Here is a 71,316-nt window from a genome sequence, read left to right as displayed (position 1 = left end):
TGCACAGTGCAATGTGCATTTCTCCACCATCAACTGCTTGCGGCGCCATTTCAGACAGTTTGACGCGACAGCCAATCAACCACTTGCCCGCAGACCACGTGTTACCACACCAGCTCAGGATCGGTACATCCGGCTCCTCCACCTGCGTGATCGTCTGCGACCAGCGACACAGACAGCACAAGAGACGGTTGGTCTGAATAACCGACGAATCACAGGACAGACCGTACGAAATCGTCTCAGAGAATTCGATCTCCATGCCCGTCGTCCTCACCAGGGTCTTGACCTGACAGATCTTCGCCGTCGGAACCGACTACAGTGGGTGAAAGCATATTTTCGATGGCCCTTGGCACGCTGGAGAAGAGTCCTCTTCACGGACGAATCCCATTTCCTACTCTTCCGGGCTGACGGTAGATAGCGTTCATAAATTATTTCAAAATGTCGGATGTTGCGTTTATAATTTTGTTCAGTATATATATATTTTTTGTATACAACATCGCGGCTCGTGTGATAGCTCGCACATTAAACACAAAAAACATAAACGGACACATAAAACATATGATAAAGGGAGTGGGAGAGAGAGAGAAGCACATAAGCACAACAGTAGAGAACAGGGACATCGGGAGATCTGTGGAAGGGAGAGGGCTGGGGGTGTCGGGAGGGGAGAGGGAATGGGTACATGGTATGAAACAAATTGACTACCAGGAATTTCAGGAATGAAGTCGGAGATTGAAAGAGGTTGAATTTGGGATGTATGAACGAGGATAGAAAAGATCAAGGTTTTGGATGGGGGAAGATAAGAGATGGTGGTGAACAGCTGTTTAAATACCTGGAGGGAGGAGTGGGATTGAAGAGAGTGAGGGAGTTTGTTCCAGAGGCGGAGAAAAGAGGAATGAAGGTGAGCAGAGAGTCTTGATTTTGACAGTTTAACCATAAGAGGGTTGCTGGCAGATCTTGTGCAACCTGTAAGAATATTTGGGGGACAGAGCCGAAGGAGAGCTGGGGGAGCAAGGCCGGAGAGGAGTCGGTAGAAGACAGAAAGACCACCAACCTGCCTGCGGTGAGCAAGTGAAAGGCCCTCGGAGTTAGCTTCATCGCAGGAGATTCCAATGATTCTGAAAGCTTTTGTTTCTACAGCGTGAAGACGAGCTCGGTGTGAGGCAGGAGCACCAGCACATAGGGGAGAACAGTATTCCATTGAGCTGCGGATGAAAGCCTTGTATGTGGTGAGGAGCTCAGGTGTGCCAAGGAAGGAGTTTGCACGAAGGAGGATGCCCAGTCGGCGCCTGGCTTTGTAGGCCAGCCTGGAAATGTGGTTTTCCTCGGAAAGATCAGGGCAGATGGTGAGACCCAAAAGCTTGAGCGACAGAACTTCTTGGAGAGGATTGTTCAGAAAGTAGATTAATAATAATAATAATAATGCATTTATTTTATACTAGGGCATGCCCGTACTATATATATATCTAAAATTATATCCCCCCCCCTCTATTTACATGAAATGGTTTGGTCCATTCACAAAGCCAAAGCGAACGGCTTGCGAGTACGGTGACAATCCCCCCCCCCCCCCCCCTCTATTTACATGAAATGGTTTGGTCCAAAGCGAACGGCTTGCGAGTACGGTGACAATCCCCCCCCTCTATTTACATGAAATGATTTGGTTCAAAGCGAACGGCTTGCGAGTACGGTGACAATCCCCCCCCTCTATTTACATGAAATGGTTTGGTCCAAAGCGAACGGCTTGCGGAGTTTGGTAAAGAAATCGCCATAGCGTGCACAAACGCGCAGGAAAGCGAAAGAATCGCAAATTAGTTTTAATTAGTTTTAAAACATAGTTTAACGCCAACATAGCGGCAACATAGTTTGCCAACGTGAAATAAATGAATACGCTCTCAAATGTGCCGTCCGAGGCAGAGTCTGTTCGGCACGTTCGGCACACGTGATAGCTCGCTGCTCTCTGATTGGTTGAATCGTTTTTTGGACATAGCTCGGTAACTACTTCTCCGATTAATATGAAACCTTGAAAAGGCACATCCTCAGGTCCCCAGCAATATACCTGGCAAGTTTAAAGTATATCGGACCCGTGGTTGTCGAGAAACAGCGGTCACAGACACACAGACATACACACAGACATACACACAGAGATTACTGGAATTATAGATAGATAGCGCTTTTCAGGAAGCCCAAAGACGCTTTGACAGAGTGCAAAACATAATGCATAGCAAAACAAAAAGACAATTGCAAAAAAAGAAGAATCAATAGGGAAATATTCAAAGCACAAAGGAGGGAGAAGGAGAGGAGATAGTCAGGGGTTAGATGCTGTGGGTTAAATGTTGAATGCAGTGTTGAACAGGTGGGTCTTGAGTGATGTTTTGAATGTGGTGAGTGAGGAGGAGTCTCTGATGGTGTGAGGTAGCGAGTTCCAGAGGGTGGGAGCAGCGATGGAGAAGGCCCTGTCCCCCCAGGATCTAAATTTGGTCCGGATGGGGGGGGTCAGGAGGTTGGTACCAGCAGAGCGGAGGTTGCGGGTGGGAGTGTGTCTGGAGAGGAGGTCAGCCAGGTAGGATGGGGCCAGGTTATGGAGGGCTTTGTAGGTCAAGAGGAGGATTTTGTACTGGATTCTCTGGGAGATGGGGAGCCAGTGAAGCTTATAAAGGACGGGGGTGATGTGGTCACGGGTCCGGGAATGGGTGAGTAGACGGGCAGCGGAGTTCTGAATGTATTGGAGTTTATTGGTGATTGTTGAGGGTGAACCATAAAGGAGGCTATTGCAGTAGTCCAGACGGGAAGTGATGAAGGCGTGGATGAGGGTTTCTGCAGCCACGGAGGAGAGGGATGGACGGAGACGGGCGATGTTTTTCAGGTGAAAGAAGGCTGTCTTTGTGATCTGTTTAGTGTATTTGTCGAAGGAGAGGGTTTGGTCAAAGATGATGCCAAGATTCCGGATGTGAGGGGAGGTGGATACTGGGAAACCGTCGATGTTGAGGGCAAAGTTATGGGTGGACTTGGTGAGCGTTTTTGGGCCAATGATGATTATTTCAGATTTATCACAGTTAAGTTTGAGGAAGTTGATTTGAAGCCAGGACTTTATTTCAGTGATGCAGTTTGTCAGGATAGAGTGGGTGGCGGTGGAGATGGACTTGGTGGAGATGAAAAGCTGGATGTCATCGGCGAAGCAGTGGAATTGGAGACCATGACGGCGGATTAAGTGACCGAGGGGGGACAGGTAAAGGATGAAGAGGAGGGGGCCAAGAACTGAACCTTGGGGGAGGGGAGCAGTGGGGGATTTGCAGTTATTGATGGAGATGAACTGACGTCTGTCAGAGAGGTATGATTTAATCCAAGAGAGGGCAGTGCCGGTAATGTTAAAGGTGGTTTCAAGTCGGGTGAGGAGGATGGTGTGATTGATGGTGTCAAAGGCGGCGCTGAGGTCGAGGAGGATGAGAATGTTGAGGTTGCCAGCGTCAGAGGAGAGGAGAAGGTCGTTGGTGATTTTGAGGAGAGCAGTTTCAGTACTGTGGTTGGAGCGGAATCCGGATTGGAACGTTTCATACAGGTTATTGGCAGAGAGGTGATGTTTGAGTTGAGTGGCTACAGCGCGTTCCAAAACCTTTGACAGAAAGGGTAGGTTGGAGATGGGTCTGAAGTTATTTAGGGTGTCAGGGTTTAGTCCAGGTTTTTTCAGAATGGGGGTAACAGCAGCAATTTTGAGGGATGGTGGGACGATGCCTGTAGACAGGGAGGAGTTTATTGTTGCAATGATAAGTGGAGAGAGAGCAGGAAGGGATGCCTTGACAAAGCTGGAGGGGATGGGGTCAAGAGTGCAGGTGGCAGTTTTCATTCCGATGAGGAGTTCAGAGAGGTCAGTAGGGGAGACTGGGGAGAATTGAGACAGGGGATGGCAGGATAAGGGGGGGCAGGTGGTTTGAGGGGGAGCGGGTGCGGCGGTGGTCAAGCTGTTGTAGATGTTTTCAATTTTGCGTTGGAAGAATGAAAGGAAGGAGATGCAGTTGTCTATTGTGAATGACTGGGTGGTGGTGTTCAGGGGGCTGAGGAGTTTGTTTATTGTAGAGAAGAGTGCTTTTGGGTTTCCGGAGCCAGAGTGGATAATTTGAGAGTAGTAGGCGGAGCGGGAGAGGGCATCTTTATAGTGTTGTATGTGGTCCTTGTAGGCCTGGGAGTGAACTGTGAGACCTGTTTTATTGCGGAGTCTTTCAAGTTGGCGAGCACGAGTTTTCATCAGGCGGAGTTCAGGGGTAAACCAGGGAGCAGAATGGGTGAAAGAAACTGTTTTGGTTTTTATAGGCGCAAGTTGCAAGATTGGAGTGTTGTCCAGTCAGTCTTTTCGGAGAGACCTCGTGAGAGTGGGAGATTTTTCAGGATTAAAAGACATGTTGTGGCGGACACGATGGCTCGCTGGCGCGGTGACATCATTCCGCGCACCAAGAGGGTGTCGGCCACGCCCGAGGGGTAGGCGTGGCCTCGGGATATACACGGGGCGCGCAGCCCCGAGCACGTCAGTGCTATAGTTTTGAGCTTTGGAATAAAGACTCTTTTTGGTTACCCGCGTTGTTGCTTACCTTCTTGGCAAACAAGTCGTGCCCAAAGCACCGCACTTCACTGGTGACCTCGACGCTGGTTCAGCCGTCGCGGACCAACAGAACGCGCCATGTCAAACAACGCGGTCGCGGTGAAGCTCCCTGAGTTTTGGGAAGCTCAGGCCGAGGTATGGTTCGTGCAGGCCGAGGCACAGTTCCAACTTCGAGGCGTAACGGCGGATGAGACGCGTTATTACCATGTCATCGCCGCCCTCGGGCCCGGCACAGCCGCCCGAGTCGTGTCCGTCCTGCGGAACCCACCGGCCGACCACAGGTACGAGGCGCTCAAGTGTCTCCTCATCGCCACGTTCGGCCTCACGGAGTGCGAACGGGCCGACCGCCTCCTGGACCTTCCCGAACTCGGCGACACACGACCATCGGTCCGGATGGACTACATGCTGTCGCTGCTGGGTGACAGAGCCCCGGATTTTTTATTCCGGGCGCTCTTTCTATGCCAGCTACCGGCACAGGTATGCCTCGCGTTGGCCGGTTCCAAAATAAAGGAACCCCGCGCTCTGGCCGTCCAGGCTGACAAGTTTTTCGCGGCTTGTGACACGCGGGCGAGAGTCGGTGCGGCCGTCGCGGATCCCGAGGCTGATGCTGCTGTACACCTCGTGGATCCCGAGGCTGATGCCGATGCACACCTCGTGGCCGCCGCCACGCCCCGCCCACCACCACCGCGAAAGCCACGGCCTCCGCCTCCGCCGCAAACCTGGTGCCGTTTCCACGCCAGGTTCGGCCACAAGGCTAGGAATTGTTGCCCGCCGTGCTCGTTTGGAAAGTCGGGAAACGCCCGGGCCGGCGCTCGGTAGCGGCTTTGAGCATCGGCCTTTCCGGCAGCCTCCGTTTTATCACGGACAACTTGTCCGGGCGTCGCTTCCTCTGCGACACAGGTGCACAGGTGAGCGTTGTCCCCGCCTCCACGTCCGACAAGCGAACCGCGGGCCGGGGCCCCGCGTTGCTTGCAGCCAACGGTACACCCATACGCACATTCGGGAAGCGCTGCCTCTCCCTGCGGTTCGGAGGGCAATGCTTTCAATGAACGTTCGTAACCGCCAGCGTGCCCATGGCATTGCTCGGTGTGGAATTCCTATGTGAAAATGGGTTGTTGGTGGACGTGAAGCACAGACGCCTCTTCCAGGCCGAAACGTTCAGCTCGCTTGCTTGCGCTCGGAGCAGTTCGTTGGGCAGCTCCCTGAGTGGCTCACCGAGCGGCTCGCCAAGCAGCTTGCTGAGCGGTTCGGTCCCGGTGAGGTTGGTCTGTACGCTTCCGGCAGCGGACGAGTTCACCCGCCTCCTCGCCAGCTTCCCGGCCTTCACGCGGCCCACCTTCTCAGCGGTGGCCGTCAAGCACGGGGTGGAACATCACATCCCCACCGTCGGGCCACCGGTCTACGCCCGGGCACGCCGCCTCGAGCTGACAAAGCTCGCGGTGGCGAAGGCAGAGTTCGCTACGCTGGAGCGGCTGGGCATCGTACGGCGCTCCAAGAGCGCTTGGGCGTCGCCACTGCACATCGTGCTGAAGCCCAGCGGGGAATGGCGGCCGTGCGGAGACTACTGCCGCCTCAACGATGCCACCACCCCCGACCGCTACCCGGTCCCTCACATTCAGGACTTTTCCACCCGGTTGGCGAAAATGTCCTTTTCTAAGGTGGACCTCATCCACGGATACCACCAGGTCCCCGTCAGGCTGGAAGACATACCGAAGACGGCCGTCATTACACCATTCGGCCTCTTCGAGTTTCTTCGGATGCCCTTCGGGTTGAAGAATGAGGCTCAGGCATTCCAACGGCTGATGGACTGCGTCTTGCGCGACTTGGATTGCGTTTACGTCTACCTGGACGACATCCTCGTCGCAAGCGCGTCCCGCGAAGAGCACCTCCGCCACCTCCGCACGCTCTTCGAACGCCTGGGCCAGCATGGCCTGATCGTAAACCCCACCAAGTGCCGGTTCGGCGTCGCCGAAATCGACTTTTTGGGGCACCGCGTCACCAGGCACGGGGCCACCCCCTTACCGGCAAAAGTGGAGGCGGTCAACGGGTTTCCGCGCCCCCGCACGATCAGGGGGCTCCAGGAGTTCCTGGGCATGGTGAACTTCTATCACCGTTTCCTGCCCCGCATCGCCCAGCTCCTGCGCCCCCTGCACGAGGCCCTCCGGGGGAAGCCGGGCAAAGGTGACGTTGTTTGGACCGAGCAGATGGACGCGGCATTCGCGGGCGCGAAGCTCACCTTGGCTAACGCCACCATGCTCGCGCACCCGGCGCCCGATACACCGATCGCCCTCACCACCGACGCGTCGGACTGCGCGGTGCACGAGCAATGGGTGCGTGGTGCTTGGCCACCGCTGGCGTTTTTCAGACGGCAGCTTCGCCCGCACGAACGCCGGTACAGCACCTTCGACCGCGAGCTGCTCGGGCTTCACCTGGCGGTCCGGCACTTCCGCCATCTGCTCAAGGGCCGTTCGTTTCACGGCCTTCGTCGACCACAAGCCCCTGGTCTTCGCGATGGCCAAGGTCGCCGAGCCGTGGTCGGCCCGGCAGCAGCGTCACCTCTCGGCTGTGTCCGAGTACACGACGGACATCCGGCACGTCGCAGGAAAGGACAACCCGGTGGCGGATTGCCTTTCTTCATCCGTCGCCCACGCGGTCCACCTCGGGATCGACTATGCCCGGATGGCGGCGGACCCGACCGCCGACCCCGACGTCCAGGCCTTGCGGACCGCCGTCATGGGCCTCCGCGTCACCGAGGTGCCGTTCGACAGCACGGGCACGGCCCTCTGGTGTGACGTCTCCCTCGGGCGGCCTCGCCCCATCGTGCCCGCGGGCTGGCAGCGCCGGGTTTTTGACGCCATCCACGGCCTGTCCCACCCGGGCTCGAAGGCCTCCCAGAGGCTGGTCGCCGACAAGTTCGTCTGGCATGGCCTCCGGAAGGCCGTCCGCGATTGGACCAGGACGTGCCTCGCGTGCCAGCGCGCAAAGGTGCACCGCCACACCCAGGCCCCGTTGGCCCCGTTCACGGTGCCCGAACGTCGGTTCGACCACGTTCACATGGACTTGGTGGGACCTCTGCCCCCCTCGTGGGGTTTCACCCACGTCCTCACCATGGTGGACCGCACCACCCGGTGGCCGGAGGTCGTGCCTTTGGCGGCGACGACGGCGGCGGACGTCGCGCAGGCGTTCATCGCCACCTGGGTTGCCCGGTTCGGCACCCCCTCGGACATCCCGTCCGACCGCGGCCCCCAGTTCACCGCGGAGCTCTGGGGGGAGGTCGCGCGGGGGCTCGGCATCCAGCTGCACCGCACCACGGCCTAGCACCCCCAGGCCAACGGCCTGTGCGAGCGCTTCCACCGCTCCTTGAAGGCCGTGCTCCGGGCCACCCTCCGCGATGGTGGCTGGGTTGACAGGCTCCCCTGGGTCTTGCTGGGCCTCCGGACGGCGCCCAAGGACGACCTGCGCGCATCCGCGGCGGAGTTGGTCTTCAGACAACTGCTGCGGGTGCCGGGCGAGTTCCTCCCCGACCCCAGGAGACTGCAGTGCGGTCCCCAGGAGACCGCCCGTAGGTTCGCCCCGGTGCCGACTTCGCACCACGGGTACCCGCCAACACGCGTCGCCCCGGAGCTTCGCCCGGCGGAGTACGTGTTCGTCCGCCACAATGCCCACCGGACACCGCTGCGGCCCCCGTACGACGGGCCCTTCCGCGTGCTGGAGACCGGGGCGAAACACTTCACCCTCGACATCGACGGTACTCCTGACCGCGTTTCCGTGGACCACCCCCCGCCAGTGGCTCGGCCCCCGCGTCGGGGCCGCCCCCCGGTGGGTGGACCTCCGGCACCGCCCACCGCCGGCACCCCCCCCCCCCCCCGGTCCTGCACCCATCCCAGGTGCCCCCGGAGGCATCCCAGATGACATCCCGGCATCCCAGACGCCGCCAGCCGCCGGAGGGCGCTTCTGCCGGGTCATCCGTTTGCCCCGCAAACTGACCCTTCAGGTGCGCGGGAATTCTGGGGGGGTGCGTGTGGCGGACACGATGGCTCGCTGGCGCGGTGACATCATTCCGCGCACCAATAGGGTGTCGGCCACGCCCGAGGGGTAGGCGTGGCCTCGGGATATACACGGGGCGCGCAGCCCCGAGCACGTCAGTGCTATAGTTTTGAGCTTTGGAATAAAGACTCTTTTTGGTTACCCGCGTTGTTGTTTACCTTCTTGGCAAACAAGTCGTGCGCATAGCACCGCACTTCAATGTTCCACTTGTTTGACCAGTCTGTGATTTTGTCCAGGTCTGCAGAGAGTGAGGGGGCTGCAGACTGCTGATCGGAGGGTCGAGATATGGAGCGGCAGAGGGTGGAGTCATCAAAAATATACTTTGATTTGCAATATACTTTGCAATGATGGTTTTGCATTGGGCTGGCGGCAAAGGCGTCAGTTCTCAAACATCAAAGTTGGTTGTGATTTATTATTATGTTTATCTACGAGCGTCGTAAGTAAAATTGGGTTATTTTCCTTGAGTTTCTTGCAAATTGTTTTACATTATTGGTTTCTCATTTAACCCATTGGACCTTTTCACATTTTATTTCCCTGTTATTTCTTGTGTGTGTTCTAGTTTAACGTAGATCGTTCATTCTCAGATCTATTGCCCTCTAGATATCCCAGCGAGACTCTTCATTGTTAAATGCTTTGCCTGATTACCTGCGCCAGAGGGTCTATCTGTTTGTCTGTCTGTCTGTTTGTCCGCACAGAATAAAGATTATTTTCCCTGCAACTGTTGGTCCGTTTGACAGGAAATTTCTTGCCATAGATGCACCTCCTCCTGTAGATTTTTTAATGATAATTATGACGTCATCTGTCACGTGGTATGGGCGCCATATTGGAAAAACCGAAAAAAAAATTGCACCTCTATCTCTGAAAATGCCGCATAAAAAAAATTGAGACGGCTCATTGGAAAGAACTCTCCATGGGGAATAACATATGTTAATGATGATGTCATAGGTGCATCCATTATGATGTCATAATTCGACAAGTACAAAACTTCATCCAAACCAGATGAAATTTGTTGGGTGTCATCTCGAGATAAATTGGTGAAGAAAAATAATGACGTCATAGGTCACGTGGTATGGGTGCCATTTTGGAAAAAGCGAAAAAACTTGCACCTCTATATCTCCAAAAGTGCTGCATAGAAAAAATAGAGACATGGCTCATTGTAATGAACTCTCCATGGGGAATAACATATGTTAATGATGATGTCATAGGTGCCTCCATTATGACGTCATAATTTGACAAGTTCAAAACTTCATCCTATCAAGATGAAATTTGTTGAGCGTCATCTATTGGTGGAAAAATATAAATTGGTGGGGAAAAATGACGCCATCAATCACGTGGTTCGGCCGCCATATTTGTTTGAACACAGCCTTAAAACTCATTAAAACACGTCCTGGCGAGGGTCTGCAATCTGATTGCTCTTTCCTGTCTCTGTATCATTGTTATGTAAAGTACAGACTGTAATTCGAGTGTACCTCCTTTGATTTACAGTCGGACATAACATCTCACGTCTTCTTACTTCTAGTTCCAGGTTTCTCGTGAAATTCCTCCTGTAGAGTATTAAAAAATATTTTCTGTCTGCATGATATTTCTGTATCTACGCCCTTTAATCTCCACTAAGGTTTTGGCAATGCCCTCGATTTGTGATTTCTTTCTTCATGCTTGCAAAGAGAGGAGCCTCTTGGTGTTGAGGCTCACACTCATTTATATCTCAGATGCTTTCCGTAAATGGTCCTGTAACATCTAATAGCAGAGTGAGAGGTGTATATCGAGTGCTCTTTGTCTATTTCGCCGATACGTTTGCATTGCTGTGCAGCTGCTAAATTGATTGGTGCTTGTGCTCAGACATGTTTATCATAAATTACACATATAGCTGATGTCGTGTCACTATTGGGTTTACTACCTCGTATGTGTCACTTGTCATGGAGAACAATTTTAGATTGACGTTTCATTTGCAGCTCGCGGAAACAATGCACCAAAGTGTGCATTCACAAGTGTGCGTTGAATGCAAGTGCAAGTGCAATGCAAGTGTGCATTCGTCACACCTACATTAGATCTTACGAGAGGAGTGCCTCCATCTGTAGATGGTTTTTATTCAAAATTATGATGTCATAGGTCACGTGGTACGGATGCCATCTTGGAACAAACTTCACACCTCTATAATCTTTGAAACCGCTCCATGGAAAAAATTGAAACATGGCTCATTGTCAAGTACAAAGTCCGCATGGGGAAAAAGATCTGTCAATGATGACGTCATCGATGTCTTTGTTATGATGTCACAATTTGACGAGTACAACCCTCAGTTTGATCAGTTTGAAATTTATTGAGCGTGATCTCCACAACAATTACATGAGAGAATATAAATTTTTCATGTCATCGCTCACGTGGTCTGGCGGATTTCCTCTCTCGTCGTAGTCAACGTGTGGCCCTGAATGGGTTTCTCTCATCTCCTCTTCCTGTTCAGGTTGGAGTTCCCCAAGGCAGTGTTCTGGGCCCTGTGCTTTTTCTGGTCTTCATCAATGATCTCTCTGACTCTCTTGAAAATCCTCTCTATCTCTTTGCTGATGACTCCACTCTCTGCCGCTCCATTCCTCATCCCTCAGATCGGCAGTCTGCAGCCGCCTCACTCTCTGCAGACCTGGACAAAATCACAGACTGGGCAAACAAGTGGAACATGTCTTTCAATCCTGACAAATCTCACACTCTTATGATGTCTCTCCGAAAAGACCGACTGGACAACCCTCACATCCACTTTCTGAATAATCCTCTCCAAGAAGTTCTGTCACTCAAGCTTTTGGGTCTCACTATCTGCCATGATCTTTCCTGGGAAAACCACATTTACAAGCTGGCCTCCAAAGCTAGTCGCCGACTGGGCATCCTCCGTCGTGCGAAGTCCTTCTTTGGCACACTTGAGCTCCTCACCACATACAAGGCTTTCATCCGCAGCTCAATGGAGTACTGCTCTCCCCTCTGGGCTGGTGCTCCTGCCTCACACCTAGCTCGTCTTCACGCTGTTGAAACCAAAGCGTTCAGAATCATTGGAATCTCCCGCGATGAAGCTAACTCCGAGGGCCTTTTACTTACTCCCCGCAGGCAGGTTGGTGGTCTTTCCGTCTTCTACCGACTCCTCTCCGGCCTTGCTCCCCCAGCTCTCTCTGGGCTCTGTCCCCCAAATATTCCTACAGGTCGCACAAGATCTGCCTGCAACCCTCTTATGGTTAAACTGCCAAAATCAAGACTCTCTGCTCACCTTCACTCCTTCATTCCTCTTTTCTCCCGCCTCTGGAACAAACTCTCTCACTCTCTTCAATCCCACTCCTCCCTCCAGGTCTTCAAAACGGCTGTTCACCACCATCGCTTATCTTCCCCCATCCAAAACCTTGATCTTTTCTACCCCCGCTAATTTCACCCCAAATCCACTTTTTTGAGGTGCCGACTTATTTCCTGGAAGTCCTTTACTTGGTGTCCTTGCGTTTTATACCTATCCTGCCTCCTCCCAGGCCCTCTCCCTCCCACACATCTCCCGATGTCCCTGCTCTCAAATGTTGTGTTTGTGTGCTTCCTCCCCTTCTCTCCCCATCTGGTCGACCGCTCCCCTTTTTATATACTTTGTTTGCTTGTTTGCTTGATTTGTTTGTTTGATAAATGTTAGCTCTTTCACGAGCCTCGACTCTGTATACAAAAAAAAAAAAAAGTGTAGTTGTTCATATGCATCCTTCCAAACCATCCATTAATCTCATGCACAATATGTAGGTTTGACTGGTATGCGATTATTGTTGCATTTTAATGGTGGGAATAGTGCGTCATATGATTTAACACTGTACGCTGTACATATGTTTAACAGAGGCCTCATCTGGGATATTTTGTACCATTTCCGTCACTACATTTGAGGAAGGAAATATGGCGGCCACAGAGAGGATTCAGCGTAAGATTACTAGATTGATTCCGGGCCTAGCTAGTCAGCTATGAGGAGCTGATGAAGGAGAAACGGCTGTATCTATTATTTATTTTTTATTATTATTATTTTTTGTATACTGAATCGAGACTCGTGAAAGAGCTAACATTTACTTCACAAACAAATCAACCAGACAAACAAAACACACAAAAAGAGGGAGCGGAAAACAAGATGGGGAGAGAAGGGGAAGCACACAAACACAACATTTGAGAGCAGGGAGATGTGTGGAAGGGAGAGGGCTTGGGGGGAGGAGGCGTGGGGAGGGGGGGGGGGTGGAGGGAGAAGTATAAAACACAAAGACACCAAGGACTTCCAGGACAGAAGAACATAAACGGACACATAAAACATACAACTAAGGGAGCGGTAGACACGATGGGGAGAGAGAGAGGGAAAGATACAAGCACAACAACAGGAGAGAACAGGGACATCAGTAGATCTGTGGAAGGGAGAGGGCTGGGAGGGGGGAAGGAGGGTACACGGTATAAAACAAATGGACCCCACTTCGAATTTCTGGAAAGAAGTCGGTGATTGAAAAAGGTGGATTTGGGGTGTATTAACAGGGGTAGAAAAGATCAAGGTTTTGGATGGGGGTAAGATAAGAGATGGTGGTGAACAGCTGTTTAAAAGACCTGGAGGGAGGAGTGGAATTGAAGGGAGTGGGTTAGTTTGTTCCAGGGGTGGGAAAAAAGAGGAATGAAAGAGTGAAGGTGAGCAGAGAGTCTTGATTTTGGCAGTTTCACCAAAGAGGGTTTCTGGCAGATCTTGTGCGTCCTGAAGGAATATTTGGGGGACAGAGCTGGGGAAGCAAGGCCGGAGAGGAGTCGGTCGAAGACAGAAAGACCACCAACCTGCCTGCAGTGAGTGAGTGAAAGTCCCTCTGAATCAGCTTCATCGCAGGAGATTCCAATGATTCTGAAAGATTTGGTTTATACAGCATGAAGCCGAGCGAGGTGTGAGGCAGGAGCACCAGCCCGGAGGGGAGAACAGTATTCCATTGAGCTGCGGAAGAAAGCCTTGTATGTGGTGAGGAGCTCAGGTGTGCCAAGGAAGGACTTCGCACGACAGAGGATGCCCAGTCGGCGACTGGCTTTGGAGGCCAGATTTGAAATGTGGTTTTCCCAGGAAAGATCATGGCAGATAGTGAGACCCAAAAGTTTGAGTGACAGAACTTCTTGGAGAGGATTATTTAGAAAGTAGATGGGAGGGTTGTCCAGTCGGTCTTTTCGGAGAGACATCGTAAGAGTGTGAGATTTGTCAGGATTGAAAGACATGTTCCACTTGTTTGCCCAGTCTGTGATTTTGTCCAGGTCTGCAGAGAGTGAGGAGGCTGCAGACTGCCGATCTGAGGGATGAAGAATGGAGCGACAGAGAGTAGAGTCATCAGCAAAGAGATAGAGAGGATTTTCAAGAGAGTCGGAGAGATCATTGATGAAGACCAGAAAAAGCACAGGGCCCAGAACACTGCCTTGGGGAACTCCAGCCTGAACAGGAAGAGGAGATGAGAGAAACCCATTCAGGGCCACACGTTGACTACGACTAGAGAGGAAGTCCGCCAGCCATGCGTGGAGATTTCCATGGATACCAACAGAGGAGAGTTTGGTGAGCAGAGCGGGGTGCCAGACCGTATCGAAGGCACGTGATATGTCAAGGGAGACAGCTCTAATTTCCTGTTTGGCATTGAGGACCTCCATCCATTGCTGAGAAAGCAGTAGCAGCATGTCCAGAGTGGAGTGACCAGGTCTGAAACCAAATTGATGATCAGAGATCAAGCCATTGGAGAAGAGGAAAGATTTCATATCTGAAGCAATGATGGAATCCATGACTTTACTGATAATTGAGAGAAGGCTGATTGGTCTGTAGTTGCTGGGATCTGTTTTTGCACCTTTTTTGTGCAAAGCGGTGATCTTGGCAGATTTCCAAGCAGATGGCAGATGACCTTGAGCAAAAGAGAGTGTGAAGAGAACAGAGAGAGGGAGTGAAAGAGCGGAAGAACAAGATTTTAGGACCCGTGGGCTGATGCCGTCAGGTCCAGTTGCAGAATCAGAGTCGAGGATTGACAGAAACTTTTCCACCTTGTCAGGAGGAAAGGACACAGAGTCCAGGAGCAGCTGGGTACGACTGGGTACGGTGGGTACAGAGAGGGATGGGTTTGGGACACAAGATTTAGAGGCAAACAGAGAGTTGAGGCATTCAGCTTTTTCACGCGCGGAGTCAGCCATGTGGCCGTTTGAGGTGAGGGAGGGGATGGAGGGGGAACAAACACCAGAAACAGATTTGACCAGACGTCACCAGGATTTGGAAGAGGGAGACAGATAAGAGAGTTCGGTCCTGAGAACAGAGAGATATTGTTTCCTGGCTCTCCTGAGGGTGGACACACACTTGTTTCGGGCTTTGTGAAAGGAAATGAGATTTCCTTTTTTTGGATTTGCTTTCCAGGAGACGAAAGCAAATTGTTTCTGGGCAATAGCCTCACCACAAGATTCTGTGTACCATGGACGGGAGGAAGGGTATGACAACTGAAGACGAGATGGGATAAATCTGTGCATGAGAGAGAGCAGTTTACTTTGGAAGAATTCCCAGGATGAGTTGATGTCAGAGGCGGTAGAGATGGGAGACCAGTCCAGATGATTGATGGCTGCTTGAAGACCGTGCCAGTTGGCCTGAGTGAAATGCCAGACTCATCGACGCTGAGGAGGCTCTCTGAGAATGGTCAGAGAGATGTCCACTTTAACAAGCACATGATCAGATGAGCCGATTGGAGCAGAAGAAGAGCAGCAGACATTTTCAGGGAAGTTAGTCATAACCAAGTTCAGAAGAGAAGATGCTCCGTTGATTGAGATCCGGGTCGGGAAATTGACAGATTGTGTCAGTCCCAGTGAGTCACAGAAGTCATTTGCTGAAGAGCCATAGCTGGTGAACTGCGTGGCGGGTTAGTGAGTATTCCATGGCGGGTGAGTATTCCATCAAGCTGCGGATGAAAGCTTTGTAATTGGTGAGGAGCTCAGAAATGCCTGGAAAATACATCGCACGATGGAGGATGCCCAGTCGGCGAATTGCTTTGGAGGCCAGCTTGGGAATGTGGCTTTCCCAGAAAGTATCATGGCAGATAGTGAGACCCAAAATAAACAAGACCAAAAGTCCAACAGTGGAGTAGCCGGGCTTGTAAAATATTATAAATCACAAGCACACATGATTAGCTTTTTAACAGTTGCTAATGCTGTTTATAACATTAAAGAAAGAAATTTGGAGGAATCCTGACATCCATGAGGCAAGTTCTACTTACAGAACTCTACTGTATTCGTGTACCCCACAAGGGTTGGAGGTGTACTCATTTACCAAGCAGCTAGCTAGTGCTTGCCCAGCCAGCCGTTCATTAAGGGTTTTGAATGGAGTGCTTGCTCGAATGCTTAAACCACTTGGCGATCTCTCCACAAGCACCATGGTAAATGAACACACACCCAATGTTCTTGAAACCCGACCATAGATCGACTGTAATCTATATACCCCAAAGAGGAATGACCTTTCCTGCCACTCTCGAAGTGAGTGGGTCTTTACGCTGTAATGACATCATATACATAATGACGTAGCATGACGGCCGGACACAAAACTGCCGCTACTTTAATATATATATAAGATGTATATATTTAACCTCCAGTAACGTTGCAGTCACTACAAAGGGATTAGTGTTATGATTAGGTTTACTACAATAATAACGTTACTGTAGCGGCTACCGCTGGGTTTACACAATCGCCTTGCACCTACCAAGGACGCGGAGCGATCACCATGCCGGGCTCGTCCAGGACGCCCGGGCAGGCCCGCGCTCAACTTGCCAGGCCGCGTCCGGGACGCCCGGGCATGCCCGCCCTCGACTTGCCAGGCCGCGGCCAGGATGCCCGGCCACGCCCCCTCTCGCCTTTCCCGGGCAAACGCTCCGGGATAATGTGTGTATATATATATTGCTGCCCGATAAACGGGCTTTTCAGAGTACCCGAGTTGTTTTGTGACAATAAAGAAACTCGGACGAATTCCAGCTTTTTGTCGCGTCCATTCTTCCGATTACGTGGGAGCACAGCTCCTTCATTGGTGACCTACCGACATGGACACGGCAGTTGCCCTTAAACTGCCTACCTTCTGGGAGGCTCACGCGGTGGTTTGGTTCGCCCAGGCGGACTCCCTGTTCGCCCTGCGAGGCATCACGGCCGACGACACCCGCTTCCACCATGTGGTAGCAGGGCTTGGTTCAGCCACCGCGGCCCGCGCCCTGAGCCTCCTCGAGAGCCCGCCAGCCGCTGACAAATACGGCGTGATTAAAAAGCTCCTCCTCGACGCTTTCGCCCTCTCATCGGCGGAACGCGCACGGCGCCTGCTCGACCTGCCCGAGCTCGGCGACACGCTCCCGTCCAAGCGAATGGACTACATGCTTTCGCTGCTCGGCGAGCACTCTCCTGCATTCCTGTTCCGGGAGCTGTTCCTCCGTCAGCTGCCTAGCCCGGTACGCCTCGCCCTGGCGAGCACGACGATCACGGATCCCCGCGCCCTCGCCAGGGAAGCCGACAAGATCTCCGCGGCAGGCCAACGCATTGCAGCAGCGACCTGGGGCCCACCGCCGTCCGACGCAACGCCCATGGCGCCCGAGCACCCGGCACGGTCGACGACCGAACTGCCGACGCAATTGGCGGCCGCAACGCCGAGCCGACCACCTCCAGCATGACGACCGGGGCCTCCACCTGACCAAGCGTGGTGTTACTATCATGCCAGGTTCGGACAGAAGGCCCCGGACATGCCGACCCCCGTGCACCTTCGGCAGGCCGGGAAACGGCCGGGCCGGCATTCATTACCAGCCATGAGCGCCGGCCACACGGGCAACTTACTTTTCATCACGGACAAAGCGTCCAGACGGCGCTTCCTGTGCGACACCGGCGCCCAACTGAGCGTCATACCCGCCTCTGATCAGGACAGGCAGTCCGCGGTTTGTGGCCCCTCCTTGGTTGCGGCCAACGGATCGGCCATCCGCACCTTCGGCCCACGCAACGTCACCCTCTGCTTCGGCGGCCAATGCTTTACTTGGACGTTTGTAACCGCAAACGTGCCCATGGCTCTGCTAGGCGCCGACTTCCTCTGCGGACACGGACTGCTGGTGGACGTCCAACGGCGTCGCCTCATCAACGCCGAGACCTTCAGCTCCCTGGTATGCACATTGAGCAGCTCCGCTCCGACCGAGCTGGCATGCACCCTCCCGGCGGCGAACGAGTTTGCTCGCCTGCTCACGGAGTTCCCGGCCCTCACACGGCCGACGTTTTCAGCCGTCGCGGTACGACATGGGATCGAGCACCACATACCAACCACGGGCCCGCCGGTCTACGCCAGAGCCCGCCGCCTCGACCCAGCCAAGCTCGCCATGGCCAAAGCCGAGTTCGACGCTTTGGAACACCTCGGCATCGTGCGGCGCTCCGATAGCGCGTGGGCTTCGCCACTACACATCGTCCCAAAGCCAGGGGGCGGCTGGCGCCCATGTGGTGACTACTGCCGCCTTAACGCCGCTACCACCCCCGACAGGTATCCGATTCCGCACATCCAAGACTTCTCCGCCCGTCTGGCAGGATGGGTCATTTTTTCAAAAATCGATCTCATACGGGGATATCACCAGGTACCTGTCAGGGCGGCCGACGTCCCTAAAACGGCCGTCATCACGCCGTTCGGCTTATTCGAATTCCTACGGATGCCGTTTGACCTCAAGAACGCGGCTCAGGCGTTCCAGCGCTTGATGGACGGCGTGCTGCGTGACCTGCCGTTCCTCTTCGTTTACCTGGACGACATCCTCGTTGCCAGCACGTCCCGGGCCGAGCACCTCCTCCACCTCCGAACACTGTTCGGGCGCCTCAGCGAGCACGGCCTCATCGTCAACCCGGCCAAATGCCACTTCGGCACGACGGCCGTTGATTTTTTGGGCCACCACATCACCAAGAACGGGGTCATGCCACTGCCAACCAAGGTCGAGGCCATCACCACGTTTCCGCGTCCCCGCTCCATAAAGGCCCTGCAGGAATTCCTGGGAATGGTGAATTTCTATCACCGCTTCGTGCCCCGCGCTGCTCAACTCATGCGGCCCCTCTACGAAGCCCTCCGGGGCAAGCCGGCCGAGCACGACATCGTCTGGTACGCAGCAATGGACGCGGCCTTCCAAAGCTCAAAGCGGGCCCTCGCCGACGCAACACTGCTCGCTCACCCGGTGCTCAATGCTCCCATCGCCCTCACCACGGATGCCTCCAACTACGCGGTGGGCGCCGTACATGAGCAATGGGTGAACGGGGTTTGGCAGCCACTCACTTTTTTCAGCCGGCAGCTCCGGCCGAACGAGCTCAAATACAGCACGTTTGACCGTGAGCTCCTCGGTCTACACCTGGCCGTTCGCCATTTCCGCCACCTCCTGGAGGGCCGACCCTTCACGGCGTTCGTCGACCACAAGCCGTTGGTTTACGCAATGGCCAAGGTCACGGAGCCGTGGTCGGCCCGCCAACAGCGCCACCTCTCCACCGTGTCGGAGTTTACCACGGACATCCGGCACGTCGCCGGCAAAAACAATGCCGTGGCCGACTGTCTTTCTCGGGCCAGCGCGAACGCGGTCCACCGCGGCATGGACTTCGCGCTTATGGCGGCGGACCAAACCACCGACACCACGGTGCAAGCCCTCCGGGCGGCGGACACGGGCATCCGCCTGGCCGACATCCCCTTCGCGGACACTGTCCTGCTCTGCGACGTCTTCCAAGGCCAGCCTCGCCCCATCGTGCCCGTCACCTGGCAACGCTGCATCTTCGCCTCCCTCCACGGCCTTTCCCACCCGGGCCGGAAAGCTTCCCAGAAGCTGGTGTCGGCGTGATTCGTCTGGCACGGCCTTCGACGGGACGTCCGCGATTGGACCAGCACCTGCACAGCCTGCCAACAGGCCAAGGTCCACCGACACACCCAGGCCCTGCTGGCACCTTTCACCGTGCCCGAACGACGTTTCGACCACGTCAAAGTGGATCTGGTGGGCCCCCTACCCCCATCACGGGGGTTCACACACCTGCTCACCATGGTGGACAGGACCACCAGGTGGCCGGAGGCCGTTCCCCTCATCTCCACCACCACCGCCGACGTGGCGCAGGCTTTCATTGCCACCTGGGTCGCCCGCTTCGGCGCACCGGCGGACATCTCGTCAGACCACGGACCGCAGTTCACCTCCGAGCTGTGGGGCGCAGTCACCCGCAACCTGGGGGTCAAGCTCCACCATACTATGGCCTACCACCCCCAAGCCAACGGGTTGTGCGAGCGATTCCACCGCTCCATGAAGGCCGGGCTCATGGCCGGCCTTCAAGACGGCGGTTGGGCCGACCGGCTGCCGTGGGTCCTTTTGGGCCTCCGCACGGCCCCCAAGGAGGACCTCCGGGCATCCACCGCCGAGCTTGTCTACGGCCAGGCGCTACGCGTCCCGGGCGAATTCGTGCCCGACGCTACCAGTCCCTTGTCCGCAGCTCACCAGCGCTCGGACCTCCAGGAGGCCGCCCGACGGTTTGCCCCCGTGCCAACATTCCACCACGGTGACCCCCAGTCCTACGTCCCCCCAGCGCTTCGCACAGCGGAGTACGTTTTTGTGCGTCATGACGCACATCGGGGGCCACTCCGGCCGCCGTACAACGGGCCCTTCCGGGTCCTGTGACGGGACGACAAGTCGTTCGTCATCGACATTGGCGGCAGGTCGGACCGGATTGCGGTGGACCGCCTCAAGCCGGCGCACGTGGACATCGACCAACCGCCACGGTTGGCCCTTCCGCCACGGCGAGGCCGCCCCCCATCCACGGTGCCCCCCACTCGACCGCCCACCACCACACCAGACCCCCCCCCCCCCGATCCGCCAGGGGTCGCTTTGGCCGGGTCATCAGGACCCCCCTCAAATTGACCCTGCCGGTGCAAGTCGATTCTGGGGGGACGTGTGTAGCGGCTACCGCTGGGTTTACACAATCGCCTTGCACCTACCAAGGACGCGGAGCGATCACCATGCCCGGGCATGCCCGCCCTCGACTTGCCAGGCCGCGGCCAGGACGCCCGGCCACGCCCCCTCTCGCCTTTCCCGGGCAAACGCTCCGGGATAATGTGTGTATATATATTGCTGCCCGATAAACGGGCTTTTCAGAGTTCCCGAGTTGTTTTGTGACAATAAAGAAACTCGGATGAATTCCAGCTTTTTGTCGCGTCCATTCTTCCGATTACGTGGGAGCACAGCTCCTTCATAATACGTTATTATTACGAAAATTATATATACTAGGGCATTGCCCGTACTATATCTATATCTAAAATTATATCCCCCCCCCTCTATTTACATGAAATGGTTTGGTCCAAAGCGAACGGCTTGCGAGTACGGTGACAATCCCCCCCCTCTATTTACATGCAATGGTTTGGTCCAAAGCGAACGGCTTCCGGAGTTTGGTAAAGAAATCGCCATCGCGTGCACAAACGCGCAGGAAAGCGAATGAATCGCAAATTCGGTTTTATTAGTTTTAAAACATAGTTTAACGCCAACATAGTTTGCAAACGTGAAATAAATGAATACGCTGTCAAATGTGCCATCCGAGGCAGAGTGTGTCCTCCACGTTCGGCACACGCGATCGTTCGCTGCTCTCTGATTGGTTGAATCGTTTTTTGGACATAGCTCGGTAAGTAATTGTCCGATTAATATGAAACCTTGAAAAGGCACATCCTCGGGTCCCCAGCAATATACCTGGCAAGTTTCAAGTATATCGGACCGGTAGTTGTCGAGAAACAGCGGTCACAGACAAACAAACAAACGTACAGACGTACAGACAGACAGACAGAGATTACTGGAATTATAGATAGATATATATTTTTAAACCGAGGTGAATGCTTTACTTCTGTGGTTACACCGCTTCAATCCATCAACGTTCCATTCACGACATTGGGATTAAAGTGTTATGGTTATATTTACTATAATATTATTACTACGAAAACGATACTACTGAAACGATCACTGTATTAAGAAACCTGGGTTTAATTTGTCGGTAGCGGACTGAGTCATCAAGCCTAAGGCCAATACATACCGTATTGTTGGAAGAGACTTAACGCCGATGCTTTCAATATTTGATGGTCATTTTAATGATCGATTTGTTTGTGTTTTACACTGAATGAAAAACGTAAAGGTAGAGCATGGTGATTGTGATATATGACAGGATCGACGATATGTTCGGCTTGAACGGCATATAAATCAAAATGGCAGTGTGTGGAGAGTCAGCCGCCATATGCTGTAAAGACATCAGACGTAATCACATCACCCTGTCATGTGACCAGATTCTGAGCTCTGATTGGTATACGTTTGAGGGGACATACATACATACAGACGGACAAACACTATTCCAGATGGCTCTGCCCGATGGGCTACGCCGTAAAAAGAAGATCGTGAGATTCCTCTACCAGAAAGCCTCTCGTGAACAGCTCAGTGGAACATCTCCCAATTTTTTGCCACCGACTACGACGAGGATTCCTTTGAACTTCAAAATTATGAAGTAAAAAGGTTTCTAAAATGCAAAGTCCTCCCCATGTGTTCAGTATTTCATCAGATCACTTTGTAAGCCCGTGAAGGACAAAATTGTTGAGAGAAAGGCGACCTCTGTCTCACCGTTTCGAGCTACGTGAATGAAGAATTTGATACAAGCTTAACTGCTCACCATGATGTAAATTACAGTAGATCTAGGCTCAGGACTCAAAAACATCAGGGATGTGTTCAGTCACCAAGTTTATGTTGGAGCGCTCGCCAAGGGGCTTAAGCATTCAAGCAAGCACTCCATTCAAAACCGTTGATAAGGAACGGCTGGCTTGGCAAGCGCTAGATAGCTGCTTGGTAACTGAACTCGCAGTGTAGTTATTTTCATCCTGAAGGAAGGATGATAAGATTCATTGTGTTTCCGGGCAGGGAATTCATTTTATATGTTACGTGACGTCATTAACCTTTTGTTCATTAAAAAAACCTGTACGCGGTCATTCGAGATACGGGACTGTGCCTTAAAGCATGAATGAATTGACTATAAAAATCTGGTAACAGGCCAATTCAGAAACACGTATTTAATGCGCTGTTAAAAAATGAACTCAATACCTCTGTCATGTTAACCTCCATACAGTTTTATCAGAATGAGCCGATTCATCACACAGTCACGGATTGTTTAACCCCAATATGAGGCTGTTCAAAAATTATGTAACCCTATTTTTTAGGGAGGGCGTGTACGGGATTGATTAAACCTTACCAATAATTTAACAATGGTGACTCGACCCAAACAAAGCCAATGGAAATCGGCCGTAACAAGCCAGACAGTGTGGAATCAGCAGCGGCCCATCAAGAAACAAGATGGCGGCCAATTCATGTGGCCTCAACGTCATGGTGGGTGTAGTCAAGCGACAGATGTGGGTGTGATCCGCCATTGATCCGAAAAATGGGTGCACATTTCAACTAGATGGTATTCATAGAATACTTACCCCACACAGTCAACTCGGTGCGAGCCAACTCTTCTGTTTTTGAAGGGTTTTTTTATTTGGTCCAATGTGGTTGACAGACCACGTGATCGATGACATCATAAATTTATACTCTCTAATATAATTGTTGCATAGATCACACTCAATAAATTTCAAACGGATCAGACGAAGCGTTGTCCCTGTCAAATTATGACGTTGAAGGAGCTGGGGCTCCCACGTCGATCGGAAGAATGGACGCGACAAAAAGCTGGAATTCATCCGAGTTGCTTTAATCAAACCAAACACTCAGGCACTCTGAAAAGCTCGTTTATCGGGCAGCAATATATATACATATTATCCCGGAGCGTTTGCCCAGGAAAGGCGAGAGGGGGCGTGGCCCAGCGTCCTGGCTGCGGCCTGGCAAGTTGAGGGCGAGCCTGCCCGGGCATGCCCGGGCGTCCCGACCGAGGCCTGGCAAGTTGAGCGCGGGCCTGCCCGGGCGTCCTGGACGAGCCCGGCATGGTGATCGCTCCGCGTCCTTGATAGGTGCAAGGCGATTGTGAAAACCCAGCGGTAGCCGCTACACACGTCCCCCCAGAATCGACTTGCACCGGCAGGGTCAATTTGAGGGGGGTCCTGATGACCCGGCCGAAGCGACTCCTGGCGGGTCGTGGGAGGGGGTCCGGTGTGGTGGTGGGCGGTCGAGTGGGGGGCACCGTGGATGGGGGGCGGCCTCGCCGCGGCGGAAGGGCCACCCGTGGTGGGTGGTCGACGTCCACGTGCGCCGGCTTGAGGCGGTCCACCGCAATCCGGTCCGACCTGCCGCCGATGTCGATGACGAACGACTTGTCGTCCCGTCGCAGCACCCGGAAGGGCCCGTCGTACGGCGGCCGGAGTGGCCCCTGATGTGCGTCGTGACGCACAAAAACATACTCCGCTGTGCGAAGTGCTGGGGGGACGTAGGACTGGGGGTCACCGTGGTGGGATGTTGGCACGGGGGCAAACCGTCGTGCGGCCTCCTGGAGGTCCGAGCGCTGGTGAGCTGCGGACCAGGGACTGGTAGTGTCGGGCACGAATTCGCCCGGGACGCGTAGCGCCTGGCCATAGACAAGCTCGGCGGTGGATGCCTGGAGGTCCTCCTTGGGGGCCGTGCGGAGGCCCAAAAGGACCCACGGCAGCCGGTCGGCCCAACCGCCGTCTTGAAGGCCGGCCATGAGCGCGGCCTTCATGGAGCGGTGGAATCGCTCGCACAACCCGTTTGCTTGGGGGTGGTAGGCCGTAGTACGGTGGAGCTTGACCCCCAGGTTGCGGGCGACCGCGCCCCACAGCTCGGAGGTGAACTGTGGTCCGCGGTCTGACGAGATGTCCGCCGGTGCGCCAAAGCGGGCGACCCAGGTGGCGATGAAAGCCTGCGCCACGTCGGCGGTGGTGGTGGAGACGAGGGGAACGGCCTCCGGCCACCTGGTGGTCCTGTCCACCATGGTGAGCAGGTGTGTGAACCCCCGTGACGGGGGGAGGGGGCCCACCAGATCCACGTTGACGTGGTCGAAACGTCGTTCGGGCACGGTGAAAGGTGCCAGCGGGGCCTGGGTGTGTCGGTGGACCTTGGCCCGTTGGCAGGCCGTGCAGGTGCTGGTCCAATCGCGGACGTCCCGACGAAGGCCGTGCCAGACGAATCGCGCCGACACCAGCTTCTGGGAAGCTTTCCGGCCCGGGTGGGAAAGGCCGTGGAGGGAGGCGAAGATGCGGCGTTGCCAGGTGAAGGGCACGATGGGGCGAGGCTGGCCTTGGGAGACGTCGCAGAGCAGGACAGTGTCCGCGAAGGGGATGTCGGCCAGGCAGAGGCCCGTGTCCGCCGCCCGGAGGGCTTGCACCGTGGTGTCGGTGCTTTGGTCCGCCGCGATAAGCGCAAAGTCCACGCCCAGGTGGACCGCGTTCGCGCTGGCCCGTGAAAGACAGTCGGCCACGGCGTTGTTTTTGCCGGCGACGTGCCGGATGTCCGTGGTAAACTCCGACACGGCGGAGAGGTGGCGCTGTTGGCGGGCCGACCATGGCTCCGTGACCTTGGCCATGGCGTAAACCAACGGCTTGTGGTCGACGAACGCCGTGAAAGGTCGGCCCTCCAGGAGGTGGCGGAAATGGCGGACGGCCAGGTGTCGACCGAGGAGCTCCCGGTCAAACGTGCTGTATTTGAGCTCGTTCGGCCGGAGCTGCCGGCTGAAAAAAGCGAGTGGCTGCCAAACCCCGTTCACCCATTGCTCATGTACGGCGCGCACCGCGTAGTCGGAGGCATCCGTGGTGAGGGCGATGGGAGCGTTGAGCACCGGGTGAGCGAGCAGTGTTGCGTCGGCGAGGGCCCGCTTTGAGCTTTGGAAGGCCGCATCCATTGCTGCGGACCAGGCGATGTCGTGCTTGGCCGGCTTGCCCCGGAGGGCTTCGTAGAGGGGCCGCATGAGTTGAGCAGCGCGGGGCACGAAGCGGTGATAAAAATTCACCATTCCCAGGAATTCCTGCAGGGCCTTTATGGTGCAGGGACGCGGGAACGTGGTGATGGCCTCGACCTTGGTTGGCAGCGGCACGGCCGGGTTCTTGGTGATGTGGTGGCCCAAAAAATCAACGGCCGTCGTGCCGAAGTGGCATTTGGCCGGGTTGATGATGAGGCCGTGCTCGCTGAGGCGCCCGAACAGTTTTCGGAGGTGGAGGAGGTGCTCGGCCCGGGACGTGCTGGCGACGAGGATGTCGTCCAGGTAAAGGAAAAGGAACGGCAGGTCACGCAGCACGCCGTCCATCAAGCGCTCGGACGCCTGAGCCACGTTCTTGAGACCAAACGGCATCCGCAAGAATTCGAATAAGCCGAATGGCGTGATGACTGCCGTTTTAGGGACGTCGGCCGCCCTGACAGGTACCTGGTGATATCCCCGTATGAGATCAATTTTCGAAAAAAGGACCCGTCCCGCCAGACGGGCGGAGAAGTCTTGGATATGCGGGATCGGGTACCTGTCGGGGGTGGTAGCGTCATTGAGACGGCGGTAGTCGCCACACGGGTGCCATCCACCCCCCGGCTTTGGCACGATGTGCAGTGGCGAGGCCCACGCGCTATCGGAGCACCGCACGATGCCGAGGTGCTCCAATGCGTCGAATTCGGCCTTCGCCACGGCGAGCTTGGCTGGGTCGAGGCGGCGGGCCCTGGCGTAGACCGGCGGGCCCGTGGTTGGTATGTGGTGCTCGATCCCATGCCGTACTGCGATGGCCGAAAACGTCGGCCGCGTGAGGGCCGGGAACTCCGTGAGCAGGCGAGCAAACTCGTTCGCCGCCGGGACGGCGCATGCCAGCTCGGTCGGCGCGGAGCTGCTCAATGTGCATACCAGGGAGCTGAAGGTTTCGGCGTTGATTAAACGACGCCGTTGGACGTCCACCAGCAGTCCGTGTGCGCAGAGGAAGTCGGCGCCGAGCAGAGCCATGGGCACGTTTGCGGTTACAAACGTCCAAGCAAAGCGTTGGCCGCCGAAGCAGAGGGTGACGTTGCGCGGGCCGAAGGTGCGGATGGTCGATCCGTTGGCCGCAACCAAGGAGGGGCCGCAAACCGCGGATTGCCTGTCCTGGTCAGAGGCGGGTATGACGCTCAGTTGGGCGCCGGTGTCGCACAGGAAGCGCCGTCCGGACGCTTTATCCGTGATGAACAGTAAGTTGCCCGTGTGGCCGGCGCTCATGGCTGGTAATGAACGCCGGCCCGGCCGTTTCCCGGCCTGCCGAAGGTGCACGGGGGTGGGCATGTCCGGGCCTTCTGTCCGAACCTGGCATGATAGTAACACCACGCTTGGTCAGGTGGAGGCCCCGGTCGTCGTGCTGGAGGTGGTCGGCTCGGTGTAGCGGCCGCCAATTGCGTCGGCAGTTCGGTCGTCGACCGTGCCGGGTGCTCGGGCGCCATGGGTGTTGCGTCGGACGGCGGTGGGTCCCATGTCGCCGCTGCGATGCACTGTCCTGCGGCGGAGATCTTGTCGGCTTCTCTGGCAAGGGCCCGGGGATCTGTGATCGTCGTGCTTGCCAGGGCGAGGCGTACCGGGTTAGGCAGCTGACGGAGGAACAGCTCCCGGAACAGGAATGCCGGAGAGTGCTCACCGAGCAGTGAAAGCATGTAGTCCATTCGCTCGGAAGGGCGCGTGTCGCCGAGCTCGGGCAGGTCGAGCAGGCGCCGTGCGCGTTCCGCCGATGGGAGGGCGAAAGCGTCGAGGAGAAGCTTCTTAATCGCGCCGTATTTGTCAGCGGCTGGCGGGCTCTCGAGGAGGCTCAGGGCACGGGCCGCAGTGGCTGAACCGAGCGCTGCTACCACATGGTGGAAGCGGGTGTCGTCGGCCGTGATGCCTCGCAGGGCGAACAGGGAATCCGCCTGTGCGAACCAAACCGCCGCGTGAGCCTCCCAGAAGGTAGGCAGTTTAAGGGCGACTGCCGTGTCCATGTCGGTAAGTCACCAATGAAGGAGCTGGGGCTCCCACGTCGATCGGAAGAATGGACGCGACAAAAAGCTGGAATTCATCCGAGTTGCTTTAATCAAACCAAACACTCAGGCACTCTGAAAAGCCCGTTTATCGGGCAGCAATATATATACATATTATCCCGGAGCGTTTGCCCAGGAAAGGCGAGAGGGGGCGTGGCCCAGCGTCCTGGCTGCGGCCTGGCAAGTTGAGGGCGAGCCTGCCCGGGCGTCCCGACCGAGGCCTGGCAAGTTGAGCGCGGGCCTGCCCGGGCGTCCTGGACGAGCCCGGCATGGTGATCGCTCCGCGTCCTTGATAGGTGCAAGGCGATTGTGAAAACCCAGCGGTAGCCGCTACAACGTCATAATTAAGGCACCAATGTCATCATCGTTAAGAACTTATTCCCCATGCGGAGTTCTTAACAATGAGCCATGTTTCATTTTTTTCCGTGGAGCGGTTTCGGACATAGAGGTGCAAAGTTTTCGGTTTTTACAAGATGGTACCTGTACCACGTGACCTATGACATCATAATTATGAATTAAAAAATTATACAGGCGGAGGTGCTCCTATGGTAAAAAAAATTCGTGTCAATCGGACCAACGGTTTCCAAGAAAATAATAATAACTTTTTAAAATGCAGACACACCACACGTATTCAGCCGATCGCTTAACCCCACTTTTCGCTTCACGAGCGCAGGGTAAAAATCGACCCCTACCAGGAACGCCAACATTAACAGCAACAGTGCTGTATCGTGAAGATCTTGTAGACCTGCAGCATATCGCAGGTAAAAACACCCTGGCGGTAATCCCGTTTGGAGCAGGTTCCTCGTATCTTCAAGTGTGAACATTGTTCGTTCGATAAAATTGCATCTCATTAATGTTCCTCCAGACCGAACGTTCACTCTCCGTGGAAACGTGATCTCACAATGACACGAACGCAGTGACGTCACAATGAGGCAAGCGCAGTGACGTCAATCAACGTTGAAAATACTTTTTGTTTCTGTGCGTGCTTGTGGTGGGCACGTTTTGATATTATAAAACATATAAATGATGAGAATAAATTGAAAGAAGTGGGGTCATAGTGGTCAAAGCACACAATGTAAGCAGAGTGATTCAGGCGGTGTATAAGAGAACAGTTGTTACTTAATACAGCACAAAGGTCGGTTCGATAAGGAAATCAAAACACGTCTTGTAAACGTGGAGTGATTCAGGCGGTGTATAAGAGCACAGTGGTTACTTACTAGTGGACAAACGTCGGTTCGATAAGGAAGTGAAAGTTTGTGAGAGATGGAAAATAACATGTGCCAATAAATGATTTATTGGGGGAAGGAAGAAGGAGTCGAATTGAACGGCATTTAAAGGGTAAGTTTTTAATACCATCGCGAAAGTGTATTGTGAATACGCCGAATGTTCTTCTTCCTCGAATACATTTATTTACATATACAGTACTATATGGGCATTTAAATCGCGTAGCCGGACTTTCCTCCTCAACCCTTCCGCCCACACCATCACGCGACTTCCCGTGTTTTTCTCAGTCACGAAGTTTCACAAACTCGTCCCTGAGCTCTGACTTGTTTCGGCGCCTCTGACTGTGAGTCCGATAAAATGCCTTTTTCCGATACTTTTGAGTAATTCGCTCCTCGAGTTTGCTTTCATTGCAAAAGTGTTGGCGTTCTGGCAAGAGGTTTACAGCGATTCGTCCAACATTTGGCATTACGTGTGAGAATATAATTGTTTGTTTTTGTTATCCTAACGATTAAATGTTTGCTTGAATTACCCATTAATTTGCATCATCGCAGTCGTTGAATTTGATAAAGTTGATTTTGCCATACACCGCCTGAAAAGTTCCTGGTGTAACCAAGCAAGGGGGTTTGAGTTTTTCCCCAGATTCATTGCTTTGGTGGATTTGCCAATGGGAACTGGGAAGCACAAGCTGCAGAATTTAGCTTGCTCGACGCGCTGCGGTTTTATGGAAATACTGACAGTGCGAAGTTGTGACGTCATTGTTGTTGGCGTTAATGAGCGTTCATCCTCTCTCCCATTACTTCTTCCTCTTCTTCCTCTGATGCCTCTTTTTCTTTTCCCTTATTTTGTTTATCTGCTTGTATTTGATCATATATGAGATGCAGATTGGCACTTTATCCGAATTAAAAAATATAATGGCAATGTCCTTTCAAATTGGGGTAAAGAACAGGTTCAGACAGGTGTCCTTATTTATGCAAGAACAGGTGATGAAAGCCTGCAGGAGGATTTGCAGGTGGGGGTATGTGGATGGGTGGCATGTGACAGTGTCACGTGCAGTAGCAGAGCAGAGAGCAGGCAAGTTCTTGGTGATTGTCATTAATGTCTCTCATGTGCAGGTTGTTGTTTTTTCGTATGCAGCTTATGGCTGATTGACTGCATCATTTCCTGGAAGCTGATGATGCAGTGCCCCCAATTCCCAGTAATCTGGTACCCATTTTGCCAACGCAGGAAGGATGACGGGCTCAGTCAACCCACCTGGTGTTAATTCAACGGAACGACAGAGGCTCAACTCAAGACCCTAAGATCTTAAGCCAATCACCTTGACCGTTAAACCGACACCAGGCTTACTGACGCAGGTGAAGAGCAGAAATTTGGGATCTTTGTAGATACCTTTTAATGGCCGACTGAAGTTGGGACAGATACCAGATGTTTGAGAGTCATAATAGACCATTACGTAAGAAAGGATCAATGGACGCATACCTAGACTTCCTGGAGGCGTTTGTTAAGGTACACAGCAAAAGGTGTTTATATTGGCCTATAGGGTTGGGCGTGTAGCGTTGGCAGAGAAGCAAACCTGTTTGTTGAGAAGCGATGGGAGCTTGCCTGAAGGGGAATGTCAGGCTGGAAGGTAGTGGATAGTGAGGTGCGTCAGGAATTGGTACTGGGAGTTGAGCATACTTTCAAGAATTGCAGGTGTTGGCAAGCTTGAAGGTAAGGTAGATAATAGTGATGAGCATCTGTGCTCTCGCTGTATGGGTAGTGAAGCGGCAGATTCAGTTCAATAATGGGAAATGTAATGTTTGAGTATGGCAGAAATAATATAAATAGTGTGGCGGACACGAAAGCTCACTGGCGTGATGACATCATTCCGCGCGCCAAGTGGGCGGCGGCCACGCCCGAGGGGTAGGCGTGGCCACGGAATATACACCGGGCGCGCAGCCCGGAACGCTCCAGTGTTACAGTGGAGCTCTTGAATAAAGACTCTTACAACTTACCGCGTTGTCAGCTTTCTCCTTGCTTACAAGCAGTGCGCGTAACACCGCGCTTCATTGGTGACCTCCGATGTTCTGGTCAGCCGTCACTGACCACCCGAACCCGCCACAGCCATGGCAACCAACGCGGTAGCGATAAGGCTCCCCGAGTTCTGGGAAGCTCAGGCAGAGATCTGGTTCCTGCAGGCCGAAGCCCAGTTCAGGCTTCGAGGCATCACGGCGGATGAGACACTCTACTGCCACGTGGTCGCCTCCCTCGGGGCCGGCACGGCCGCCCGCGTCGTGTCGGTCCTGAGGAACCCATCGGCTGACGACAGGTACGAGGCGATCAAGCGTCTCCTCCTAGCCACGTTCGGCCTCACGGTGGACGCACGGGCCGATCGCCTCTTGGACCTCCCCGAGCTTGGTGACATGCGACCGTCGGTCCGAATGGACCATATGCTGTCGCTCATGGGCGACGAAACCCCGAACGCTCTATTCCGGGCGTTATTTCGATGCCAGCTGCCGGCACGAGTACGCCTCGCGTTGGCCGGTTCTGCGACAACGGAACCCTGAGCGCTCGCGGCCGAGGCCGACAAGTTCTACGCGGCTTTGGACACGCAGGCGAGTTTCGGTGCGGCCGTAGCGGCTCCCGAGCCCGAAACTGCTGCGGTTGCCCACCCCTACTACGCGACGCACCGCGTAGCCGCTGAACCTCCTGCGGGTGCCCACCCCTACTCCGAGGGGCGCCTCGTGGCGGCCACCATGCCCCGCCCACCACCACCGCGGAAACCGCGGCCTCCGGCTTCACCGCAAACCTGGTGCCATTTCCCCGCTAGGTTCGGCCACGAGGCCCGGCAATGTCGCCCGCCGTGCTCATTCGGCAGGTCGGGAAACGCCCGGGCCGGCCCTCGGTAGTGGCACTGAGCGCCGGCCGATTAAACAGCCTCCTGTACATAACGGACACCTTATCCGGGCGGCGTTGCCTGTGCGACACGGGAGCGCAGGTGAGTGTCGTTCCCGCCGGTACGTCCGACAAGCAGACCGCGGGCCGGGGTCCCGCTCTGCTTGCTGCCAACGGTACGCCCATTCGCACATACGGAAACAGCTGCCTTTCTCTGCGGTTCGGAGGGCAGGTTTTCCGATGGTCGTTCGTGACTGCCGACGTGCCTATGGCACTGCTTGGCGCGGACTTCCTTTGTGCCAATGGCCTCTTGGTGGACGTAAAGCACAGAAGGCTTGTCCAGGCCAAGACGTTCAGCTCGCTCGCTTGCACGCTGCCCGCCTCGTTGAGCAGCTCACGGAGCAGCTCGCCGAGTGGCTTGCTGAGCGGTTCGGTTCCGGCCAGGTTCATCTGCACGCTTCCGGCAGCGCACGAATTCACCCGCCTCCTCGCCCGTTTCCCGGCCCTCACGAGGCCCACCTTCTCGGCGGGGACCGTCAAGCATGGGGTGGAACATCACATCCCCACCGCCGGGCCACCGGTCTACGCCCGGGCACACCGCCTCGAGCCGACGAAGCTCGCGGTTGCTAAAGCCGAGTTTGCTATGCTGGAGCGGCTCGGTATCGTGCGGCGCTCCGAGAGTGCTTGGGTGTCGCCGCTCCACATCGTGCCCAAGCCCGGCGGGGGATGGCGACCGTGTGGGGACTACCGCCGTCTCAACGACGCCACCACCCCCGACCGCTACCCCGTCCCCATATTCAGGACTTTTCCGCCCGCTTGGCGAATATGTCCTTCTTCTCGAAGGTGGACCTCATACGCGGTTACCACCAGGTCCCCGTCAGGCCGGAGGACATCCCGAAGACGGCTGTCATCACGCCGTTCGGTCTTTTCGAATTTCTTCGGATGCCCTTCGGTTTGAAGAATGCGGCTCAGGCGCTCCAGCGCCTCATGGACAGCGTCCTGCGCGACTTGGATTTTGTCTACGTCTATCTGGATGATATCCTCGTCGCAAGCGCGTCCCGCGAAGAGCACCTCCACCATCTCCGCACGCTCTTCGAACGCCTGGGTCAACACGGCCTGATAGTGAACCCCGCCAAGTGCCGGTTCGGTGTCACTGAAATCGACTTTTTGGGGCAGCGCGTCACCAGGCACGGGGCCGTCCCCCTGCCGGCCAAGGTGGAGGCGGTGAAGGGGTTTCCGTGCCCCCGCACGATCAGGGGGCTCCAGGAGTTCCTGGGCATGGTAAACTTTTACCATCGGTTCCTGCCCCGCATCGCCCAGCTCCTGCGCCCCCTGCACGAGGCCCTCCGAGGGAAGCCGGGCAAAGGTGACGTTACCTGGACCGAGCAGATGGACGCGGCGTTCGTGGGCGCGAAGCTCGCCTTGGCTGACGCCACCATGCTCGCGCACCCGGCGCCCGATGCACCGATCGCCCTCACCACCGACGCCTCGGACTACGCGGTGGGCGCGGTGCACAAGCTATGGGTGCGTGGAGCTTGGCAACCGCTGGCGTTCTTCAGCCGGCAGCTTCGCGCGGTACAGTACCTTCGACCGCGAGTTGCTCGGGCTCCACCTGGCGGACAGGCACTTCCGCCATCTGCTCGAGGGCCGTGCGTTCACGGCCTTCGTCGACCACAAGCCACTGGTGTACGCGATGGGCAAGGTCACCGAGCCGTGGTCGGCCCGGCAGCAGCGTCACCTCTCGGCCGTGTCCGAATACACAACGGACATCCGGCACATCGCGGGGAAGGACAACCCAGTGGCGGATTGCCTTTCCTGGTCCGTTGCCCATGCGGTCCACCTCGGCATCGACTATGCCCGGATGGCGGCGGACCAGGCCGCCGACCCCGACGTTCAGGCCTTGCAGACCGCCGTTACGGGCCTCCGCGTCACCGAGGTGCCGTTCAACGGCGCGGGCACGGCCCTCTGGTGCGACGTCTCCCTCGGGCGGCCTCGCCCCATCGTGCCCGCGGGCTGGCAGCGCCAGATTTTCGACGCCATCCACGGCCTGTTCCACCCGGGCACGAGGGCCTCCCAGAGGTTGATCGCCGACATGTTTGTCTGGCATGGCCTCTGGAAGGCCGTCCGCGGCTGGGCCAGGACGTGCCTCGCGTGCCAGCGTGCGAAGGTGCACCGACACACCCAGGCCCCATTGGCCCCATTTGCGGTGCCGGAACGTCGGTTTGACCACGTTCACGTGGACCTGGTCGGACCTCTGCCCCCCTCGCGGGGTTTCACCCACGTCCTGACCATGATGGACCGCACCACCCGGTGGCCGGAGGCCGTGCCTTTGGCGTCAACGACGGCGGCGGACGTCGCGCAGGTGTTCATCGCCACCTGGGTCGCCCGGTTCGGCGCCCCCTCGGACATCTCGTCCGACCGCGGCCCCCAGTTCACCTCGGAGCTCTGGGGGGCGGTGGCGTGGGGGCTCGGGGTCCAGCTGCACCGCACCACGGCCTACCACCCCCAGTCTAACGGCCTGTGCGAGCGGTTCCACCGCTCGTTGAAGGCCACGCTTCGGGCGACCCTCCGCGACGGCGGCTTGGTCGACAGGCTCCCCTGGGTGCTGCTGGGCCTCCGGACGGCGCCCAAGGACGACCTGCGCGCATCTGCTGCGGAGTTGGTCTTCGGGGAACCGCTGCGGGTGCCGGGCGAGTTCCTCCCCGACTCCACGGCACCATGGTCCGCGGCGTGCAGGAGACCGCCCAGAGGTTCGCCCCGGTGCCCGCGGTGCACCACGGGCACCCACCTACGCACGTCGCCCCGGAGCTTCGCACCGCGGAGTACGTCTTCGTCCGGCACGATGCCCACCGGACACCACTGCGGCCCCCGTACGATGGGCCTTTCCGTGTGCTGGAGACCGGGGTGAAACATTTCACCTTGGACATTGGCGGCACTCCTGACCGTGTCTCCATAGATCGCCTCAAGCCGGCCCACCTCAACGTGGACCACCCACCGGCATGCCGCCCCCCGAGCCTGCACCCATCCCGGGTGCAGCCGCGCCGGAGGCATCCCAGCTGGCATCCCTGCACCCCGGACGCCGCCAGTCGCCAGAGGGCGCTTCGGCCGGGTCATCCGTTTGCCCCGCAAACTGGCCCTCCAGGTGCGCGGGAATTCTGGGGGGGTGCGCGTGGCGGACACGAAAGCTCACTGGCGCGAGGGCATCATTCTGCGCACCAAGTGGGCGGCGGCCACGCCCGAGGGGTAGGCGTGGCCACGGTATATACACCGGGTGCGCAGCCCGCAATGCTCCAGTGTTACAGTGGAGCTCTTGAATAAAGATTAAAGACTCTTACAACTTACCGCGGCGTTGTCCGCTTCCTCCTTGCTTACAAGCAGCGTGCGTAACACCGCGCTTCATTAGGAAGTACGTGATGCAAGGAGAAGTTTTGGAGTTTGTGACATTTGGAAAGGATGTAGTTGTGGTGATAGATTGTGGTTAGGGTGGGAGGGGGTTGTCGAGTGCAAGTAGTCGTCGCACGATCCTGTACATGCTCAAACAAGTAAATGAGGCCATTTGGCCCATCATTGCTGTATTGCACTCCTGGGTTAATTTTTGCTGCAGCTTTAAACATCAATCTTCTTCTTGGTTTACTAAAGTCTAAACAACCCGATCTTGATTGTGAGAGTGTGTGAGATATAAAATTGTGAAGGGTAGCGTTTTGTCGGTTTACCTCCTCGTCTTTCCCCTTCTCATTCCCATCCTTACCTGCTCCCCACCCTCACCTCCACATCACTTGCCACACAGGTTATAAAGTTCTGATTACTATCAAGAATGCTCGGAACTGACTTCGCAAAAGTGATATGGGTTCATTTGCTGATTTTTAAAAAAAAATTTTTATTACTTTGTGAATATGGTGGAAATGCAAATGACCACCTCCCCCCGACCTCATGTCCCCGGAAGGTACACACACATGCCCCTTCTCTCCCTCCTTCACTCATTCTTTTGCCAAACCAACTGTTCTTTCTCTCCGCACCCCTCCAAGACTGCTCTGCCTCCACTGTGCATACATAAGAAATAGATGGCCTCGTGTTTTGAATCAATGCTTTATTTCTTCACAACTCCATATGCAATTGATAAATATGAAACAAAGCCAAAGTTTTAAATTCCCACCAAATCATTAAGGTATATGTACACGTGTGTATGGCATGACAAGCATGTTGAGTGAATAGAGGTCCAAAGATTTGTGTCATTCTGGCAAGTTTTCTTTTTGTTTGCTTGGAAGTCACTGATCCCTCACACGGTTTTTGTGGGTGAGTGATGAATTACCCAGCATTGTCTGGGATCCGGTACAATGATTGTGGCCATTTAGCAATTTTGAAAGTTGGAAGTTTATTTATTTATTCATTTTTTTTAGATCTCTTGCCAGGTTGTGACGAGCGCTTTTCGAGCAACGATTTCTGCATTTTGGATTACTTGAGTTTTGTTTGAATTGTGTTGTTGCGTTTGTTTTGCAATCAAGATAAAAATTGTCTCTAACAATGTGTCATCGATCTTTGGTTCTTCCAACAATCCTCTATTAATGTGCAGTTTCACATGGACCTTTTTTCTTTTTTTTAAAATACTTGACCAAAACATCCCATATTGCTTTGTTTCTTTTTACAATCCATGGTGGTATGGGTCCGAGGAAGAGGAAGTGGGGGAGTTAGTGGAGATTGTCCCACAAGATATCTGCCATAATTAGACTTTACCAGAGGAGAGGGTATTGCAAATTTGGGTCAGTTTGTCTTTGTTTGGTTTGTCTTTTTTTTTCTTTTTTTTTTTTGTATACTGAATCGAGGCTCGTGAAAGAGCTGACATTTACTTCACAAACAAATCAACCAGACAAACAAAATATACTCAAAGGCAAAAGTTATTGTGACACACAAACAACAAACAGAATCAGTGTTAAACTTTTACTGCCGCGAATGAAATGTTATTACATGGAAAGACAAATGTTTCAAGGTATGGTAACGATCAACAGTCCATAAGAACAGCGCACCTGGCATATGCAAATGAGCCACAACACAAGAGGGGGTTCACAAGCAAGTTCACACAGTCAGTAGCGAGTGTGTCCACCTTGTGCATTGATGCAGGCCTGGCACCTTCGCCTCATTGAGGCCACTAAACGTCGATGAAAGTCCTTGGGAAGATCATTCCATATCCGAGGAAGGATTTGGTGGAGTTCCTGCAGCGTTTTTGGAGGATTCGGATGACGTCGTAAACGTCGCTCCATTTCATCCCAGACGTGTTCAATGGGTGACAAATCAGGGGATCTTGCAGGCCAGGGTAACACATTAACATTGTTCTGATTAAGATACTGCTGTACAACTCGAGCAACGTGTGGTCTGGCATTATCGTGTTGAAACGTCACTCTAGGGCCGTTCTGTTGCAAAAACGGTAAAGCGGCCATTTGCAAAATCTCGTCTCGGTACCTCACAGCATTCAAGTTCCCCTCAATCACAATCATTGGCGTTCTTGCTGCAGCTGTTATCCCACCCCAGATCATAACGCCCCCACCTCCAAAACGATCCCCTTCCAGAACACATGGCCTGATGTAACGTTCACCTGTTCACCTGTGCACCTGTAGACACGTGTCCTACCGTCAGCTCGGTGAAGCTGTGCCAAATGGTGTTTCTATGGACGTTGAATCGACGAGCAACATCACGCTGCGAGGTACCAGACTGAAGCATACCTATAGCTCTCCATCTGTCATTTTCCCCGAGGCGTGGTATGTCGAACTTGTTCCAGAACGATGAATAGAGGTGTTTTTCTGACTTCTGCACTTCTTAAGACTACATTGAGTGGAAATGATAAGCGTCTGGTTGTCTGGCCTTTTAAAGTGAACATTGCTGGCCATTTTTCTCGAATATGTCATGCTTCTTGCAAATTTCGTGCAATTCGAACAACAACTGCTTGGTTGCGTTTCTTCGACCATTTTAACACACTCTTTCTCTGGTTCAAATCCAAAAATTCATTCACAAGATTACCAATGAAAAAATTCCATGTCACAATAACTTTTGCCTCTGAGTATATATAAAAAGAGGGAGCGGAAGACAAGAGAATGGGAAGCACACAAACACTTGAGAGCACACAACATTTGAGAGCAGGGAGATGTGTGGGAGGGAGAGGGCTTGGGGGGAGGAGGCGTGGGAAGGGGGGGGGGGGGTGGGAGAAGTATAAAACACAAGGACACCAAGGACTTCCAGGACAGAAGTTGGTATTTCAAAAAGTGGAATTGGGGTGAAATTAGCGGGGGTAGAAAAGATCAAGGTTTTGGATGGGGGAAGATAAGAGATGGTGGTGAACAGCTGTTTTAAAGACCTGGAGGGTGGAGTGGAATTGAAGAGAGTGAGGGAGTTTGTTCCAGAGGCGGGAGAAAAGAGGAATGAAGGAGTGAAGGTGAGCAGAGAGTCTTGATTTTGGCAGTTTAACCAGAAGAGGGTTGCAGGCAGATCTTGTGCGACCTGTAGGAATATTTGCGGGACAGAGCCCAGAGAGGGCTGGGGGGGCAAGGCCAGAGAGGAGTCGGTAGAAGACGGAAAGACCACCAACCTGCCTGCAGTGAGTGAGTGAGAGGCCCTTGGAGTTAGCTTCATCGCGGGAGATTCCAATGATTCTGAATGCTTTGGTTTCAACAGCGTGAAGATGAGCTAGGTGTGAGGCAGGAGCACCAGCCCAGAGGAGAGAGCAGTATTCCATTGAGCTGCGGATGAAAGCCTTGTACGTGGTGAGGAGCTCAGATGTGCCAAGGAAGGACTTCGCACGATGGAGGATGCCCAGTCGTTGACTGGCTTTGGAGGCCAGATTTGAAATGTGGTTTTCCCAGGAAAGATCATGGCAGATAGTGAGACCCAAAAGTTTGAGTGACAGAACTTCTTGGAGAGGATTATTCAGAAAGTAGATGGGAGGGTTGTCCAGTCGGTCTTTTCGGAGAGACATCGTGTGTGTGTGTGTGTGTGTGTGTGTGTGTGTGTGTGTGTGTGTGTGTGTGTGTGTGTGTGTGTGTGTGTGTGTGTGTGTGTGTGTGTGTGTGTGTGTGTGTGTGTGTGTGTGTGTGTGTGTGTGTGTGTGTGTGTGTCATCGTAAGTGCGTCATCGTAAGAGACATCGTAAGTGTGTCTTTGTTTGGTTTGTCTTTGTTTAGTTTATCTTTGTATTTATTTTTGTTTGTCTTTTGTTTTGTCTTTCTTTTGTCTTTGTTTTTGTCCTTTTATTTATTTTTGTGTTTATTTCTTTGACTTTTTTGGTTGTTTTGTTTTGAAAAGGATTGTCTTTGGTTTGTCTTTAATTTGTCTATGTTTTGTCTGTTTTTTTTTTTTGTGTGTTTGTCTTTCTGATGTCTTTCTTTTGTCTTTGTTTTTAGTTTTTAGTTTTTTTTTGTCTTTATATTTGTCATTTATTTTGTGTTTGTCTTATCTTGTTTTGTCTTTGGTTTGTCTATGTTTTGTCTTTGTCTTTTTTTCTTGCAAAATCGAAGATTTTTCAAGCATATTGATCGGATGCGTTTGTTATTCTGTTTGTTACTTGGCAATTTTTTTTTTTTTCGCAAGTATGTTGATCACTCTGGTTTGTGTTTGTCCGTCTGCTCACTTATACTTGCCTACAGGTCACAATTTTAAACCGATCTTCACGAAACCTCACCAAATGGTAGAGTTCGTGGTCCGACAAAATCCTATTTATTTTTTGGGGTCAAAAGGTCAACATAGGCCAAAGGTCGACCACTTTTTTTTCTAATTTCTAAAATCCTCAAGTTTCATCCGATTGACTTGAAAATTGAATAGGATTTACATATCAGCTAACTGAATTCAACCGCCAACTATTTTTGAGATCAGCATAGGCCAAAAGGTCAACATAGGCCAAAGCTCAACAACCATTTCAAATTTCTAAAATCCTAAATTTTCATCCGATTGACTTGAAATTTGAATAGGATTTTCATATCGGTGAACTGAGTTCAACCACCAACTATTTTGGAGATCAGCAAAGGCCAAAAGGTCAACAAAGGCCAAAGGTCAACAACAATTTCAAATTTCTAAAATCCTCTTTTCATCCCATTCACTTGAAATTTGAATGGGATTTACATATCGGCGAACTGAATTCAACCACCAACTATTTTTGAGGTCAACATAGGCCAAAGGTCAACCACCTTTTTCCAATTCCTAAAATCCTCAATTTTCATCCGATTGGCTTTAAATTTGAATAGGATTTACATATTGGCTTACTGAATTCAACCACCAACTATTTTTGAGATCAGCATAGGCAAAAAGGTCAACATAGGCCAAAGGTCAACCACTTTTTTCTAATTTCTAAAATCCTCTTTTCATCCCATTCACTTGAAATTTGAATGGGATTTACATATCAGCTTACTGAAACCAACCACCAACTATTTTTGAAGTCAACATAGGCCAAAAGGTCAACAGGCAGAATTTCTAAAATTGTAAATTTTCATCCGATTAACTTCAACTTTGAAGACGATTTGCATATCAGGTCACTGAATTCAACCACTAATTAATTTTGAGGTCAAAAGAATGCTCCACTGAGTGCCATTCTACTTTGTTCTGTTTTGCCAAGTATCGCTCTATGAGTGATTTTTCATTACTTGCAAAATCGAAGATTTTTCAAGTATATTGGTCGGTTGCATTTGTGGTCGTCTGTCTGTTTGTCACCGGCCTACAGGTCACAATTTTCAACCGATCTTCACGAAACTTCACCAAATGGTAGAGTTGGTCAAAAGCAAGAAGCCTATTGTTTTTGGGGTCAAAAGGTCAACATAGGCCAAAGGTCACCAACTTTGCTAAATTTCTAAAATCCTCAATTTTCATCCGATTGACTTGAAATTTGAAGAGGACTTGCATATCTGGTCAATGAATTCAACCACCAAGTATTTTTTGAGGTCAACATCGGACAAAAGGTCAACATAGGCCGAATTTTAAAATCCTCAATTTTCATCCGATTGGAAATTTGAAGAGGACTTGCATATCTGGTCACTGAACTCAACCACCAACTATTTTTGAGGTCAACATAGGCCAACTTTCAAAAATCCTAAATTTTCATCTGATTGACTTGAACATCACGAAATAGTCACGAAATAGGGAAACTAACGATTTTGAGGTCAAAAGATGAAAGGTCAACTCAAGGTGAACCTTCCAAAATCATCATTTTTTTGTCTGAAAAATCGTCACTTTTCATCCTGTTGACCCAAGCTTTGATCAGGATTGTCAATTTTAATCTTGATGAAATAGACAATTTGCTGTGTCAATGGGAAACTTCTTTTTGGGGTGGGGGGGGGGGGGGGGGGTCGGATTTTGCAAGTATCGTGCTGCGCATGACATCTTCTTGTTTGTTTATTTTCGTGTTTGTTTTGTCTTTGGTTTGTCTTTGTTTTGTCTTTTTATTAACTCCGCCACCAAAGGTGGATGGAGGTTATCTTTTCACCCCTGTCTGTCTGTCTGTCTGTTTGCCTGTCCATTTGTGAACAAAATATATCAAAGTTGTGGATGGATTCAGCCGAAATTTGGCAGAGATGTAGCGTTTGTGACGAGGACGAAATTATTAGATTTTAGTGAAGATCTGGATTCGGATCTGGGTAGTCAAATTTTTAAAGTGATTCTTCGCCATTTGGAGATAGGGCCAAAAACGATACATAGCAGGATATCTCAAAAAGTTGTGGACGGATTTGGACAAAACTTGGTGGACCGGTTGGGTGTCTGACAAGGACGATTCGATTTGGGTGAAGATCTGAATATGGATTCGGATATGAGAATTATTTAATTTTTCAAGTGATTCTTCACCATTGGGAGATCGGGCCAAAAGCGATACATAGCGGGATATCTCAAAAAGTTATGGATAGATGTGGACGAAACTTGTTGGACAGGTTGTGTGTGTGATGAGGAAGAATCGATTCAATTTTGGTGAAGATCTGGATCCAGATCGAGCTAGAATTTTTAAGTGATTCTTCACCATCGATTGTTATGGCCAACCAGGCGGAGATATGCTCTCTACTGAGTGCCGTTCTCGTTAATTTTTGTGTTTGTCTTATTTATTTTTGTCTTTGTCTGTTTCTGTCTGTTTGCCCACGCAGAATGTGCTAAAGTAGGCCACAAATGCCACCTAGTGGTAGAATGTAGTACATATTCTCTTTTCACGACCGAGTACCTCTATTAAGTATGCACAATTAGAATTTGAGTACTTCTATAAAATACGTACTATAAAAAAGCACACAGATCAAGTCCAGATGAGGTTATGTGATTTTTGATCTTGTTAACAGTCCAATTGACATAATGATACGCCGGTTCGTCACTCCGCTGTTGAGCCAGACTTTTAAAATGCAATCTTTCCCCATGTTGTCGAACTTTTCACCCAAAACAATGGTGCTCAGCTTTTTCGGCAAAAACTGGATTGCCTTCTCTGGATTCTTCCTTCTTCTTCATGTAGGCAGCCTTTATACTTCCGACTGTGCTCTCTTTTATGGGCCGCCCCAACTGCGTTTGGAATTTCCTGACAGCACGTGCTGCACCAATCACAGCAGTATTGGCAATATTGACAATATTGACGTGAATCTGGTCGTCATAGTTGTTATTATCTCCCCTCTTACAGTACACAGAGATATGCATTTTCCGCAAATTATGTGAAGGTGTGTTGAAAAGTGATGCCTCCTATTTCTCCAAAACATGTAAAGATATTCAAATGAAATGAAGACAGATACTAACATCAGTCTTCATTCAACCATGGTAAATAATTATTTCTCAACATTATCACCCCACACATTTCTACCAACGTTCCAGTAGTTTTGTGATGCCGTCACAATACAACTGCGCATCCTGCTGACTTAACGAGCGTTTCCAGTTGCCTTGACCTCATCGGCAGAAGAAAAATGTTCTCCATGAAAGTGCTTCTTAAGTTTAGGTAATACTAGTGCGTGCCCGTACGTGCGGGGAGGTAAGTACGTGGACATACGTACGTTGACGTATGTACCAAAAATAAGGCCTCACTGTCCGGAAGTTCGCATATCGCAGTTACGATTAATCGCAAGTTAGTTTTAATGGCCAATTCTTCAATTAGCACCAACATATTTTGCCATTTTGCAATTTCATCGCAAGGAAAAGCACAAAGAGAAGAGAACAACAAACACACACGCTGTTCCTTCGCTGTAGCTTGACCGTACGTGCAAAGAAAAATTAAAACTTTCATCGTTCCTTCGGTCTTCGCTTTCGTCCTTCGCCGTTCCTTCACTCTTGTCCTTCGCTGTTCCTTCGTTCACGTACAAAACGTATGTGTTTGCTAAATAAATAGCCATAACTTGGTAACCACTTGTCCGATTAATAGCAAACCTTGAAAAGGCACATCTTCAGGTCCCCAGCAATATACCTGGCAAGTTTCACTTAGATCGGACCAGTGGTTGTCGAAAAACAGCGGTCACAGACATACAGACACACAGAGATTGCTTGCATTATAGAGAGATGACTTATCTGCCAGTGCCAAGTCGGGGCTGGAGATCCTTTGCGGCGGTACTCCATTGTCCATCTCTTCCACTAATGATCGTAATGATGCACCAACTCTCGTCTCCAACCTATATTCGCCATCTACATTCTGACTTTATCTCAATTTTTCTTTGAGCCTTTTATTTGGAGATGAATCTTCTGCTCAACTTGCTTGTTCAGCTCGCTTCTGCTCACAGCCAATATAAACTCTCAGCGAGTCTACATAAAAAATTAGATGAATAGAAGACCACCATCAAACGAATTTGTGATTGTCCAATTGGTGGACACTTGGTACTAATAGTACAAGCATTGTGGCATGTTTGATGCTTGCATTGGCCCTTTCATCAGTTTTTGTTTGCTTCCTCACTTCTTTCCTTGCAGCTGTTTTTTTATTTCTATGGTGACTTGATCTGTTTTTTTTGTTTTTGTTTTTTTTGACAAATGGATTCTATGATGTTCTGGAAGAACATGTTGTGTGTGGTTGTGAGGTTGCAGGCTGCCTGTGTGTGAGACCAAAATACTTCCAGGATGGCTGAGGCCCCCCCTGTACAGGCGTATGGTACACCTGGCTTTGCTACAGACAACACTCCACTCTTCAGGGATGGTTCAAGAGGAGTAAGTTTGCGTTTGCAAAGTTTGTCCCTCCTTCTTTGTTTTCTTTGGCAATCAGTCTTTGGGGCTTAAGGAGTCTTGAATATCTAAAGGTGTTTAAATGGTTATAAAGGATGTCTTGTTGTAAAGGATCTAAGGTGTCCAAATGGTGTATCAAATTTAAAGGCTTTATTGGGTATAAAGGGTCTAAATGATCTTCCAAGGGTCAAGGGGTCTCAGCAGTCTAAAAGTTTAAAAGGTACAGTGCAACTGACGTTCAAACGTGTTACGTGGATTGACCGAGGCTTCATGGACCATGTTTTTCGTTTTTAGCTCAACTGGACTATAGTCCGTTTAACTCATGCGATCAAGCAGTGTCCGTAAGTCATTCGGTCAGTGAGTCTGTAAACACTTCAGTCATTATCGCTTGGACCAAATGCATGATGTTGATGAAACTTGGTCACAAGCTTCATATCTGATGCCGAACAATGGGTATTGACCGCGTCAAAGTCTGTCCTCACCAAGGGGAACTATAGGGGTGTTTTGAACCCCCCCCCTACCCCCCGCAAAAAAATAGGTATTTGCCCTCGTCTCCGGAACTACATACACAATTTAAATGAAACTTAGTTTGTTCACGGCATTAAAAATACTAGGGCGTGCCCGCACGTACGTGCTTGCCCGTACGTGCTTGCAAAAAAAAAGCTTTGAAACCACGTGGCAGTAACGACCACAGAACCCCCCCCCTCTATTTACATGAAATGGTTTGGTCCATTCGCAAAGCCAGTAACGACCACAGAACCCCCCCCCCCTCTATTTACATGAAATGGTTTGGTCCATTCGCAAAGCCAAAGTGAACGGCTTGCGAGTACGGTGACCATACCTTGGGAAGCACTTGTCCGATTAATTTCAAACCTTGAAAAGGCACATCCTCGGGTCCCCAGCAATATACCTGGCAAGTTTCAAGTATATCAGACCGGTAGTTGTCGAGAAACAGCGGTCACAGACAAACACACAGACACACACACATACACACACACATACACACAGAGATTACTGGAATTATAGATAGATCAAGGTCTGGGGGAGGGCGTATTTGGGGCTGAGGGGGTTTAGGCGTTTGAGTGACTGTTCCTCCTGATCCAAGTGAGCTTCAGGACCCGCAGTCCTTTTTCATTATAGAGATTAGGAATATACACTCTTGGGAATAATGATAGGAATAGAGAGGAAAGCAGATGAAAGTTAAACTAGAACGGCTCTCGGTAGAGAGCAAACCTCCGCCAGGCTGAACAGTTTGTGTTGTATCCCACTGATAGGCTGGATCTTGATTCGGACCTGAACCAAAATCTAATCGGCTCGTTCTTGTCGCCTAACCAACTAATCTACCAAGTTTAGTCATAACTCGGCCACAACTTTTTGAAATACCATGTATTTGAAATATCGTTTTTTGCCTGATCTCTCAATGGTGAAGAATAACTTTTAAAAATTGAATAATTATCGTATCCAAATCCATATTCAGATCTTCACCAAAATCGAATAGCTTCGTCCTTGTCACACACCCTGTCCACCAAGTTTTGGCTGAATCCGTCCATAACTTTTTGAGATATTCTGTTCACAGAAAAACAAAGACAGAGGTGAAAACATTTAACCTCAATCTACCTTCGGTGGCGGAGGTAATTATATGGGAATGTCACCACGTCATTATAGGAAGTTGAAACTGCACTGGAATACAACAACAACAACAACAACAACAGGCATTTTAAGGCCATTTTCCCTGCGAGAGCGGGGGTTAGCCTTGCGGGCCCCATGACAATCTTCTCCATTTAGCCCTATTTTCTACATCTCCCCTTGTTTAACCCCCTTGCCTGCATTTCTTCTCCCACCACCTTTAGCCAAGTCTTTCACGGTCTTCCCCTTCCTCTACTTCCTTCTACATTCATTTCCATCACTCTTCTCAACCAGTCACTTTCATCCTTCCTCAACACATGACCAAACCATCTCAACCTGTTCCTCTTCACAGCATCCATCACAGGCTCTATTCCCATCATCTTTCGCATTTCATCATTTGTCGTCCTCTCTCTCAACGATACGCCGCACATCCACCAAACCATTCGCATTTCCACCCTTTCCAGCCTTCGTTGCTGCTCTACGTTCATTACCCATGTCTCACTCCCATAAATCATAACACTTCTCACACATGCAGCATACACCTTTCCCTTCAGCTTCAACGACACTCCCCTCGTCAGCACGCCACTCAGTTCCCGAAACTTCTTCCATGCACATCTCACTCGAGGAACCGTTGCCGAGTCTGATCCACCTTCTCCATTCAGCATGTGTCCTAGGTAGCAAAATGTTTTCACACCTTCCAGCTTCATGCCATCTCCAAGATCCAACTCAACATTTCCTCCATCTGCAGCTCCCTCTGTGCACACCTTACACTTGAATGCAGCTGCCACATTGGTTAATGACCCTCTCAAACCACTACATTTTTGATGAACCCACTCAGCACACATTGTACATTGAATGGAGTTCATTCCGACACCCTTCCTGCACACAGCACAGGGCCACTTCCCAGTTCTTTCCACCTCACCACATGCTTTACCACTTGCCATCACCTTTGTCTTTCCAATATTCACCTTCAGACCTTTTGCCTTCAGACATTCCTTCCACTTGTTCATCCTATCCTTCAGTCCATCCATATGCTCCCCAATCAACACCAGATCATCTGCATAAAACAACTCCCAAGGTAATCCCTCCTTTACAATCCGAGCCAGCACCTTTACTGGAATGTGATCACAAATTGATAGTTTAAGCTGTAATTTATTGACCTCCAACCAATCAAAAAGTGATGCTCCTGTGTAAGCAGTACAGCGTTGCAGAGAGTGATACCAAGCTCAGGTGTGATAGTGCGACTCCCTCCACAGACGGAAATGGTGAATGATTAGAGTGTAGACAAAAAGGTTTTGGTTCATAAAGGACACTGCATGTGTAAAACTGTGGAACGACTCAATGTTTCATTTGGAGATGAAGGCACAACGACAACAAAGATAAATCATGAAGTAATACCACACTGTGAGTGATAGGTTGAGGTAGAGAGCCGAGACCCTTCAAGATGAACGAGCTTGTGCGTGTTCTTTATTCAATGGACGACAGTCGCATGCAGGTTGCGCAACAACTTCACTTGTCAGCACCTTGACTTCATGGACCTGTCTCTGTTCGGAGACAATTGCTGAGAAGAGGTAATCAAAGCAAAATCATTTACATTTTCATCAGACCACCTGGTGAACTTGAAGGTTGAACGTATCTTCTCTGTATGGATAAATCCAATATGGATGTGCTTGGTAGCACTCGATGACCGTTTTTGTTGACGGGGAGTAGAACGGTATCGCGGTCTGATGGCCGAAGCTACCCAAGTGGTTTTTCGATCTTGGAAGCCAAGACTGCTTCCACTACCCCGCTCCGCCAAAAATAACATTTCTGGACTTTTGGACGCGATACAACATTTTGCATTATCCTGCTGTTTTGACGATGCACTCGCCAACGAGATATGCTCGCAAGTCGGAGGGCCATTGGCGACACCCTGCGTCAATTTATTAGTTTTGCACTTTAAAAATTCCGAAGTTTATCCGAAAGTATGATGTGTGCTCACGTAATCTCATACGTGTGTGTATAATTGGTTAAAAGTCACGTGCTCTTTCTCTCTTCCTCTCTATAAACGGGGTCGGGTTGTTAACCTGGTGGTGGGAATATTGACATTTATTGGCGTGTTCTTTCTCTCTTCCTCTCTATAAACGGGGTCAGGTTGTTAACCTGGTGGTGGGAATATTGACATTTATTGGCGTGTTCTTTCTCTCTTCCTCTCTATAAACGGGGTCAGGTTGTTAACCTGGTGGTGGGAATAATGACATTTCTTGTTGTGTTCTTTCTCTCTTCCTCTCTATAAACGGGGTCGGGTTGTTAACCTGGTGGTGGGAATATTGACATTTATTGGCGTGTTCTTTCTCTCTTCCTCTCTATAAACGGGGTCAGGTTGTTAACCTGGTGGTGGGAATAATGACATTTCTTGTTGTGTTCTTTCTCTCTTCCTCTCTATAAACGGGGTCAGGTTGTTAACCTGGTGGTGGGAATAATGACATTTCTTGTTGTGTTCTTTCTCTCTTCCTCTCTATAAACGGGGTCGGGTTGTTAACCTGGTGGTGGGAATATTGACATTTATTGGCGTGTTCTTTCTCTCTTCCTCTCTATAAACGGGGTCGGGTTGTTAACCTGGTGGTGGGAATATTGACATTTATTGGCGTGTTCTTTCTCTCTTCCTCTCTATAAACGGGGTCAGGTTGTTAACCTGGTGGTGGGAATAATGACATTTCTTGTTGTGTTCTTTCTCTCTTCCTCTCTATAAACAGGGTCGGGTTGTTAACCTGGTGGTGGGAATAATGACATTTCTTGTTGTGTTCTTTCTCTCTTCCTCTCTATAAAAAGGGTCGGGTTGTTAACCTGGTGGTGGGAATATTGACATTTCTTGGCGTGCTCTTTCTCTCTTCCTCTCTATAAACGGGGTCGGGTTGTTAACCTGGTGGTGGGAATATTAACATTTCTTGGCGTGTTCTTTCTCTCTTCCTCTCTATAAACGGGGTCGGGTTGTTAAGCTGGTGGTGGGAATATTGACATTTATTGGTGTGTTCTTTCTCTCTTCCTCTCTATAAATGGGGTCGGGTTGTTAACCTGGTGGTGGGAATATTGACATTTCTTGGCGTGCTCTTTCTCTCTTCCTCTCTATAAACGGGGTCGGGTTGTTAACCTGGTGGTGGGAATATTAACATTTCTTGGCGTGTTCTTTCTCTCTTCCTCTCTATAAACGGGGTCGGGTTGTTAAGCTGGTGGTGGGAATATTGACATTTATTGGTGTGTTCTTTCTCTCTTCCTCTCTATAAATGGGGTCGGGTTGTTAACCTGGTGGTGGGAATATTAACATTTCTTGGCGTGTTCTTTCTCTCTTCCTCTCTATAAACGGGGTCGGGTTGTTAACCTGGTGGTGGGAATATTAACATTTCTTGGCGTGTTATTTCTCTCTTCCTCTCTATAAACGGGGTCGGGTTGTTAACCTGGTGGTGGGAATACTGACATTTCTTGTTGTGTTCTTTCTCTCTTCCTCTCTATAAACGGGGTCGAGTTGTTAACCTGGTGGTGGGAATATTAACATTTCTTGGCGTGTTCTTTCTCTCTTCCTCTCTATAAACGGGGTCGGGTTGTTAACCTGGTGGTGGGAATACTGACATTTCTTGTTGTGTTATTTCTCTCTTCCTCTCTATAAACGGGGTCGGGTTGTTAACCTGGTGGTGGGAATATTAACATTTCTTGGCGTGTTCTTTCTCTCTTCCTCTCTATAAACGGGGTCGGGTTGTTAACCTGGTGGTGGGAATATTAACATTTCTTGGCGTGTTATTTCTCTCTTCCTCTCTATAAACGGGGTCGGGTTGTTAACCTGGTGGTGGGAATACTGACATTTCTTGGCGTGTTATTTCTCTCTTCCTCTCTATAAATGGGGTCGGGTTGTTAACCTGGTGGTGGGAATATTAACATTTCTTGGCGTGTTATTTCTCTCTTCCTCTCTATAAATGGGGTCGGGTTGTTAACCTGGTGGTGGGAATATTAACATTTCTTGGCGTGTTATTTCTCTCTTCCTCTCTATAAATGGGGTCGGGTTGTTAACCTGGTGGTGGGAATATTAACATTTCTTGGCGTGTTATTTCTCTCTTCCTCTCTATAAACAGGGTTGGGTTGTTAACCTTGTGGTGGGAATATTGACCTTTCTTGTTGTGTTCTTTCTGTCTTCCTCTCTATAAACAGGGTCGGGTTGTTAACCTGGTGGTGGGAATATTGACCTTTCTTGTTGTGTTATTTCTTTTTCTCTCTTCCTCTCCATAAACAGGGTCGGGTTGTTAACCTGGTGGTGGGAATATTAACATTTCTTGGCGTGTTATTTCTCTCTTCCTCTCTATAAACAGGGTTGGGTTGTTAACCTTGTGGTGGGAATATTGACCTTTCTTGTTGTGTTCTTTCTGTCTTCCTCTCTATAAACAGGGTCGGGTTGTTAACCTTGTGGTGGGAATATTGACCTTTCTTGTTGTGTTCTTCCTCTCTTCCTCTCTATAAACGGGGTCGGGTTGTTAACCTGGTGGTGGGAATATTAACATTTCTTGTTGTGTTCTTTCTCTCTTCCTCTCTATAAACGGGGTCGGGTTGTTAACCTGGTGGTGGGAATACTGACATTTCTTTGTGTTCTTTCTCTCTTTCTCTCTTCCTCTCTATAAACGGGGTCGGGTTGTTAACCTGGTGGTGGGAATATTAACATTTCTTGGCGTGTTATTTCTCTCTTCCTCTCTATAAACGGGGTCGGGTTGTTAACCTGGTGGTGGGAATACTGACATTTCTTTGTGTTCTTTCTCTCTTCCTCTCTATAAACGGGGTCGGGTTGTTAACCTGGTGGTGGGAATATTAACATTTCTTGGCGTGTTATTTCTCTCTTCCTCTCTATAAACAGGGTTGGGTTGTTAACCTTGTGGTGGGAATATTGACCTTTCTTGTTGTGTTCTTTCTGTCTTCCTCTCTATAAACAGGGTCGGGTTGTTAACCTTGTGGTGGGAATATTGACCTTTCTTGTTGTGTTATTTCTTTTTCTCTCTTCCTCTCCATAAACAGCGTCGGGTTGTTAACCTGGTGGTGGGAATACTGACATTTCTTTGTGTTCTTTCTCTCTTCCTCTATAAACAGGGTCGGGTTGTTAACCTTGTGGTGGGAATATTGACCTTTCTTGGCGTGTTCTTTCTCTCTTCCTCTCTATAAACGGGGTCGGGTTGTTAACCTGGTGGTGGGAATATTGACATTTCTTGGCGTGTTCTTTCTCTCTTCCTCTCTATAAACGGGGTCGGGTTGTTAACCTGGTGGTGGGAATATTAACATTTCTTGGCGTGTTCTTTCTCTCTTCCTCTCTATAAACGGGGTCGGGTTGTTAACCTGGTGGTGGGAATATTAACATTTCTTGGCGTGTTATTTCTCTCTTCCTCTCTATAAACGGGGTCGGGTTGTTAACCTGGTGGTGGGAATACTGACATTTCTTTGTGTTCTTTCTCTCTTCCTCTCTATAAATGGGGTCGGGTTGTTAACCTGGTGGTGGGAATATTAACATTTCTTGGCGTGTTATTTCTCTCTTCCTCTCTATAAACAGGGTTGGGTTGTTAACCTTGTGGTGGGAATATTGACCTTTCTTGTTGTGTTCTTTCTGTCTTCCTCTCTATAAACAGGGTCAGGTTGTTAACCTTGTGGTGGGAATATTGACCTTTCTTGTTGTGTTCTTTCTGTCTTCCTGTCTATAAACAGGGTCGGGTTGTTCACCTGGTGGTGGGAATATTGACCTTTCTTGTTGTGTTATTTCTTTTTCTCTCTTCCTCTCCATAAACAGGGTCGGGTTGTTAACCTGGTGGTGGGAATACTGACATTTCTTTGTGTTCTTTCTCTCTTCCTCTATAAACAGGGTCGGGTTGTTAACCTTGTGGTGGGAATATTGACCTTTCTTGTTGTGTTCTTCCTCTCTTCCTCTCTATAAACGGGGTCGGGTTGTTAACCTGGTGGTGGGAATATTAACATTTCTTGGCGTGTTATTTCTCTCTTCCTCTCTATAAACGGGGTCGGGTTGTTAACCTGGTGGTGGGAATATTGACATTTCTTGGTGTGTTCTTTCTCTCTTCCTCTCTATAAACGGGGTCGGGTTGTTAACCTGGTGGTGGGAATATTAACATTTCTTGGCGTGTTATTTCTCTCTTCCTCTCTATAAACGGGGTCGGGTTGTTAACCTGGTGGTGGGAATACTGACATTTCTTTGTGTTCTTTCTCTCTTCCTCTCTATAAACGGGGTCGGGTTGTTAACCTGGTGGTGGGAATATTAACATTTCTTGGCGTGTTATTTCTCTCTTCCTCTCTATAAACAGGGTTGGGTTGTTAACCTTGTGGTGGGAATATTGACCTTTCTTGTTGTGTTCTTTCTGTCTTCCTCTCTATAAACAGGGTCGGGTTGTTAACCTTGTGGTGGGAATATTGACCTTTCTTGTTGTGTTCTTTCTGTCTTCCTCTCTATAAACAGGGTCGGGTTGTTAACCTTGTGGTGGGAATATTGACCTTTCTTGTTGTGTTCTTTCTGTCTTCCTCTCTATAAACAGGGTCGGGTTGTTAACCTGGTGGTGGGAATATTGACCTTTCTTGTTGTGTTATTTCTTTTTCTCTCTTCCTCTCCATAAACAGGGTCGGGTTGTTAACCTGGTGGTGGGAATACTGACATTTCTTTGGGTTCTTTCTCTCTTCCTCTATAAACAGGGTCGGGTTGTTAACCTTGTGGTGGGAATATTGACCTTTCTTGTTGTGTTCTTCCTCTCTTCCTCTCTATAAACGGGGTCGGGTTGTTAACCTGGTGGTGGGAATATTAACATTTCTTGGCGTGTTATTTCTCTCTTCCTCTCTATAAACGGGGTCGGGTTGTTAACCTGGTGGTGGGAATATTAACATTTCTTGGCGTGTTCTTTCTCTCTTCCTCTCTATAAACGGGGTCGGGTTGTTAACCTGGTGGTGGGAATATTGACATTTCTTGGCGTGTTCTTTCTCTCTTCCTCTCTATAAACGGGGTCGGGTTGTTAACCTGGTGGTGGGAATATTAACATTTCTTGGCGTGTTCTTTCTCTCTTCCTCTCTATAAACGGGGTCGGGTTGTTAACCTGGTGGTGGGAATATTAACATTTCTTGGCGTGTTATTTCTCTCTTCCTCTCTATAAACGGGGTCGGGTTGTTAACCTGGTGGTGGGAATACTGACATTTCTTTGTGTTCTTTCTCTCTTCCTCTCTATAAACGGGGTCGGGTTGTTAACCTGGTGGTGGGAATATTAACATTTCTTGGCGTGTTATTTCTCTCTTCCTCTCTATAAACAGGGTTGGGTTGTTAACCTTGTGGTGGGAATATTGACCTTTCTTGTTGTGTTCTTTCTGTCTTCCTCTCTATAAACAGGGTCGGGTTGTTAACCTTGTGGTGGGAATATTGACCTTTCTTGTTGTGTTCTTTCTGTCTTCCTCTCTATAAACAGGGTCGGGTTGTTAACCTGGTGGTGGGAATATTGACCTTTCTTGTTGTGTTATTTTTTTTTCTCTCTTCCTCTCTATAAACAGGGTCGGGTTGTTAACCTGGTGGTGGGAATATTGACCTTTCTTGTTGTGTTATTTCTGTCTTCCTCTCTATAAACAGTGTCGGGTTGTTAACCTGGTGGTGGGAATATTGACCTTTCTTGTTGTGTTATTTCTTTTTCTCTCTTCCTCTCCATAAACAGGGTCGGGTTGTTAACCTGGTGGTGGGAATATTGACCTTTCTTGTTGTGTTATTTCTTTTTCTCTCTTCCTCTCTATAAACAGGGTCGGGTTGTTAACCTGGTGGTGGGAATATTGACCTTTCTTGTTGTGTTCTTTCTCTCTTCCTCTCTATAAACAGGGTCGGGTTGTTAACCTGGTGGTGGGAATAATGACATTTCTTGTTGTGTTCTTTCTCTCTTCCTCTCTATAAAAAGGGTCGGGTTGTTAACCTGGTGGTGGGAATATTGACATTTCTTGGCGTGCTCTTTCTCTTTTCCTCTCTATAAACGGGGTCGGGTTGTTAACCTGGTGGTGGGAATAATGACATTTCTTGTTGTGCTCTTTCTCTCTTCCTCTCTATAAACGGGGTCGGGTTGTTAACCTGGTGGTGGGAATATTGACATTTCTTGGCGTGCTCTTTCTCTTTTCCTCTCTATAAACGGGGTCGGGTTGTTAACCTGGTGGTGGGAATATTAACATTTCTTGGCGTGTTCTTTCTCTCTTCCTCTCTATAAACGGGGTCGGGTTGTTAACCTGGTGGTGGGAATATTGACATTTATTGGCGTGTTCTTTCTCTCTTCCTCTCTATAAATGGGGTCGGGTTGTTAACCTGGTGGTGGGAATATTAACATTTCTTGGCGTGTTATTTCTCTCTTCCTCTCTATAAACGGGGTCGGGTTGTTAACCTGGTGGTGGGAATATTAACATTTCTTGGCGTGTTATTTCTCTCTTCCTCTCTATAAACGGGGTCGGGTTGTTAACCTGGTGGTGGGAATACTGACATTTCTTGTTGTGTTCTTTCTCTCTTCCTCTCTATAAACGGGGTCGAGTTGTTAACCTGGTGGTGGGAATATTAACATTTCTTGGCGTGTTATTTCTCTCTTCCTCTCTATAAACGGGGTCGGGTTGTTAACCTGGTGGTGGGAATATTAACATTTCTTGGCGTGTTCTTTCTCTCTTCCTCTCTATAAACGGGGTCGGGTTGTTAACCTGGTGGTGGGAATATTGACATTTCTTGGCGTGTTCTTTCTCTCTTCCTCTCTATAAACGGGGTCGGGTTGTTAACCTGGTGGTGGGAATATTAACATTTCTTGGCGTGTTATTTCTCTCTTCCTCTCTATAAACGGGGTCGGGTTGTTAACCTGGTGGTGGGAATACTGACATTTCTTTGCGTTCTTTCTCTCTTTCTCTCTTCCTCTCTATAAACGGGGTCGGGTTGTTAACCTGGTGGTGGGAATATTAACATTTCTTGGCGTGTTATTTCTCTCTTCCTCTCTATAAACAGGGTTGGGTTGTTAACCTTGTGGTGGGAATATTGACCTTTCTTGTTGTGTTCTTTCTGTCTTCCTCTCTATAAACAGGGTCGGGTTGTTAACCTTGTGGTGGGAATATTGACCTTTCTTGTTGTGTTATTTCTTTTTCTCTCTTCCTCTCCATAAACAGCGTCGGGTTGTTAACCTGGTGGTGGGAATACTGACATTTCTTTGTGTTCTTTCTCTCTTCCTCTATAAACAGGGTCGGGTTGTTAACCTTGTGGTGGGAATATTGACCTTTCTTGTTGTGTTCTTCCTCTCTTCCTCTCTATAAACGGGGTCGGGTTGTTAACCTGGTGGTGGGAATATTAACATTTCTTGGCGTGTTATTTCTCTCTTCCTCTCTATAAACGGGGTCGGGTTGTTAACCTGGTGGTGGGAATATTAACATTTCTTGGCGTGTTCTTTCTCTCTTCCTCTCTATAAACGGGGTCGGGTTGTTAACCTGGTGGTGGGAATATTGACATTTCTTGGCGTGTTCTTTCTCTCTTCCTCTCTATAAACGGGGTCGGGTTGTTAACCTGGTGGTGGGAATATTAACATTTCTTGGCGTGTTCTTTCTCTCTTCCTCTCTATAAACGGGGTCGGGTTGTTAACCTGGTGGTGGGAATATTAACATTTCTTGGCGTGTTATTTCTCTCTTCCTCTCTATAAACGGGGTCGGGTTGTTAACCTGGTGGTGGGAATACTGACATTTATTTGTGTTCTTTCTCTCTTCCTCTCTATAAACGGGGTCGGGTTGTTAACCTGGTGGTGGGAATATTAACATTTCTTGGCGTGTTATTTCTCTCTTCCTCTCTATAAACAGGGTTGGGTTGTTAACCTTGTGGTGGGAATATTGACCTTTCTTGTTGTTCTTTCTGTCTTCCTCTCTATAAACAGGGTCGGGTTGTTAACCTTGTGGTGGGAATATTGACCTTTCTTGTTGTGTTCTTTCTGTCTTCCTCTCTATAAACAGGGTCGGGTTGTTAACCTGGTGGTGGGAATATTGACCTTTCTTGTTGTGTTATTTTTTTTTCTCTCTTCCTCTCCATAAACAGGGTCGGGTTGTTAACCTGGTGGTGGGAATATTGACCTTTCTTGTTGTGTTATTTCTGTCTTCCTCTCTATAAACAGGGTCGGGTTGTTAACCTGGTGGTGGGAATATTGACCTTTCTTGTTGTGTTATTTCTTTTTCTCTCTTCCTCTCCATAAACAGGGTCGGATTGTTAACCTGGTGGTGGGAATACTGACATTTCTTTGTGTTCTTTCTCTCTTCCTCTATAAACAGGGTCGGGTTGTTAACCTGGTGGTGGGAATAATGACATTTCTTGTTGTGTTCTTTCTCTCTTCCTCTCTATAAAAAGGGTCGGGTTGTTAACCTGGTGGTGGGAATATTGACATTTCTTGGCGTGCTCTTTCTCTCTTCCTCTCTATAAACGGGGTCGGATTGTTAACCTGGTGGTGGGAATATTGACATTTCTTGGCGTGCTCTTTCTCTTTTCCTCTCTATAAACGGGGTCGGGTTGTTAACCTGGTGGTGGGAATATTAACATTTCTTGGCGTGTTCTTTCTCTCTTCCTCTCTATAAACGGGGTCGGGTTGTTAACCTGGTGGTGGGAATATTGACATTTATTGGCGTGTTCTTTCTCTCTTCCTCTCTATAAATGGGGTCGGGTTGTTAACCTGGTGGTGGGAATATTAACATTTCTTGGCGTGTTATTTCTCTCTTCCTCTCTATAAACGGGGTCGGGTTGTTAACCTGGTGGTGGGAATATTAACATTTCTTGGCGTGTTATTTCTCTCTTCCTCTCTATAAACGGGGTCGGGTTGTTAACCTGGTGGTGGGAATACTGACATTTCTTGTTGTGTTCTTTCTCTCTTCCTCTCTATAAACGGGGTCGAGTTGTTAACCTGGTGGTGGGAATATTAACATTTCTTGGCGTGTTATTTCTCTCTTCCTCTCTATAAACGGGGTCGGGTTGTTAACCTGGTGGTGGGAATATTAACATTTCTTGGCGTGTTCTTTCTCTCTTCCTCTCTATAAACGGGGTCGGGTTGTTAACCTGGTGGTGGGAATATTGACATTTCTTGGCGTGTTCTTTCTCTCTTCCTCTCTATAAACGGGGTCGGGTTGTTAACCTGGTGGTGGGAATATTAACATTTCTTGGCGTGTTATTTCTCTCTTCCTCTCTATAAACGGGGTCGGGTTGTTAACCTGGTGGTGGGAATACTGACATTTCTTTGCGTTCTTTCTCTCTTTCTCTCTTCCTCTCTATAAACGGGGTCGGGTTGTTAACCTGGTGGTGGGAATATTGACCTTTCTTGTTGTGTTATTTCTGTCTTCCTCTCTATAAACAGGGTCGGGTTGTTAACCTGGTGGTGGGAATATTGACCTTTCTTGTTGTGTTATTTTTTTTTCTCTCTTCCTCTCCATAAACAGGGTCGGGTTGTTAACCTGGTGGTGGGAATATTGACCTTTCTTGTTGTGTTATTTCTGTCTTCCTCTCTATAAACAGGGTCGGGTTGTTAACCTGGTGGTGGGAATATTGACCTTTCTTGTTGTGTTATTTCTTTTTCTCTCTTCCTCTCCATAAACAGGGTCGGATTGTTAACCTGGTGGTGGGAATACTGACATTTCTTTGTGTTCTTTCTCTCTTCCTCTCTATAAACGGGGTCGGGTTGTTAACCTGGTGGTGGGAATATTAACATTTCTTGGCGTGTTATTTCTCTCTTCCTCTCTATAAACAGGGTTGGGTTGTTAACCTTGTGGTGGGAATATTGACCTTTCTTGTTGTGTTCTTCCTCTCTTCCTCTCTATAAACGGGGTCGGGTTGTTAACCTGGTGGTGGGAATATTAACATTTCTTGGCGTGTTATTTCTCTCTTCCTCTCTATAAACGGGGTTGGGTTGTTAACCTGGTGGTGGGAATATTAACATTTCTTGGCGTGTTATTTCTCTCTTCCTCTCTATAAACGGGGTTGGGTTGTTAACCTGGTGGTGGGAATATTAACATTTCTTGGCGTGTTCTTTCTCTCTTCCTCTCGAAAAACGGGGTCGGGTTGTTAACCTGGTGGTGGGAATATTGACATTTCTTGGCGTGTTCTTTCTCTCTTCCTCTCTATAAACGGGGTCGGGTTGTTAACCTGGTGGTGGGAATATTAACATTTCTTGGCGTGTTCTTTCTCTCTTCCTCTCTATAAACGGGGTCGGGTTGTTAACCTGGTGGTGGGAATACTGACATTTCTTTGCGTTCTTTCTCTCTTCCTCTCTATAAACGGGGTCGGGTTGTTAACCTGGTGGTGGGAATATTAACATTTCTTGGCGTGTTATTTCTCTCTTCCTCTCTATAAACAGGGTTGGGTTGTTAACCTTGTGGTGGGAATATTGACCTTTCTTGTTGTGTTCTTTCTGTCTTCCTCTCTATAAACAGGGTCGGGTTGTTAACCTTGTGGTGGGAATATTGACCTTTCTTGTTGTGTTATTTCTTTTTCTCTCTTCCTCTCCATAAACAGCGTCGGGTTGTTAACCTGGTGGTGGGAATACTGACATTTCTTTGTGTTCTTTCTCTCTTCCTCTATAAACAGGGTCGGGTTGTTAACCTTGTGGTGGGAATATTGACCTTTCTTGTTGTGTTCTTCCTCTCTTCCTCTCTATAAACGGGGTCGGGTTGTTAACCTGGTGGTGGGAATATTAACATTTCTTGGCGTGTTATTTCTCTCTTCCTCTCTATAAACAGGGTCGGGTTGTTAACCTGGTGGTGGGAATATTAACATTTCTTGGCGTGTTCTTTCTCTCTTCCTCTCTATAAACGGGGTCGGGTTGTTAACCTGGTGGTGGGAATATTGACATTTCTTGGCGTGTTCTTTCTCTCTTCCTCTCTATAAACGGGGTCGGGTTGTTAAACTGGTGGTGGGAATATTAACATTTCTTGGCGTGTTCTTTCTCTCTTCCTCTCTATAAACGGGGTCGGGTTGTTAACCTGGTGGTGGGAATACTGACATTTATTTGTGTTCTTTCTCTCTTCCTCTCTATAAACGGGGTCGGGTTGTTAACCTGGTGGTGGGAATATTAACATTTCTTGGCGTGTTATTTCTCTCTTCCTCTCTATAAACAGGGTTGGGTTGTTAACCTTGTGGTGGGAATATTGACCTTTCTTGTTGTTCTTTCTGTCTTCCTCTCTATAAACAGGGTCGGGTTGTTAACCTTGTGGTGGGAATATTGACCTTTCTTGTTGTGTTCTTTCTGTCTTCCTCTCTATAAACAGGGTCGGGTTGTTAACCTGGTGGTGGGAATATTGACCTTTCTTGTTGTGTTATTTTTTTTTTCTCTCTTCCTCTCCATAAACAGGGTCGGGTTGTTAACCTGGTGGTGGGAATATTGACCTTTCTTGTTGTGTTATTTCTGTCTTCCTCTCTATAAACAGGGTCGGGTTGTTAACCTGGTGGTGGGAATATTGACCTTTCTTGTTGTGTTATTTCTTTTTCTCTCTTCCTCTCCATAAACAGGGTCGGGTTGTTAACCTGGTGGTGGGAATACTGACATTTCTTTGTGTTCTTTCTCTCTTCCTCTATAAACAGGGTCGGGTTGTTAACCTTGTGGTGGGAATATTGACCTTTCTTGTTGTGTTCTTCCTCTCTTCCTCTCTATAAACGGGGTCGGGTTGTTAACCTGGTGGTGGGAATATTAACATTTCTTGGCGTGTTATTTCTCTCTTCCTCTCTATAAACGGGGTTGGGTTGTTAACCTGGTGGTGGGAATATTAACATTTCTTGGCGTGTTCTTTCTCTATTCCTCTCGAAAAACGGGGTCGGGTTGTTAACCTGGTGGTGGGAATATTGACATTTCTTGGCGTGTTCTTTCTCTCTTCCTCTCTATAAACGGGGTCGGGTTGTTAACCTGGTGGTGGGAATATTAACATTTCTTGGCGTGTTCTTTCTCTCTTCCTCTCTATAAACGGGGTCGGGTTGTTAACCTGGTGGTGGGAATATTAACATTTATTGGCGTGTTATTTCTCTCTTCCTCTCTATAAACGGGGTCGGGTTGTTAACCTGGTGGTGGGAAAACTGACATTTCTTTGTGTTCTTTCTCTCTTCCTCTCTATAAACAGGGTTGGGTTGTTAACCTTGTGGTGGGAATATTGACCTTTCTTGTTGTGTTCTTTCTGTCTTCCTCTCTATAAACAGGGTCGGGTTGTTAACCTTGTGGTGGGAATATTGACCTTTCTTGTTGTGTTCTTTCTGTCTTCCTCTCTATAAACAGGGTCGGGTTGTTAACCTGGTGGTGGGAATATTGACCTTTCTTGTTGTGTTATTTTTTTTTCTCTCTTCCTCTCCATAAACAGGGTCGGGTTGTTAACCTGGTGGTGGGAATATTGACCTTTCTTGTTGTGTTATTTTTTTTTTTTCTCTTCCTCTCCATAAACAGGGTCGGGTTGTTAACCTGGTGGTGGGAATATTGACCTTTCTTGTTGTGTTATTTCTGTCTTCCTCTCTATAAACAGTGTCGGGTTGTTAACCTGGTGGTGGGAATATTGACCTTTCTTGTTGTGTTATTTCTTTTTCTCTCTTCCTCTCTATAAACAGGGTCGGGTTGTTAACCTGGTGGTGGGAATATTGACCTTTCTTGTTGTGTTATTTCTTTTTCTCTCTTCCTCTCTATAAACAGGGTCGGGTTGTTAACCTGGTGGTGGGAATATTGACCTTTCTTGTTGTGTTATTTCTTTTTCTCTCTTCCTCTCCATAAACAGCGTCGGGTTGTTATCCTGGTGGTGGGAATACTGACATTTATTTGTGTTCTTTCTCTCTTCCTCTATAAACAGGGTCGGGTTGTTAACCTTGTGGTGGGAATATTGACCTTTCTTGTTGTGTTCTTTCTGTCTTCCTCTCTATAAACAGGGTCGGGTTGTTAACCTGGTGGTGGGAATATTGACCTTTCTTGTTGTGTTATTTTTTTTTCTCTCTTCCTCTCTATAAACAGGGTCGGGTTGTTAACCTGGTGGTGGGAATACTGACATTTCTTTGCGTTCTTTCTCTCTTCCTCTCTATAAACGGGGTCGGGTTGTTAACCTGGTGGTGGGAATATTAACATTTCTTGGCGTGTTATTTCTCTCTTCCTCTCTATAAACAGGGTTGGGTTGTTAACCTTGTGGTGGGAATATTGACCTTTCTTGTTGTGTTCTTTCTGTCTTCCTCTCTATAAACAGGGTCGGGTTGTTAACCTTGTGGTGGGAATATTGACCTTTCTTGTTGTGTTATTTCTTTTTCTCTCTTCCTCTCCATAAACAGCGTCGGGTTGTTAACCTGGTGGTGGGAATACTGACATTTCTTTGTGTTCTTTCTCTCTTCCTCTCTATAAACGGGGTCGGGTTGTTAACCTGGTGGTGGGAATATTAACATTTCTTGGCGTGTTATTTCTCTCTTCCTCTCTATAAACAGGGTTGGGTTGTTAACCTTGTGGTGGGAATATTGACCTTTCTTGTTGTGTTCTTTCTGTCTTCCTCTCTATAAACAGGGTCGGGTTGTTAACCTTGTGGTGGGAATATTGACCTTTCTTGTTGTGTTATTTCTTTTTCTCTCTTCCTCTCCATAAACAGCGTCGGGTTGTTAACCTGGTGGTGGGAATACTGACATTTCTTTGTGTTCTTTCTCTCTTCCTCTATAAACAGGGTCGGGTTGTTAACCTTGTGGTGGGAATATTGACCTTTCTTGTTGTGTTCTTCCTCTCTTCCTCTCTATAAACGGGGTCGGGTTGTTAACCTGGTGGTGGGAATATTAACATTTCTTGGCGTGTTATTTCTCTCTTCCTCTCTATAAACAGGGTCGGGTTGTTAACCTGGTGGTGGGAATATTAACATTTCTTGGCGTGTTCTTTCTCTCTTCCTCTCTATAAACGGGGTCGGGTTGTTAACCTGGTGGTGGGAATATTGACATTTCTTGGCGTGTTCTTTCTCTCTTCCTCTCTATAAACGGGGTCGGGTTGTTAAACTGGTGGTGGGAATATTAACATTTCTTGGCGTGTTCTTTCTCTCTTCCTCTCTATAAACGGGGTCGGGTTGTTAACCTGGTGGTGGGAATACTGACATTTATTTGTGTTCTTTCTCTCTTCCTCTCTATAAACGGGGTCGGGTTGTTAACCTGGTGGTGGGAATATTAACATTTCTTGGCGTGTTGTTTCTCTCTTCCTCTCTATAAACAGGGTTGGGTTGTTAACCTTGTGGTGGGAATATTGACCTTTCTTGTTGTTCTTTCTGTCTTCCTCTCTATAAACAGGGTCGGGTTGTTAACCTTGTGGTGGGAATATTGACCTTTCTTGTTGTGTTCTTTCTGTCTTCCTCTCTATAAACAGGGTCGGGTTGTTAACCTGGTGGTGGGAATATTGACCTTTCTTGTTGTGTTATTTTTTTTTTCTCTCTTCCTCTCCATAAACAGGGTCGGGTTGTTAACCTGGTGGTGGGAATATTGACCTTTCTTGTTGTGTTATTTCTGTCTTCCTCTCTATAAACAGGGTCGGGTTGTTAACCTGGTGGTGGGAATATTGACCTTTCTTGTTGTGTTATTTCTTTTTCTCTCTTCCTCTCTATAAACAGGGTCGGGTTGTTAACCTGGTGGTGGGAATACTGACATTTCTTTGTGTTCTTTCTCTCTTCCTCTATAAACAGGGTCGGGTTGTTAACCTTGTGGTGGGAATATTGACCTTTCTTGTTGTGTTCTTCCTCTCTTCCTCTCTATAAACGGGGTCGGGTTGTTAACCTGGTGGTGGGAATATTAACATTTCTTGGCGTGTTATTTCTCTCTTCCTCTCGAAAAACGGGGTCGGGTTGTTAACCTGGTGGTGGGAATATTGACATTTCTTGGCGTGTTCTTTCTCTCTTCCTCTCTATAAACGGGGTCGGGTTGTTAACCTGGTGGTGGGAATATTAACATTTCTTGGCGTGTTCTTTCTCTCTTCCTCTCTATCAACGGGGTCGGGTTGTTAACCTGGTGGTGGGAATATTAACATTTATTGGCGTGTTATTTCTCTCTTCCTCTCTATAAACGGGGTCGGGTTGTTAACCTGGTGGTGGGAATACTGACATTTCTTTGTGTTCTTTCTCTCTTCCTCTCTATAAACAGGGTCGGGTTGTTAACCTGGTGGTGGGAATATTAACATTTCTTGGCGTGTTATTTCTCTCTTCCTCTCTATAAACAGGGTTGGGTTGTTAACCTTGTGGTGGGAATATTGACCTTTCTTGTTGTGTTCTTTCTGTCTTCCTCTCTATAAACAGGGTCGGGTTGTTAACCTTGTGGTGGGAATATTGACCTTTCTTGTTGTGTTCTTTCTGTCTTCCTCTCTATAAACAGGGTCGGGTTGTTAACCTGGTGGTGGGAATATTGACCTTTCTTGTTGTGTTATTTTTTTTTTCTCTCTTCCTCTCCATAAACAGGGTCGGGTTGTTAACCTGGTGGTGGGAATATTGACCTTTCTTGTTGTGTTATTTTTTTTTTTTCTCTTCCTCTCCATAAACAGGGTCGGGTTGTTAACCTGGTGGTGGGAATATTGACCTTTCTTGTTGTGTTATTTCTGTCTTCCTCTCTATAAACAGTGTCGGGTTGTTAACCTGGTGGTGGGAATATTGACCTTTCTTGTTGTGTTATTTCTTTTTCTCTCTTCCTCTCTATAAACAGGGTCGGGTTGTTAACCTGGTGGTGGGAATATTGACCTTTCTTGTTGTGTTATTTCTTTTTCTCTCTTCCTCTCTATAAACAGGGTCGGGTTGTTAACCTGGTGGTGGGAATATTGACCTTTCTTGTTGTGTTATTTCTTTTTCTCTCTTCCTCTCCATAAACAGCGTCGGGTTGTTATCCTGGTGGTGGGAATACTGACATTTATTTGTGTTCTTTCTCTCTTCCTCTATAAACAGGGTCGGGTTGTTAACCTTGTGGTGGGAATATTGACCTTTCTTGTTGTGTTCTTTCTGTCTTCCTCTCTATAAACAGGGTCGGGTTGTTAACCTGGTGGTGGGAATATTGACCTTTCTTGTTGTGTTATTTTTTTTTCTCTCTTCCTCTCTATAAACAGGGTCGGGTTGTTAACCTGGTGGTGGGAATATTGACCTTTCTTGTTGTGTTATTTCTGTCTTCCTCTCTATAAACAGTGTCGGGTTGTTAACCTTGTGGTGGGAATATTGACCTTTCTTGTTGTGTTCTTTCTGTCTTCCTCTCTATAAACAGGGTCGGGTTGTTAACCTGGTGGTGGGAATATTGACCTTTCTTGTTGTGTTATTTCTTTTTCTCTCTTCCTCTCTATAAACAGGGTCGGGTTGTTAACCTGGTGGTGGGAATATTGACCTTTCTTGTTGTGTTATTTCTTTTTCTCTCTTCCTCTCAAAAAAACGGGGTCGGGTTGTTAACCTGGTGGTGGGAATATTGACCTTTCTTGTTGTGTTCTTTCTGTCTTCCTCTCCATAAACAGCGTCGGGTTGTTATCCTGGTGGTGGGAATACTGACATTTATTTGTGTTGTTTCTCTCTTCCTCTATAAACAGTGTCGGGTTGTTAACCTTGTGGTGGGAATATTGACCTTTCTTGTTGTGTTCTTTCTGTCTTCCTCTCTATAAACAGGGTCGGGTTGTTGACCTGGTGGTGGGAATATTGACCTTTCTTGTTGTTATTTTTTTTTCTCTCTTCCTCTCCATAAACAGGGTCGGGTTGTTAACCTGGTGGTGGGAATATTGACCTTTCTTGTTGTGTTATTTCTTTTTCTCTCTTCCTCTCCATAAACAGCGTCGGGTTGTTAACCTGGTGGTGGGAATACTGACATTTCTTTGTGTTCTTTCTCTCTTCCTCTATAAACAGGGTCAGGTTGTTAACCTGGTGGTGGGAATATTAACATTTCTTGGCGTGTTATTTCTCTCTTCCTCTCTATAAACAGGGTCGGGTTGTTAACCTTGTGGTGGGAATATTGACCTCTCTTGTTGTGTTATTTCTTTTTCTCTCTTCCTCTCTATAAACGGGGTCGGGTTGTTAACCTGGTGGTGGGAATATTAACATTTCTTGGCGTGTTCTTTCTCTCTTCCTCTCTATAAACAGGGTCGGGTTGTTAACCTTGTGGTGGGAATATTGACCTTTCTTGTTGTGTTCTTTCTGTCTTCCTCTCTATAAACAGGGTCGGGTTGTTAACCTGGTGGTGGGAATATTGACCTTTCTTGTTGTGTTCTTCCTCTCTTCCTCTCTTCCTCTCTATAAACGGGGTCGGGTTGTTAACCTGGTGGTGGGAATATTGACCTTTCTTGTTGTGTTATTTCTTTTTCTCTCTTCCTCTCTATAAACAGGGTCGGGTTGTTAACCTTGTGGTGGGAATATTGACCTTTCTTGTTGTGTTATTTCTTTTTCTCTCTTCCTCTCCATAAACAGCGTCGGGTTGTTAACCTGGTGGTGGGAATATTGACCTTTCTTGTTGTGTTCTTCCTCTCTTCCTCTCTTCCTCTCTATAAACGGGGTCGGGTTGTTAACCTGGTGGTGGGAATATTGACCTTTCTTGTTGTGTTATTTCTTTTTCTCTCTTCCTCTCTATAAACAGGGTCGGGTTGTTAACCTTGTGGTGGGAATATTGACCTTTCTTGTTGTGTTATTTCTTTTTCTCTCTTCTTCTCCATAAACAGGGTCGGGTTGTTAACCTTGTGGTGGGAATACTGACATTTCTCGTTGTGTTCTTTCTTTCTTCCTCTCTATAAACGGGGTCGGGTTGTTAACCTTGTGGTGGGAATATTGACCTTTCTCGTTGTGTTATTTCTCTTTCTCTCCATAAACAGGGTCGGATTGTTAACCTTGTGGTGGGAATATTGACCTTTCTCGTTGTGTTCTTTCTGTCTTTCTCTCCATAAACAGGGTCGGATTGTTAACCTTGTGGTGGGAATATTGACCTTTCTCGTTGTGTTATTTCTCTCTTCCTCTCTTCCTCTCTTCCTCTCTATAAACGGGGTCGGATTGTTAACCTTGTGGTGGTAATATTGACCTTTCTCGTTGTGTTCTTTCTGTCTTCCTCTCTATAAACGGGGTCGGATTGTTAACCTTGTGGTGGTAATATTGACCTTTCTCGTTGTGTTCTTTCTGTCTTCCTCTCTATAAACGGGGTCGGATTGTTAACCTTGTGGTGGGAATATTGACCTTTCTCGTTGTGTTATTTCTCTCTTCCTCTCTTCCTCTCTTCCTCTCTATAAACGGGGTCGGATTGTTAACCTTGTGGTGGGAATATTGACCTTTCTCGTTGTGTTATTTCTCTCTTCCTCTCTTCCTCTCTATAAACGGGGTCGGATTGTTAACCTTGTGGTGGGAATACTGACCTTTCTTGTTGTGTTCTTTCTCTCTTCCTCTCTATAAACGGGGTCGGATTGTTAACCTTGTGGTGGGAATATTGACCTTTCTTGTGTTATTTCTTTTTCTCTCTTCCTCTCCATTAACAGGGTCGGGTTGTTAACCTTGTGGTGGGAATACTGACATTTCTCGTTGTGTTATTTCTCTCTTCCTCTCTATAAACAGGGTCGGGTTGTTAACCTTGTGGTGGGAATATTGACCTTTCTTGTTGTGTTCTTTCTCTCTTCCTCTCTATAAACGGGGTCGGATTGTTAACCTTGTGGTGGGAATATTGACCTTTCTCGTTGTGTTATTTCTCTCTTCCTCTCTATAAACGGGGTCGGATTGTTAACCTTGTGGTGGGAATATTGACCTTTGTCGTTGTGTTATTTCTCTCTTCCTCTCTATAAACGGGGTCGGGTTGTTAACCTTGTGGTTGGAATATTGACCTTTCTTGTTGTGTTATTTCTTTTTCTCTCTTCCTCTCTATAAACAAGGTCGGGTTGTTAACCTTGTGGTGGGAATACTGACCTTTCTCGTTGTGTTATTTCTCTCTTCCTCTCTATAAACAGGGTCGGGTTGTTAACCTGGTGGTGGGAATACTGACATTTCTTGTTGTGTTCTTTCTTTCTTCCTCCATAAACAGGGTCGGATTGTTAACCTTGTGGTGGGAATATTGACCTTTCTCGTTGTGTTCTTTCTCTCTTCCTCTCTATAAACGGGGTCGGGTTGTTAACCTGGTGGTGGGAATACTGACATTTCTTGTGTTCTTTCTTTCTTCCTCCATAAACAGGGTCGGATTGTTAACCTTGTGGTGGGAATATTGACCTTTCTTGTGGTTGTCGTAAGTACTTTCCAAGTTGATATTTTATTTTTCATTTACTTTTCTTTACCCTTTTACGTTTGTTTTTCTGATGTGTAATGTTGTGGAGTGGAACCTCGATGTAATAATGACATTTGTATATTCTCCATACCTGTACATTATTTCCATTGTGACCATGTTCCCGCCCACCTGTACAGATTACCGTTATAATGTCTTTTGTGGCACCGTTTGGAAGCAAGAAAGTCAACTCGATGAATATTTACTTCGCCATCTGCATTGTCTTAAATTGCGTTCCACTCGCCGTGTTGGTAAGGCATGTTTTGACAATGAGCCATGTTTCAATTTTTAACATTGAGCGGTTTCGGAGATGTAGAGGTGTGACGTTTTTTCCAAGATGGTGTCCGCACCACGTGATCTATGACGTCACAATTATGGATAAAAACCGGGCCAGCATTGCTGAGAAAATGAATTTTTCAAATGCAGACAAAAAATCTCTGGAGTTGAGCTCTTTGTCTATATTAACCATGAGGACAGTGTCACGTGTTTTAGTAAATAGGGCTGACAGCATGGCCTAAAGGTACGCACACTCACCTGTAAGCTGTCTAGCCTGGGTTTGAATCCCGACCCATCTATTATAAACTGTGATCCTGGTGTTTAACAGGCAGGGTGATTCATCACTACGTGTGCCGCCCCTCGGATGGACGTTAAACTGGGAGGCCCGGCTGTCAACATTAGTTTGGCAGATGTTAAACGTCCCACGGTGTCCTTCTTGAAGAGTCGACGAGCTTTCGCTCGCACTGAACAAATTCCAAATTCCTGCCCTAACCAGCAGAGGGCATTGCATCAGCGGCACCGTGCCCTCGGCCAGCATGCTACCCCACAACCTTGTGCTGCAAGCATAAGAAGACAAACAAATGAGGAAACATTTCTACTCTTGTGTGGATTTGTTTCTAAATGGGAAAGCACCCCACGGCTTGGACACTGATGGAATGTTCATTGCGCTCTATTTTCCAGATGGTGTGGTATCGAAGAGGGAACGTTGAACAGCGGTACAGGTGGTTAATGTTGTACATCGCTTTCTCGGTCACTTTACTCTGTGTCTGTGCTTTACTCTTCTTTTTCAATGTCAAAACCTAGAAATCTAAACCTAGGACTGACGATCATTGCACTGACTTGCACCAAAGGCCTGGGAAAATGTTAAGTTTTTGAAGAATGTGAAAAAGGTCACTTCTATGTAAACACACCTAATGGATACCAAGCGTTGTATAATGACACATTCTCCTACATGGCTGCTGTGCAAAACATTCATGAGACAGTTTGTATAAAAAAATATTCAAATTTATTTCGTATCACTTATTTTTGAGGTTTTTTTTGGGGGGGGAGGGGAATAAACACGAGATTGAAGTGCTATTTGTGTAGATTAAGAATGTTAACAACATAAGTAGATCTTGCCATTACATGTGCTGAGCAATCCTTGCCAGACTGAAGTGGAAAGAAGAACTCGGATCCTCCACACCCTGTGAATCGCAATTGAGGGGAGCTATGCTTCTCGTCATTTATTTGCTGTGCTGCACCTTATCTCTTTTGTGGTGTTTTTTGTTGAAATTCTGCAGTTTGATGTGGATATTTACATCATTAAATGTGCCTAATTCTTTCAGACTTTGGTGTTTGATTTGTTCAACATTTAAATGAACAGAACAGTGTTTGGCTGTCTGTATGTATGTATGCATGTATGTATGTCCCTCATAAATGTACACCAATTAGAGCTGAGGATCTGGGCACAAGACAGGGGTGATATGATGTGATTACATCTGATGTCATTACGGCTTACAACGGTTTACTCCACACACCACCATTTTGATTTATATGCGGTTCAGGCCAAACATATCGAACCTGTCATATATCACAATCGCCATGCTCAACCTTTACGTTTTTCATTCAGTGTAAAACGCAAACAAACTGACTTAAAATGACCATCAAATATCGATAATATAAGCGTTACGGGTCTCCCAATAACACAGTACGTATATGCCTCATGGATTCATGACTCGCCTTCAGACTGCTTCGGACAAATTCTCCCAAGTTTCTTAATACAGAGTATCGTTTTTGTAATAATAATAATAATAATAATAATAATAGCGTTATTAATAATAATACAGTAAATATAATCGTAACTGCAATCCCTTTGTCGTGACTGCAAAGTTACTGAATTGAAGCGGTGTATGGTTGGTTCATTGTTGACTCGAATCACAGAATAAACCAGTGTCTCGATGCAATCTCTTCAATTCCATGGTGATAGACAGCTTAGAGACTGGGAGTACTTCAAAAATAAATTAATACATACATTATTTGCTGACTGCTATCCCCACCCAGATCATACTTTCCTCTTCAACTAAAGTCCCAAACAAGCCTGGTTATGCCGCTGTTAGACTTTCGGTCTTGTTTTTTCCGAAAGCCTTTTTCTTTTCTTTTTTTTTGCCCCGAAAGTTTCAATATACAGACTTGGCATTTAATGTGGAATATTTTTTTTTTCTTGAAGGGTTTACTTTCTTAACTCAGTATATCAATCTGGTGAATTTATTTTACACTTTGGTGATTTATTTGTTGAAAGAACCATGTCACTGATTGTCTGTCGCAGCAAGAAGTCAACAACAGGATTATATCACAGGTGGCGTGGCAAAATGTACGGACAGGTGCATTTGACGATTGGCTTCACAGTCGGGTATACAAGGGTTGTTGCGTTCTGTATTAGTGGAAAACAACTGCTGCACATCTCCAAAAGTTATTGCCGCTTCCTCTGGAGATGGTCCGTCAACTCGACAATGCTGTTTGTCATGGAGTGTTGGCTTTACGAAATTACGGCATGAAACAGCGTGCTATTGCTCGGCAGTATGGCATCACTCAAGGTCAGGTGTCAAAGATCCTGAAACGAAATGCTCAGAGGGGTGTCCCTACTCCAATACCGAGGCCAGGACGTCTCCGCAAAACCACAAGGAGGGATGATCGCCAGCTGCCCCGGTTAGTCCGCAATGGCCGTACCAAGTCAGCTAATCGGCTTAGGGCTGAGTGGCAGCAACTGACAAATGTGCCTGTATCCAGAAGGCTAGTTAACCAACGACTGGTTCAAGCAGGCTATCGTGCCAGGCGTCCCCTGAGAAAGCCACGCCTGACCAGACAACACCGCCAGCGCCGATTGCAGTGGGCCAGAGAGCACCGTCAATGGCAGCCAGGACACTGGAATCACGTGATCTTCAGTGACGAGTCTAGATTTCTGGTCTATCGTCAAGATGGCCGTGTCCGAGTGCGCAGACAAGTGCATGAAGCCTACAACAAAGATTGTATAGTGCCAAGAGTCCAAGCTGGAGGTGGTGGGGTGACTGTTTTGGCTGCTTTTCATGCAGGGGGCAAAACTGACCTGGTTGTTCTGAATGGAAACCTGAACCAGTTCAAGTACAGGGCCATTCTGGAAGAAACATTGCTTCCATTTGCTCGTGCAGCCTTTCGAGGAAACTTTGTCTTCCAAGATGACAATGCACGGCCTCAACGTGCTCGCATGATCCAACACTTTCTTGCTGACCGTGGTGTAGAGCATATGGAGTGGCCTGCCATGTCCCCGGATATGAATCTGATAGAGAACTTGTGGGCAGAATTAACACGTCAAATCGACAACTCGGACCAGCAGCCGACCTCTGTGCGTGAATTGCAGCAGACTATTGTCACTGCATGGCAAGCGATTCCTGTCCAAACATTGGCAAATCTCGTGAACAGCATGCCTCAACGTGTACGTGCTCTCCTGAATGCTCGTGGGGGTTACACGAAGTACTGAACTGTAATTTTACTGTCTGTAATCCCAGTCATAATTTAGCTTTTGTTTTTGTTAAAAAAATTTTTTGGCTAATGTGCAAAATAAAGAGATCCTTCTGGAAAACGTACAGAAGTTTAACACAGTACTGTCCGTGAATTGAGTTCGATATCGGTTTACATCACTTTCAAGGATCAATTTATTTGTTTCGAAATGTCAAATGTGGTTTTTGTTTCTTTTAAAGGTCACATTAACAAAATCTAGAATAATTTCAACATAAATCCAATGAACTTTTGGTTCTAAGACATCTTGAAAACTAAGTTCACCCCCACAAAAAAAATATTCCATATTAAATGCCAAGTCTGAATATAATATTTATTTGGAGCCAGGTGTTGGCTTAGCGGTTAGGGTGCCGGCTTGGGATCCTAGGATGCTGAGTTTGACTCGAAGTCGATCATGCAATTAACGCCAGAGGGGTTGACTCAGCCTGTCATCCTTTCAAGGTAGGCAAATTGAGTACCAGCTTGCTGGGATGAATGTGCCAGTGTGCCCCGGTTTAGAATAGGTATCCCTGCGTGTCTGTCGTAAGAGACGACTAAAGGGTTCGCATCAGGAAGGGCACCCGGCCATAAAACATTGCCTCAAGAGGGCCATGATGATTGTCATGGGGCCCGCAAGGCTAACCCCTGCTCTCACAGGGAAAATGGCCTTAAAAAAAAAAAAGGGAATATATATTTATTTATTCATATACCATTGTGTGTGTGTGTATATATGTATATATATATATATATATATATACATATATATATATATATATAGTATAGTATATGTATAATAGTATATATCATAATATATATATATATATATATATTATATTACTATATATAATTATATATATATAATATATATATATATATATGTATAGTATATGT

General features: G+C 48.9%; 1 protein-coding gene across 6 annotated transcripts; it reads left to right on the top strand.

Moving 5' to 3' along the window:
- Window positions 1-28,775: 28,775 nt before the first annotated feature.
- On the top strand, window positions 28,776-68,241 carry TMEM243 (transmembrane protein 243). 6 transcript variants are annotated; one of them, XM_078770186.1, is made up of 6 exons: window positions 28,776-28,908; window positions 29,082-29,137; window positions 43,652-43,778; window positions 66,553-66,603; window positions 66,780-66,890; window positions 67,597-68,241. In XM_078770186.1, exons 3-6 carry the CDS (start codon window positions 43,692-43,694, stop codon window positions 67,717-67,719), a joined length of 372 nt encoding a protein of 123 aa, XP_078626312.1. In that variant the 5' UTR covers window positions 28,776-28,908; window positions 29,082-29,137; window positions 43,652-43,691; the 3' UTR covers window positions 67,720-68,241. The 6 variants fall into 6 exon arrangements, with proteins under 6 accessions (XP_078626312.1, XP_078626313.1, XP_078626309.1 ...); XM_078770187.1 differs by having other exon boundaries at window positions 29,082-29,265; window positions 43,659-43,778; XM_078770183.1 differs by having other exon boundaries at window positions 28,778-28,908; window positions 43,659-43,778.
- Window positions 68,242-71,316: the final 3,075 nt, after the last annotated feature.

Source organism: Myxine glutinosa, chromosome 1, assembly GCF_964187855.1.
Source record: "Myxine glutinosa chromosome 1, kmMyxGlut1.1, whole genome shotgun sequence".
Lineage (NCBI taxonomy): Eukaryota > Metazoa > Chordata > Myxini > Myxiniformes > Myxinidae > Myxine > Myxine glutinosa.
Note: the sequence above shows the minus strand (reverse complement) of the source record. Positions and strands in the feature narration are given on the sequence as shown.

Bases quoted from the DNA above. Each gene is read 5' to 3' on its own strand.
- TMEM243 (XM_078770186.1), top strand. From the start codon at position 43,692: ATGGCTGAGGCCCCCCCTGTACAGGCGTATGGTACACCTGGCTTTGCT. The intron at 43,779-66,552 runs GTAAGTTTGCGT...CTCCATAAACAG, and splicing joins TCAGGGATGGTTCAAGAGGA to GGTCGGATTGTTAACCTTGT. The intron at 66,604-66,779 runs GTAAGTACTTTC...CCACCTGTACAG, and splicing joins TGACCTTTCTTGTGGTTGTC to ATTACCGTTATAATGTCTTT.